Source organism: Myotis yumanensis, unplaced genomic scaffold, assembly GCF_028538775.1.
Source record: "Myotis yumanensis isolate MYYU_CA2020_CCGP unplaced genomic scaffold, mMyoYum1.0.hap1 SCAF_9, whole genome shotgun sequence".
In the NCBI taxonomy this organism is placed as follows: Eukaryota; Metazoa; Chordata; class Mammalia; order Chiroptera; family Vespertilionidae; genus Myotis; species Myotis yumanensis.
Genome location: NW_027223760.1, coordinates 34,399,825 through 34,461,870, shown reverse-complemented (window position 1 = coordinate 34,461,870; position 62,046 = coordinate 34,399,825). Strand labels below are relative to the sequence as shown.

General features: G+C 47.2%; 3 protein-coding genes across 6 annotated transcripts in view; 1 reads left to right on the top strand and 2 right to left on the bottom strand.

Annotated features, from left to right (window-relative positions):
- The first annotated feature begins 3,479 nt into the window (after positions 1-3,479).
- On the top strand, positions 3,480-12,731 carry FAM131B (family with sequence similarity 131 member B). 2 transcript variants are annotated; one of them, XM_070424079.1, is made up of 7 exons: positions 3,480-3,643; positions 6,103-6,212; positions 6,545-6,580; positions 6,867-6,960; positions 7,251-7,448; positions 8,919-9,062; positions 9,282-12,731. In XM_070424079.1, exons 1-7 carry the CDS (start codon positions 3,616-3,618, stop codon positions 9,752-9,754), a joined length of 1,083 nt encoding a protein of 360 aa, XP_070280180.1. In that variant the 5' UTR covers positions 3,480-3,615; the 3' UTR covers positions 9,755-12,731. The 2 variants fall into 2 exon arrangements, with proteins under 2 accessions (XP_070280180.1, XP_070280181.1); XM_070424080.1 differs by lacking the exon at positions 3,480-3,643 and adding an exon at positions 5,816-5,835.
- CLCN1 (chloride voltage-gated channel 1) lies at positions 12,258-40,735 on the bottom strand. Its single transcript, XM_070424081.1, has 23 exons — positions 40,483-40,735; positions 38,831-38,951; positions 38,306-38,437; positions 37,607-37,735; positions 37,221-37,354; positions 35,756-35,833; positions 34,631-34,709; positions 29,008-29,133; positions 28,617-28,701; positions 28,298-28,399; positions 27,904-27,988; positions 27,504-27,653; positions 23,138-23,207; positions 22,854-22,964; positions 21,193-21,406; positions 20,818-20,951; positions 18,665-18,909; positions 18,251-18,362; positions 17,903-17,982; positions 17,649-17,687; positions 14,893-14,997; positions 14,717-14,803; positions 12,258-14,101 (listed from the first exon to the last, which is right to left on the bottom strand). Exons 1-23 carry the CDS (start codon positions 40,660-40,662, stop codon positions 13,730-13,732), a joined length of 2,970 nt encoding a protein of 989 aa, XP_070280182.1. The 5' UTR covers positions 40,663-40,735; the 3' UTR covers positions 12,258-13,729.
- Positions 40,736-45,784: 5,049 nt separating this feature from the next.
- CASP2 (caspase 2) overlaps positions 45,785-62,046 on the bottom strand; it is a 21,650-nt gene continuing 5,388 nt past the window's right edge. For 2 of the 3 annotated variants that reach the window (XM_070424069.1, XM_070424070.1), the window contains exons 7-11: positions 53,720-53,848; positions 53,495-53,585; positions 48,526-48,675; positions 48,239-48,348; positions 45,785-48,088 (exon numbers count right to left, since the gene is read on the bottom strand). In XM_070424069.1, coding sequence (XP_070280170.1) covers positions 47,957-48,088; positions 48,239-48,348; positions 48,526-48,675; positions 53,495-53,585; positions 53,720-53,848 — 612 coding nt within the window. In that variant the 3' untranslated portion in view covers positions 45,785-47,956. The remainder of the gene's footprint in view (positions 48,089-48,238; positions 48,349-48,525; positions 48,676-53,494; positions 53,586-53,719; positions 53,849-62,046) is intronic. The other variant, XM_070424071.1, reaches the window with a different exon arrangement.

The following is a 62,046-nucleotide window of genomic DNA, read 5'->3' as shown; positions in this document are numbered from 1 at the left end:
TAGGAACTGAGACACTTCTGTCATCAGTACTTTATGACTGCACCCAAGACCTATAGTGGGACTAGAAGTCACCCTGAGGAAAAATCATCACTTTTCCATTTCAAAATTTAGGAATGTAGACAGAGTCATCTCTCTCTTCAGCCTATGGTCCCACCCTAAAAGAAAGGCCAGAGTGAAAGAATGTGTATTAAATAAAATTTCCTAAGCCAAATGACCCTAATATTTAAAAACAAATGAACAAACACATAAATAATGCTTCTTCCAACAGCAGGATGAACTTTCCGTGTGAGGGGCTGAGTTGAAGTTCTAGCTTCTGTCTCCAGCTGGGTAATTTGGGGGGAGGAAAGTTAACCCACCTCAAACCCAGGTTTTCTCGACTGTAATGCAAAGATAATGACTTCCTTATTGGGTTGTTGTAAGAAGAGACTGAGAACTCTCTGCCAACTGTAAAGTGATATTGGCATATTATTTACTATTATTTTATTCTCTATCTTCCCTAGTCCCAGACTCTTAGATGATCTCACCTCCTACTTCTCAAAGAAAATAGATACCATCAGACAGGAATCCCATCTTCCTGACACCAAATGTGCAACCTACTGGCATCTGCTTCATCCTTCTTTCTGCTAGAACGTGTGTGTGTGTGTGTGTGTGTGTGTGTGAGTGATTTTTAAACAAAAAATCAATATACTATAATTCTTATATTATAACATGCTTTTAAAATAAATATGTCACAGTACACCATGAATAATTTTCCGTCAACAAATACAGTTATAAAATACTATTAATGGCCCCATAGAATTCTAATATAGACATGTACTATAATTTATTTAATTAACCTCCAGGTTTAATGTGGCTTGTATACAATCTTTTCTTATTATGCAATTAGTGCTCTGATGGATGCTGTAGATGAAATCTTTGCCCACATTATTTTTATCCCCTTAGAATATTTCTATAAATGGAACAGCTGTGTCACAACTTAGTCACAACAACAACAATGATGCATATTTTAAAGATTTTTTCATCACTACTGTCAAATTGTCCTCCGGAAAGGTTATTCCTGTTCATGTCAGAACTGGAATCTTTGACCTTGACTCAGAAAATGGCAAAGAGACTGGGAGAATGCTTCCAAATGGTGAGAAGTAATGGGGTCCTACACAAGAAGCAGGAAGGAAGCTGGCCAAGGTTGTGCCTGTGATATTCTACTTTTCTGTGGTGCAAAAATACACCGTAAGACAGAATGTGGAATGGGACTGAGGCCTCAGACCTGAGTCCCTTGTGTTGACCTTGATTTAAATCATTTGGATAAATCCAGCCTCATATAGTTGTGCTAAGGCAGCAGTTCTCAACCTGTGGGTCGTGACCCCTTTGGCGGTCGAACGACCCTTTCACAGGGGTCGCCTAAGACCATCCTGCATATCAGATATTTACATTACGATTCATAACAGTAGCAACATGACAGTTATGAAGTAGCAACAAAAATAATTTTATGGTTGGGTCACAACATGAGGAACTGTATTTAAAGGGCCAGAAGGTTGAGAACCACTGTGCTAAGGGGACTGTGGGAGGGGTTTTCATCTGTGGAATCAGAGCACCCCAAGGGGAGAGCAATGTTAGGGGGGAAGGCTTGAGCAGAACTGGCCATTTGGCCCATTACCCCAGACCTGGAAACTCCCAGGCAGTGCTTTCTCCGCTCCAACCACAAGGGTTTGGGTGGTGCTGCTGTAGTAACAGAGGCTGTTTCTTTCCTTTTTACCATCTTTCCGTTGCAACTAGACAATATATTCCAGGAAGGCAGAATCCTGATACTTCTTTTATATAACCAACAATAGTACATATGGGGAAATACTTCTTAATTCTCTCCACTGTCAAAAGAGGGTATCAGATCCTGCCACAAATTATACTAGACAAGGTTTTATAAATGTAGATTTGGATATATATATATATATCATAGAAGAAGGGAGAGGGAGAGAGACATAGAAACATCAGTGATGAGAGAGAATCAATGATTGGCTGCCTCCTTACTAGGGATCGAGCCCACAACCTGGGCATGTGGCCTTGACCGGAATCAAACCCACAGGCCAATGCTCTATCCACTGAGCCAAACCAACTAAGGCAGATTTGGCTAATTTCTTCATTCAAAAAGACCAAAGATTAGTTTTCTCTCCATAATCCCATCTCCCAGATCTGAGATTAGATTATTAGCATCATCTCCCATATCTCCCATGTGGGGGTTCCACCAAATGTAATAGTTATCACCCTAAAGTGTAGCTCTCCATCAGTAACCTAAAGGTTAAAAGTTACATTCATAAGGCAGACCTGGTCTCTTGCCCTGTTACATGCCCACACCAGGGACCCCTAGGCCACTGCCCTACTCCCTTTTCAACCTGAGGAGGGACATGAAAGAAGGTGGGGAGCAAATAGACCCCAGGTTAGGTCGTTGGTGCTAAAACCCTGCCTTCTAGAACTTTGGGTTTTCTGGGTACTGCTTAGACAAGTCTCGTTGCCCTTTCTCAAGTGATTTTTCTGGACTCCACTTCTTGCCTGCTGTGAATAAATGTCTGCTCACTTGACCCTTGCCACTTAGATTTCAATCTCCTACCCAGGAGAGACCCTTGTACCTACCCGCCCCGCCCCACTAGCCAGAGGGTAATCCTTCCTCTCTTGATTTTGACTGCTTCCTGACATCCATTTGTCAGAGAAGACCAAGGCTCAGAAAAGTTAAATTGGATTTCAAACTACGTCCCATGTCTTCTAGCCAGCCTCCGGCCCTGACATTTTCATTTCACTCCGGGTGGGATTGAATTAGCTTCATTCCGATCCCCCATGCCCATTCAGGCCTGGAGTTAGAGTATCTGCACCGTACATCCATCCCCACACCCATCCTCGAATTTCTGGCGACCACCGAGCCCAGGGAAGTCTAATACACGATCCACTTGCAAATATTTCGCGATCTGTTTGGATGGGCAAACCGTGCACAGGAAACGCAGAGAGCATCCTAAACTGCATCCAATCACGCCACCCCAGGAAGAAAGCAAGTGTTTGCTGAATTTGGCGTCCAAGGCCCTTCATCCAGGCTTTATTCTCACCCCCACCCCACTTTCTCTCTGAGCATCCCCAACCCCGACCCTGACAATTAATCCACCAGAACCTAACTGGTGGGACCGGGGCACTTTACCCGGTTCCTGGGACCCCAAGCGGGCATTCTCCGGGACTCCACCGGTCCCCGGGCGCGAGCTCAGCCGGGACCCGTGGGAGCCCCAGGTGGGGCAGAGGGAGGGCAGGAAGAGGGGGCGGCGCGAGGCCCGCCGACAGCCCGGTCCCCCAGGGAGCGCAGCGAGGTGCTCGGGGCTGAGGGAGGCGCCCGGCGCAGCCAATTCCCGGGCCACCCCCTCCGCGGCCGCCAGCAGAGCCGGGGCGGGGGAGCCAGGCGGCGGCGGCGGCGGCGGCGGCGGCGACGGCGGCTGCCGCGGGGAGGGATGGAGAGGGGCGGGGGGAGCGGAGCCGAGCGGAGACAGCCGCGGCGCTGCAGAGAGGCTGGGGCGGCGGCGCGGCTCCCGGTACTCCCCCCGCGCCCGCCCCGCGTCGGCGAGGGTCCGGCCCCGGAGGCCCCGCGCCATGGGCTGCATCGGCTCCCGGACCGTGGGTGGGTACCCCGGCGGGGCGGGCGCGGGCGTAGGTTGGGCTCTCCGGTCCGGTCCTCCGGCCCCTCCCCCACCCTCTCCGCGCCCCTCCGGGTACCTCGCTCCATGCTGCCCAGCCCGGCCTGGCTACCTTACTTTCCCTCCGCTCCTCTCCTCCCCGCTCCTCTCGCGCGCCCCCAGGGCTAGCATCCCTCTGGGCTCTCGGCGTTCTTCCCTCCGTCTCCCCACGGCTTCCTTCCATAACCTCCCCAGGCGCGGTCCCTCTCCATCATTTCTCCATCAGCCTCTCTCTCTCCCCCGTCGCTCTCCCCTCCTCTCCAGTCCCTCACCCGCCACCTCCAGGCCAACCGCCTCACTCTGCCTTCTTCTGCGCCCCCGCGCCCCTGTCTCCATTTGTGGAGCAGCCCTCTTCTAAGAATCCTCAGCAGCCTCAGTCCCCAGTCTTTCTCCGCACGCACCCCCCACCCCCGCCTCCATCTGGCTTGGGTGTTTTGCCCCCATCTCTTTCCCTCGCTGTTGCCTTTTTCTGTCATTCGTGCCTCCCACGGTTTGCTTTGTTCACGTGCATTTTCCCTCTGGGGCGGGGGCGGGATGCGCCTCGGGGAGGGAATGGGTTCCTCGCCTGGAGGGAATGGGGACGGGTCGGCTCTTGAAGGTTGGGGTGTTAGAGCCGGTGGACGCGGGGAGGAGGTGGAGGTCTAAAGGGATCGCGAGGGGTCAGGAGTCAGCTCCCAGCTGGGTGGGGCCGGCCCTGGGAGGATCCCCGGGACTGGACAGCACCTGTCAGCTGGGGGTGGGTGGGGGGCGGGGCCGGCGCTTTATTTACCTTTGACCGGGGGAGGCGCCTCCTATTTTGTTTACCCCCGTCAACCTTTGCCTTGCTACCACCCCCTGGTCCCCCACCCCCTGCACACTCCACTTACTTCTCCCTAACCCTCCAATTTTTCACATTTCAACTCCCCATTTCTCCCGCCTACACGCCCCAGTGACCTCAGGCTGAGAGAATAATTTGTATTATTATTACAAACAAACTCACCCTCCGAAAGCCTGATTTCTCTGAGACCTGGTTTATTTCCATGGATACCCTCCTCCTCCTCTGCCTTCACCTCTTCTCCGGGTTCTCTCCCTCCCCCTCCCTGCCCCCCACGCTCTGACTCAGCTCTCCCTCTTTTACAAAGGCCACCTCTCCCCTCCCCTCTCTCCCACTTTTCCTGCCCTATCTCCCTCCTCGGAGATTGTTTTCTGTCTGCCCCATTCCAGCTCTCTCCACTCAGAAGTCCATCTTTCCTCTTCCCCCAAGCCACAGCCTCTGGTCTGACCCATCTCACCGCTCCCCTGCAGCCCCAGGGAACAGCGGCACACTTTGGAGGGGTCCTACCTCCCTTGGAACCCTTAACCAGGAGCCTTGCCTTTTGTCTCGGCTATGTTGTTGCATGCTGAATGCCTCCTCAGCCCCAAGACCCCATACAATTTACCCCTTCTCAAGAGCGGACCCCTAACCTGAAATTCAGAATCACAAAACTTCATGTATAGCAAGGATCTATAAGGTCAGATGGTTTACAGCCATCCGACTTTAGTCCACAACTATCCAAGTAGTTCTTCCCCAAGCCTTCCAGGCGGCACCACCCTGCCCTCAATCTCAATCTCCCTTCACTATGAGCTCTGGCCTCATTTTAGCAATTACCATTCTACTCCCCCCAAACCCTCAAACCCTTCCAAGCATCTTCTGTCTTCTCTTTGACTTGAATTCGTGTTCTTTTAGTTCCTATTTTTAAAAGTCCCCTTCGCTCCTCTGGTGGTCCCCTCCACTCCTCTTGAATCCATCACTTAGCTCCCAACAGTCAGGTAACATTATTCTATCCCAGGCTTTGCTTTCCTTGCTCTCCCTGTTTCTGGGTGAATACACCCAACTCCCTCCTCTCCCCTCCAAATCCTTCCTGTGGGACAAGTTCACCAACTCCTACGGAGGGTCCCTTACATTCCTAACACCTCCCAAATAATAAAGCCCGCACATAGAGACGCTAACCCCTAGAAAAGCCCCACCCTTATTTGTAGAAGCATAGTAGGTGAAAAGCGCAGCTCCCAGTGTACTCCTGCATAGAAACCCTCGACGATCCCTCAGGACAGGATGGACACCAGGTTTTTTCCTGCTAAAACCCAACCACTGACCCTTCCATTTAAACAACAACAATAAGTGAGGCCATACACCAGTTTTTCTGAGTTTCCTATTCTTCGTTGAGGTTAAACTGAATATTTTGGCTCAGTATTATGATTTCTTTTACCAAAAATGTGGGCAGAGTAGGGATGTAAACGGGTTGGGCAATGGGAAGAAGGAGTGGTAGCTAAGGGTCTGGAAGGGTCTGGAGAGGCAGCCTCAATGTGTGGCTTCTGAGACCAGAAGGGGCTTTTGGGTTGGGCGCAGGGGAGTGAGGTGGAGCAACTAACCCTCTGGCCACTTCAGGGAATGAGGTGATTGCAGTGGATTGGAAGGGACTGAAGGATGTGGACCAAATCAACATGGACAGCACCAGCTCACTGCACGGAAGCAGCCTCCATCGGCCATCCACGGAGGTGAGGCCCATGCCCCTCACCAAAGCACCTCTAAAAGAGCCCGGAACCGTCCCTAACAAAGCCTCCCAGTTGCCTGGCCCTTGAAATCCACTCTAAAGTCCAAGTGAACATCCCAAACACTCCTTTAAACTGACACTTGGGAAGAACATTTCTGCAAAGTCCTCAAAAGACAAGCCAAATGTTCCACACCAACACCCTAATCTCCTATGCTAATCTCAGGAAAGCCCTCCCTTCTTCACACACTTCTGGAAGTCCCTCGGAGGAAAGGGGTGCGGTTCCTTGCATTCATGGAAGTGCTTGGGATACCCACTCCCTTTTCTCTCTCCTCACAGCAAACCCGAACTGATTTCTCCTGGGATGGCATCAATGTGAGTGCAGCTTCCCCCAGCCTCCCCCAGCCCCACCTAACTGGTCTTCCTTCTATTCTCCTATAACACAGTGCTCCCTCACTCCAGCAAGCCCTCCCATGCTCTGCCTACACCCCAACTTTTCAAGGGTGGTTGAAAGATATGCCTCCTTGGGACTCCTGGGTCTCATGGTTTTCCCAATCATCTGCCCTAGCTCAAATCCTTCATCCAGGAACTTTTCCCTGCATATAGAGCACCCCCAGGCCCTCTCATTCCTCCTCCCCTCCTCCCACATTCCCCATTCCAGCTCTCCATGGAGGACACCACTTCCATTCTTCCGAAGCTTAAGCGAAACTCTAACGCCTATGGCATTGGGGCCCTGGCCAAGTCATCATTCTCAGGTGAGATTCCCTATCTAGGGATGCATTCATACAGGAGATACTCACAGCTCCTGGTGTCAGTCTCCCTGCTCCTTCTGGCTTGACGGGCACCCTCATCTTCCTATCTCTGACCTATTTGTCCTTTCTGTCAAACCTCTCCTATCCTCTAGGCTGCCCTCATATATGGGGATCTAGGGAGCCTGTCCCCCATGGGATGGAGCCCCCTGAGACTGGGGTGAGGATAATGGGGAGGCCCTGTTATGGGTATTGTGTGATATTCTGGAGGATGGGGGGAATGTCTGGCCCCTTAGGGATTTCAAGAAGCATGAAGGACCATGTGACGAAGCCCACAGCCATGGGGCAAGGCCGGGTGGCCCACATGATTGAGTGGCAGGGCTGGGGGAAGGCACCAGTCATTCAGCCACAACACAGCCATGAGGCGGTGCGCAGGGATGCCGATGCCTACTCCGACCTCAGCGATGGCGAGAAGGAGGCACGTTTCCTTGCAGGTACTTGTTCCCCCAAGCCCTCAAGAGGCACATCTTGTGATGGCCAGAGACTGACCCTTCAACCCCACCCCCTGTGACAAGATTGATTCTATCCATAGGATGACCATCAGACTTAATTTCAAGTACTTTGAGTTGTTAACTCTGATAAGTGCCCTCAAACTTATTTTTATTATCATCTCAGAAGTTGAGGAGAATTAACGTGGGACTGTGGGTTCTGATGCCAGCTCTCCTTCATGGTGGGACTATCCAACCCCTGGACTTCCTCAGTACCCGGGGGGAAAAGGCAGGGACTGTTGGCTTCAAAAAACTCTGTTCTCTTGTTTCTTGAAAAAGAAAGGAAAGTGTTGGAGATCTTTACTAGCCTTAGCCCATCAGCACATTGCAGTCATGGAGTCACATATGTGGCTCATTACTTGTGACAACCACTAGAAGGTCAAGAGACCTGGGTGAGGAGAGAGTGGTTTACAGAAGTTTCCTTCCAGGAAAGTAGTGTAGGTATGAGACAAGCCTGTAGTGCACCTACAATGCCGAGCCCTAGTGGCAGGTCTCAGTAAGATCCCTAGGGAGAATGATAGATCTGGAAGAGAAGGGGGGTATCTTTGTATTGGTGTGGGTGTGGTGGAAGAAATATCAGTGAGGGAAGAGGCAAACATGTAAGGGACAGGGCATGGTGTAGAGCAGCTAGCAATGTAGGCTTCACCTTACTCATGGCTTTGATTAGAATAGGGACCCCCAAGTCTATCCATCTTCACTATTCTATCCTCCCTCCCTTCTCCTTCCAATTCCTTGAACTATCAATTTGGTGGCCCTATAATCCCATGGTGCTCTCTTGGGGATTCTCTGTTAATCTTGAGGCACCCCCCCCCCCAACCTGAATATCTAGATTCCTCTGTCCTTGACTGCCTAATACCAGCTACCACTCCTAAAAACGTCCAAAAAATAAACTTCTGGAAATCCCAGATTTCAATCCCTTAGGATATCTCACCAGAAACCCCCAACTCTTTCCCTTAGGAATCCTAAATCTGACCTTTTGGGAAGTCCCCCATGATTTTGCTTTGTTTCAGGGCATGTACAAAGGCTGTGCTGTCCAATATAGTAGCCACTGGCCACATGTGGCTATTGAGAACTTGAAATGTGGCTAGTCCGAGTGGAAAATGCTGAAAGTGTAAAATACCAATTAGATTTCAAAGACTTTCTATGAATAAAAGAATGTAAAATATCTCACTAATTTTTATATGGATTAGATGTTGAAATGATCATCTTTCATACATATTAGGTTACCTAACATATAGTAGTAAAATTAATTTCATCTGTTTCTTTTACTTTAATAGGGCTACTAGAAAATTTCAAATCATGCAAAGGGTTTGCATTGTATTTCTATTGAACAGTGCTGCTCTAATGTCCCCTTCCCCATGCATGTGTCTAAGGGTTCTCAGAAATATCTTGTGCTAACCACATTTCTTCTCCCAGGCGTCATGGAACAGTTTGCCATTTCTGAGGCCACACTCATGGCCTGGTCTTCCATGGATGGTGAGGACATGAGTGTCAACTCTGCCCAGGAGCCATTGGGCTGCAACTACAGTGACAACTACCAAGAGCTGATGGAGAGTCAAGGTGAGGGATGGTTTCAGAATCCAACCCCTGAGACTTAAGGGGCCGCCCCAACTATCTATGCTACTTCTGTACAACTCTGTGCTTCTAAGACTTTCTGTTCATCCTAGCTTTCTATTCCCCTCCTTCTCACCCTCAATTGTCTCACCCTCAATTGTCTGTGCTGTTGTTACTGCCTTTGATAGGCTATGCCCCCACCGATCTCCATGATTCTCTTTACAGATGCCCTCACTCAAGCCCCCATGGATGGATGGCCTCACTCCTATGTGTCCCAGGGCATGTACTGTCTGGGATCATCGGATGCCTGGGAAGCAAGCGACCAGTCCCTCATTGCCTCTCCCGCCACAGGATCTTATCTTGGCCCTGCATTTGATGACTCACAGCCGAGCTTACATGAAATGGGGCCTTCCCAACCTGCTTCCGGATACTCTGCTCAGGAGCCTCCACCTTTGCTGGGGGGAGAAACTGACTGGGCTCCAGGTATGGGTGGGGTGGACCTGGCAAGGGGCCCTGCAGAGGAGGAGAAGAGGCCCTTGGCCCCCGAGGAGGAAGAAGATGCGGGATGTAGGGACCTGGAATCACTTTCCCCACGAGAAGACCCCGAGATGGCCACTGCTCTCAGCCGAAAGGTATCTGACGTCACATCCTCAGGTGTGCAGTCCTTTGATGAGGAGGAGGGTGAGGCCAACAACTAGCTTCTTCCCACTCTACACACTATCTTCCACTCCCGCCTGAGGGGCCTGGCTGCAACAATACCCTCCCTTCCCCCAGCAGTACAGCTGAAACCCGGGCAGAAGACCAGGAGGAACCCAGGAGCTGCCAGTTCTCGCCAGGAAAATGGAGGGCCGGGATGGGATTCCATCCAGGCTTGTGCTGTAGAAACCACAGGTCTGGGGACTGAGGCCCAGGCAACTAGATGGCTGTGAACTTGGTTTGGCTGCGGGCTTCTGGGTCTGTGATGATGAAGCTCCAGTTTGTATCCTGGAGACAGGAGCCATCAACTAGATCTCTGTTTTTCACTCCCTGACTTCGTCATTCAGAAGCCTTGAGAGTGGCTGTCTGAATGCCTCCTTTCTCATGTCACTTTTGCTTTTTCCGACTCTGTGTTTTCTCTGGCTGTGGTCCCAGCTTGACCCTACTATGAAGAACAGACCTGCTGGACGTGACTCAATGAGTGTAGGGGAAGCCACCTCTCCTTAGAGAATGGAGAAGCTGCCCTCAGTGGGTAGCTTGGCTTCTGAGACCAGGAGTCACAGGGGAAGCGGACATGGCAGCTGGGGTGCACAGGGTACAAACAGGATTCTTTATATAAGGCCCACCCAGAGACCAGAGAGTCATTGATGGGACCAACAACAAACATGGCCACCTATTCTGGGATCTTGAATATCCCGTGACTGAAAGGTGGGTCCTAAGGGTCTAGGAAAGGACCCAGTGAGCTGGCTCTCCAGCTCTTGCTTCCTTTGTCTGCCTTCTTCCATCCCCTGCTCCAGGAGCCCTGCCCAGAGGGGGTGACAGAATGCAGGTGTCCTGCCAGGTGGGGAAGCATGAGGGCTGTGCCTCCCTCCCTCCACCCCCAAATTCTCTGGAGCTGTTTACACTTTTCTCTTTGCCTTTTCTACATTTTTATAACTTCTTGGGGACTCAGGTTGAGTGGGGTGGAGGGAGGAGTCTGGTGCTGTCAGGCCCCCGCCCAGTGTGTTGTTGGCTGAGAATCAGTGTGGGCACTCGGCTCCTTTTTTTCCTTCTTCAGTTCCTCCCAGGCAGCCTCCCTTCCCAGGCCTCCTGCGGAGAGTGGAATCAGAGTCTTCTTCCTTTTAGGACGGGTTTATAGTGAGGCGGAAGCCCCTGAACCGGCTAGTCCTTCCACACCCAGTTCCCATTCTGGTGGGGACTTCTGTCCACAGCACACAAAGCCCCACACTTCTGTATGTGATCCTGATAGCAGGGCCAGGCTGGAGCAAAGGCATGGCAGCTGAGGAGCACACCATGGGACCCCATTCCCTAGCCCCTGGCAGAGGGAAAAGTTAAGATGGCCATTGCCTACCTTTTGTCTCCTCTTCTAAGACTCTAGCTCCAAGGCCTTGTGTCCTACTTTGTCAGAGGTCCTATTACTTCTGTCCTCTACTAGGAAGGGGGCTCGGCCACTCTCACAGAGCCTGGGCACAAACGAGCCCACCCCCCATCCCCAGATGTCTATTTCTTTGGAATGAGGAGGTTAAGAGTTTGTGTCCATCTATGACCCCACCCCCCCATCAAGTTCACACTTTCATAGGCATAATGGTCCTGCAATGCAACCAAGGCTGGGGTCTCATGTCTTCAGGGGAGGGGAGGTCAATTCTTGGAGGAAACATAAGTAGGCCTGGTGAACACAGATGGGTGAAGAGTTATTTACCTCATCTAAAGCTGTGGCTTGTGTCTGATCATGTGACCTAACTCCGGAGGCACCAGGACCTCCTGTCCGGGAGCTTTGGGCAGTAATATTGTGGCCTCACCCTGCACTCCTGTCACAGGTCTTGGGGTTTGCATGCTTGAGGTTCCCTCCTTTCAGGGGGCCCTTGTTACCTCACCTTGTGCAACCTGCTCTCTGGATGAATCATCTTTTTCTCTTAGTTTCATCCTCTTCTTGCCCCCTGTTCTGCCCCCAGACTGCAGTGGGCATCCACTCCAGTGAGTGGGTTCATTCATTACAGTTCCTTTTTGCTCAGGGCCCTGGGGAGTTAGGGAAGGTAGAGGAAAGCAGTGCTCTTTCCTCCCTCCCTACCTTAGGAAGCCTTCTTTTGGTCCCTGCTGAAAGATGACTGAATGGTCGAGGAATCTAGCTTATTTGACTCCAGCAGGGCTCCACATCACCGGTGCTGGCAGCTGGCACATGCGCAGGCAGACCAGGGGTCAGCTGGGAGTCTGCATTTGCAAGAAGCTTCCCTACCACTTTGAAGGAGAAGACCCAGGGAGCTGGCCTTGGACCCTCTTAGGACTCTTCTGGAAGGAGGAACTGCCTCTGGTGCTGGGGGCAGGGTGCATGGGGTTTGCTTATAGCCTATTTGGGGGGAGGGGAGGGGCATGTGCTGGAAGAGGCTATTGGGGGTGAGGGAGGGTTGCTTTTCCTCCGGGGTTCAAGGCTGTGCAGCACGATTTCCAACAGTCCTGGAACAGGGCTGTTTTTATATTATTGTGAATGAAACTGCTCTTGCTAAATGATTTTCTTTTGGTGGGGGTGCACTTTTATTTTCAGTTTCTGGGAAACCCAAATCTTCCATTCCTCCCCTTCTACCTCCCCCCTCCTCCCCTTCCTTCTTATCCTTGTGTTAAGGAGGGGATCTCGGTGAATGTGTTTATGATCTTTTCCCTGCCCACCTATACAGCCCATACTCGTCTTCCAGGTCTGGGGAGTATCCATTTTTGTGGTCAGTCTTAGCATGTTTTCTTAATGTGACACCCCTCCCCCCCAGGCCTAAGAGAGATTCTATGACATATATTACAGAGAGAATTATATATAAATATATATGAATATTATAGATTATATACACATGGGCATTGGGCTCCAGTGCCCACTGCCAGCCCCCTCCCCAGGCTACACTACAGGCTCTCTCTTGGCCTGGGGAGGGGGAAGGGATGTAACGCTGGAGAGGGCTCCAGGCTGTGTTCAATGGCACTAAACAGAATGTGGTGGCATCCTCTGACTATGAGTGTCTTATTTGGGGGATGAAGGAGACTGGGCCAGGGGAGGTGAAGGAGGAGAATGTCACATTGGAAAGGGTTCACAACTGGAGGGCATCAAGGGGGGAGGGGAAAAGCTTGGAGTGTGGGTGCAAGGGTTTTTGGGTGCTCAGAGCCCCTGGGACCACTGGCAGAAAAGGCAGGCTCATGGCAAGCTCCCTGTTGCCGATTTGGGGAGGATATTGTTCTGATCCTCCAAGTGTGGAAGCACTGAAGAGGTCGGCCATCTTGACATTGAAACCCCAGCTCTCCACCCAGAGAAGAACACAGAGAACTTGTCTAAGGGCTGGTGTCTGAGTGACCAACTGAAGGGTTCTTGGCAGGAGAGGTCCCAGCCAGAGCAGTTTGAGGGCAGAGCTAACCCTTGGGAAGGACAGATCAATGACCACAGTGGGAAGAAAGGGGATGGATTTTTCTAGGAAGTGACCTGGAAATGGGGTAAGGAAGCTGTGATGTGAGATAGGGAGGATTTCTGATGGAGGGTGTTTGATGGGGCAGCATGACCATTTGGCTGAAGGTGCCTGCCCCTTCCACATAGAGCCTTTTGTGATATTTTCTCTTCCAGGCTTCTCCCCCTGATAGTCTCTTTATCCACATTTCACTGTGTAAATCCGGTACAAAGAAGAGGGGATGGGATTGGCCTTTCACTGTCCCAGTACTGACCTTGCGTGGGGACAGAGAATGGCAGTCAGATGGAGTCTGGAGGCAAATCTCAGGGAGCGGGGAGACCATGGGGTGGGGAACTTGAAAGAAGGAGGTGTGGATGGTCTGAATACTAGTCACTGTCCAAATTCTGACTCCTCCTCTAGACTATCATTGTCACATTTTAAAATTCCCAGGAGGGTCAGGATATTGGCCTAATCTCCCCAACTTAAGGACATACGGTCTCCCCCACAAATCCACCCTCAGGCCTGGGCCTCCTGACAGACTGATGAGGCAGTCCGGGGGTGTGGTCAAAGGATCAGTTCATCCTCATCCTCCTCATCGGTGGATCGCAGGCTGGGGCCCTGCAAGATGTCAGCCAGCTCCTCTTCCAGCCCAGGACTGTCCACCAGCTCCAGCTCCTCCAGCTCACCTTCCGCCTTGGCTGGAGCCAGGGAAAGTGGGGGCTCTGGGGAGGGAGGCAGCTCAGGGGTGTCTGGGGAGGTAGGGATCACATCCTTTGGCTCAGTGGCCCCAGTTCCATCCTCAGGCAGGTTCCAGGCCTCCGAGGGAAGGAGCTGGCCTCCAGGAGTCATTCGAGTTGAAGTTGTGCTCCGGAAGCTGGCCAGGGGAGGGCGGAGCTTCACCCCCGACTTGGTGTGCCCCTCAATGGCCTTCTGCAGCTGGGAACAGAGGGAAAGGGAAAGAGGGTACAGAATTGGAAAGAGAAAGAAGATGGGGAAGTGTGAGTGGAACAGACACAACAGAAGAATAGACACGATAAAAGGAAGAAGGAATGGGAAAGCAGTAGAGTGGCAAGAAAGATAGACCACATGGAAAGATCAAAGAAGACAGAAAAAAGGAAGAGAAAGGGGCATGGCCAGCACAGCCCCCACAGAGCAGTGAATCTGAAGCCCCTAACCAAGATGTCCTTTGGCTCCTTCCTAGTGACCTTCAGGCCCCCTTCAACTACATCCTATCTCTTCCTTCTTTCCATGGCCCTCCCCATAGAGCACCCCTATGAAACCATGTCTTGTGCCCTGAACCCCAATCCCAAACCCATGCCAGCTATGGAAGATCACAAGGGCTATATCTGGGGTCAACAACTATGTCCCCTTCAGATCTTCATAGTCCTCTCTACCTATACCCCTTGATTGCTGAAACCTCTCTCCCTCCTCCAATCTCTGCATGAGAAATAGAGAGGGAAATGAGGGGGGGTTAAAATCATCCCTCCCCCACCCCCACATCCTGCACCCAGCCATTCCTCCTGCTGCTCAAATAGGATGCATTGCTGTTACCTCTTCCAATGCCAGCACACCCCGGAGCTTCCCCATACTGGTCACATAGGCAAGGTGGAGGCCAAGAAGAGAGAACAGTGTGTGAATCTGCATAGAAAAAGTAGCAGGTCAGCGCACAGTGAGCCCCACACCTCCCCTGCCCTCCCAGCAGCCCTGAGTGGTGGGCAAGGACTAGCCTTGTGCAGGGACGTCTGTTCCACCAGCTGGAAAGGGGACTGGTCAATACAGCAGCAATCAAAGCAGACAGGCTGGCTCAACTGCTCCTGCTCCCAGGCCTCAATCTGTGGAGTAGAGCAGAGTAGTCACCCAATACCTCAGGTAAAAGGCTTGGAGCCCAAGCAACCCTACTAGCTGGGAATCCTGAAATATGCAACTGAAATATGCAGCGAACTAGCACAGACATTCCAGATCACTAAACCCCTCCCTTCTTCCCAGGGTAGAACACCAGGCTCCAAATCAACCTTCAGCCTCAGGCACTAGCACCCCACACTCTTCTTCACCACCACCACTCAAGTGCCCCAAACACCTACTATTTTCAAGCTATCTTTCCCCTCCGCCCGTGAAACCTGACTGCTTGCCATTCCTCACACAGGTCTTCTGGCTTCTGCGCTGGTTGAGCTGCATTTCCCTTACCTGCCCACCCTGCACCCACTCTGTACTCTTGCCACTCCCAGGCCAATGTGTTTTGCCCCTTTTTCAATTCCTGCAGCACTCTGCTGTTCTCTCCTTTTCGGACAAGGCATGGCCTGTGCTCACTCTTGTATTGGCATTTGTCTCACCTCTGCCCACTGGACACGAACTCCTGGGGAGTGTTACTGGTATGGATGGGTGCCTGTTGTGAAGACACTGGCACATTTTCCTTTTACACAGTATAGTGTGCCAGATATTTGTTGGGTTTGAAGAGCTGTGCTGGGTCACATGGTGCTTAGTGGTCGTGAGCAAAGCCATCTTTTTTGTTTGTTTTGTTTATGACAGAAGCATTAAAACAGGAAGGACAACTCTCTTGATTTAGACACGATGCTCCAGTCCTTAAGCTTCTAAAGAATCCAGGATGGCTCTGGCTTTCATAAACGAATCTAAAATTTTCTGAAACTCTCCTCTTCTCTTACTGAAGGTTCACATGGGGACTGACCGGCTCTCACAGCACAGGATGGTGACCACTTAGCAGGTATGTCATAGAGCTGATTTATTCATGACAGGCAGCCACCTTGCCAACCCCGGACCTTTCCATGATCGTTTCTGGCCTCCCCTAGTTCCATTTCTGCCTTCCCTTAAGGAACAACAATAACAGGACCTGTATCAAGCACTTTCTCTGTGCTGGACATTACTCCAACTGCACAGAAGTGAGCTGGGCTTCTGACCTTGACTGCTGGTATTGTTCCAGGTACCCCCAGCTCTTGTCCAAGGGGAGGAGTATGTCTGTTCTTGAGTCTGAACTTGAAAAAGCTAAGCCTCAGTTACAAACAGGAGCTCTAACTGTGTGTACTAACAATGTAGCAGAATTAAGTCATAGCAGGGGCTTCTGGAGACCTATAATTGAATTCTTTCAATATTCCCGCGGGTATCATCTTGATATTGCCAAGGGTGTCACCTTGATCTAGTCTGAATACCATGTTCAAAATCATCTGAAGTCTGACTCCAATTGGATCTTATTCCTCCAAAATGTCAGCGAGTCACATGGGAGCTGGGAGCTGCGTAAAGTCTCCTTTGGGAAAGATATAAACTAAAAAGGTAGACCTGTCATCTTTTTGTCCCTGGCAGCACTTTATTTTCAGCGGTTATTAAGTAGCCTCATTGATCAACTAGCTGGCATTCTCTCTTCGGTGTGTTAACAGCAACAAAAAGCATTATTATTGGGTTTAGCACCCTACTTTTTAATTGCAGATATGACACATCTGATTCCGGCTTATGGACTAAGGAATGATTTTTCTTTTTCCTTTGTGATCATCTGTTTGACTTTTCTGTAAGTCATTTATCAGAAGTGTCTGTGTTGTGAGGGGTGGCAAGGGGAGAAGGAAGTTTCCTTTCTCTTTTGTCACGCCCCACCCCTTCCTCCAACCCTGGAGTACTTTTACTTTTCAGCACTTATTTATTCCGGACGTCCAATAAGATATTTATTCTAAAATAATATGCATTATGGTTTTGTCAGCAACAAAGCATGAGTCTGCATTCTCATTTACTAAATGGAATGGCCACTGATGGACACTGTTGTGTCTGCACACCCTCTAGGGTGTGTCCCCATTAGTACTGCTCCCAATCACTGCTCTACATTCTTTTACTGCTCAGAGGTTGGAAAGGAGGCATAACCATGGAGACAGGTCAAGGCCATTCAGTGTGCTCGACTTTCTTGCTCATGGACTTGATAACTAGCTTTCTTGGGAAATAGGCATTTGTCCCAAGAGGCAGCACTGTGAATACTTGTCCTCAGGTTGTGGTTCTTCTCAGTCCTGCTTCCTGGCATTCCCTAGCTGTCTACTGTCTCGGGGCCCTGGTGGATCAGCAGAGTAACCTCTACCAGGTGCTGATTTCACCTTTACAGCCTCAGTGCTGTTTCTCCACATTGGGATGTGTAAGTGCTAGTGCCCGGTGCTCAGCCTTCCTGCATAGGCCCTGCCTGTCCAGAACATCCCTAATGTCTACAAGATCTGAGGTTCATCTTAGCAGCATGGGCTCATCGATGCACGGAGACTCAAACCATCCCTCTTTTCAAATGACGGTGGTCCTTCTGAGAATACTATCAGGGTTCCCCACCTCTGCGCAATGTGCCCATCCCCATCACCATAGTCATGCCTCCTTTCCCACCTCTCAAATGCTTTCCCACCCAGACTCACATTTTATTCTTACAACAACATAAAGAAGAAGACAGAAAAAGATGAGCAATATCTTCATTTGACAGAACAGTCTACCCCAGGTTGCTATTTCCCTTACTTACCTCTTCAGGTGACATGTTATCCACTAAATCCGTTGAATCCTAGAGAAGAAAGATATAGGTCCAAGTTCTTTCCTAATGGAATTATAGTCATGACTCTCTGGCCAGGGCCACAGATGCCTGCTTTCAATTCATCATCCCTTCCATTCGATGAAGGTTGTCCTTGGTGGGACCCCTTCCCTCCTGATCTAAGGACCAGGCAAGTTCCCTTTCCCCTGTCATGCTCCCACCCACCCCCACCTCCATCCATCTCTTACCTGTCTTGTTTCCTTCTTTGTGGGGCGAGTTTTGCCCAGCAAGCAGCACAGCAGAGACTGAAAGATGGAGCGCCTTTGACCTGAGGAGTGGGGAGCAGATGGAAATGGAAACAAAGCAATTCCTACCCTTCCTGGGAGGAAATAGCCAGGGGCTCCCAAGTGGTCCCCTGACACTATGCCACCACCATAGACACCCTCTCTTGTATCCTCCTAAATAAGCCCTGGCCCTTTTCCTTGGGGCAGCAAGATGAGGCTCAATGAACAGGAACCCTCTCCCACCCTAGCCTCCCCCTCCTCAGAGTAGCAGCCCTTCGACTCAATGAACATGCACAATGGGAGTATCTTCACCTGCAGGCTCTGGTGCTTCTGGCTGCTGTTTGAGGCCTGGCAGGGGCCCATTGGGCTCTTCGGGAGGCAGTGGAACAGTAGGAGTGGGGTGAGGAGGAGGAAGTGGAGGCAGCTGTAAGGAGCAGTAAAATTTCTCAGTCCCGGAGAATTCTCAGTGCCTAGTGCTTTCCTGCCTTTACCGGCGGGTGTCCTGGGAAATCCATCTAATTCCATTCTTCCTCCCCATTTCAGAATTCCTGTATCCCTCTGAATTCTCATCCGTACCATCATCCACAACTTTACCTCCTTCAGTCCTTTGGACCGAGGGGTACTGCTCTCTTTGACTTTCTAAATGACCAGCATCTCCATTCCCTCTTCCTACTTTCCCTTTGTCTCCATCTCTCCTGCTCCCCCGGCCCTCCCCAGCCTGGTCACCTCGGATTTCCCAGAGAGATCTTCATCTTCATCCTCATCCACAAAGGCGAAGGACTCTGGTCTGCCCCGGGGCGAGGAGCCCTGTGGCCCCTCCCCAGCCTGCCGCGCCTTCCCGTCAAAAGGCAGCTCTGACAGCTTCCTGGCCAGGTCCCGGGCTTCCCGCAGCCTCCGCTCAGGACACAGGTGGCGCTGCAGGAGGGCCTGTAGCTCCGACCGCTCCACGGAGCCCAGCAGGATCATTGACTCTGGGGGCGATCCAAGCTTAGCCCGAGGGCCTGCTCATTACCAGCCCCCTACCCCCCACCTCCACCCCGCTCAGCAGGGACAGAAAACCAGCGCCCATGCTTCCACTTTTTTTTTTTTTTTTTTTTACCTTTTCTTCCTAAAAACTCATTTCACAAATCTTGCATGGTTGACCTGACTCAATCCTTTTTATTTCATCACCTAGTACTTACAGAGACCCAATTGATAGTACACTAATTGGTGCTAATTTGTGCTTATTTTGATACAGTCTGTTTGCAAATAGGTGAACTTGGTATTAAAATAGGCTAATCAACCCTGTCTCCAAACAAGAAATATTAAAGGGCATTCATGTAGGCTGAGATGTGAATATAATTTGAAATAAGTCTACAAGGTTATTTAATTCTTTAGCGTCTGAATCCTTCTAGGATATAAACGACACGCCTATTTTTTCTGGGAAGGTCAACATTCTGCGACTGTAATTAACATTTTCGTTAAGTTTTAAGGCCATACAATTGCAGCGATGTTATTGAGATAAATCTTACCATTAAGTCTTAGTCATTATCATGGTGGCTGTACCACTGCTCCAATGAAGAGCCCCTAGTGTACAGCCACTTAGAGGTATTGGGGATTTAGAAAAAACTAAAACTGACCTAACTTGAGCAATTTGAATACTCTGATTATCTGAAATCAGAACTATTTTAATGCTCCAAATGGCCTGCCACAGTTCTTCTCAGTTACAGTAATTCAAACATCAGGCAAGTATTTATTTAATATTTAGTAAAAGTCTACAAGGAGGCAGTCTGATGAAGATGGAAGTTATAGTCTCCACCCTCAAGGAATACCCAGTCTAGTGAGGAAGATCAGATATAGAGATATAAATCACAGTAAGAAATAACACAGAGCAAGATTAAGTGCCAACGGTGGGTGAAAAGGATGGTGAATGAAGGAAGGGAAGTCTGAAGACCCAGCTTACTAAAACCATTCACTCCCTCATATGAAAGTTTTATCTGCTCTTCCAGTTGGACATTAAAGAACAGTGATTATTTAGCTAAGTAGCAAAGAGAACCACATAAGGGCCTGTAAGACTTACAACTGGGCCTCATTATTCATGGATTCCCTATTTGTGAATTCACCCATTTGTAACCCAAAATCAATACTCAAGATGCTTCCTGTCATTCACAGATGTGCACAGAGCAGCAAAAAAATATGGGTTGCCCCATGCACATATTCTTGAGCTGAGGTTAAACAAAGTGATGCTATACCTTTTTCCTTCCCAGCTTTTATATTGCAAACAAGTGTTCTTTTCGTGGTCCATTTACTGCCACGTTTTTCACATATTTTGTGTTTTTCTTTTGCTCTTTCAAATTGCCCCCAAGCATAAAGGCTGTGATGTGCCTTAAGGATAAAATAAGTAAGTTATGTAAGCTTTGTCAAGGCATGAGCTATCGTTCTGCTGGCTGTAAATTCAATCTGAATGAATCAACAATATATACTCAATAAGGTGTCTTTAAAGAGGAACATTCACAAAACAAATTTATGAATCAATTAGTGGAAGAGAATGGTGTGACCAGGGGCTTGCAGGAACCTAACCCTGTATGTCTTCTAGGAGCAATGGCTCAGTGTAGTATCCCTAATTCAGTGTTTGTGATGACTTTATAGAACATAACTACAATGAATAAGAGAATGGACTGTATTTCTTTAGTTGGTTTTTAACTGTGTTGTGCCTGTGCTATGGGTGTATTTTACCTTTCTCAGGATGATCTTCCTTAAGGAGCACAGGCTGGGTCTCCTATAGCAGACCAAATGGCCCCTACAGACAAACCCCACACCACAATGCCTCCTCTCTGACCTCTATGGAACCCAAGTTCAGGTCACTAATTCAAGGGTTGTCTTCCTTCCTTCCCACTGACCTTTTGAATCAACCAGTGGTAAAGTCTTGACTGTGGTGGTCTGAAGCAGGGTTTGCAACTCCCCATATGTGCAAGAAGCTGAAACAAACTTCACATCACGTACCATGATGTCTTCAACAAAGATTGTAAATTTGCTATAGAAGGAGAAAGCATAGGGGGTTAGCCCCCCGCCATATGCCCATCCCTTTGCTGGCCTTTCCGCTCCTTATGTGAGGGTTGCCATTTCGTCATTCACAATATTTATTAAGCACATGGGGATATAAAAATAAGTCAAAAGCAGTGTTTACAAACATTGACCCTATCTGCAATCTCAACCTCAGCATCTCCCACCCCCACCGCATCAAGGCTGAACTAATTCCAGCTGGTGCCCCTGACCTGAGCTGGTTCCAACCAAGGTCAGGCAAGTAGGGTAGCTTCTTGACCTGGATGATGCTGTCATAGAGGGAGGGCTGCAGGCTCTGAGCCACCATATTGGCCAAGATAACAGCCACCATCATGGGAAGGATGTGGGCAATCTGACCCGTTAATTCGAAGCAAATCACAGCTGTGGAGACTGTGTGGGACACTGCACCCGTCAGTGCGGCTGCTCCTAGAATGAGACACAGGAATGTACTAGTGGATTAGAGCTGCAGTTCTTGGCATGCAGGGCACATGGGGATGTGACGAGAGTGACAGAGTGGGTCAGTGCCAACACTCCAAGATAACCATTTGTCAATAGTAGGAGCTTCACAAAGGTAGAAATTTTGTCTAATCGCTTCTCTGATATGTTTGCTAGTGCCTAGAACACTGTTTGACACGTTGCTACTTACTTAACAAATAAGTCTGGGGGTGGTGGGAAGTAGGGGCTAGAATGCTGGACTATTAGAAAATCATCATTTTGATCTCATTCCATGACCTTTGACAAGTTATGAAATCATTGTGTGTGCCCACATTGTCATTTCTAAAACAAAGATAGTGATGTCTTATCCATTCCTGGTTTTTGAAAGTTTGTATCATTCTTTTCAATATATTTTTAAATTATTAATCTCAGAGAGAAGAAGGGAGAGGGGGAGAGAGACAGAAACATCAATGATGAGAAAGAATCATTGATTGTCTGCCTCATGCATGTTCCCCACCAGCCCACAACCCGGGCATGTGCCCTGACCAGGACTTGAACCATGATTTCCTGGTTCATGGGTCAATGCTCAACCACTAGCCAAACCGGCCAGGCAAAAGTTTGTATCAGGCTTAACTGACCATTTTAAAACCCAGTTATGGCATTCTACTTTGGACCTCAGGTTTTGAGCCAACAATTTATGGGAGAGTAAAATCACCGTATGGCAATAAAACTGGTTAGTGCTCCTCTATCTAGGGGAGCATGGTCTTCTTTGTTATGGAATTTCCGTACAAAGAAAAAGGAGGAAGGAGGTGTAGCAATTCTGGGGATTTGTATTGGTCACTGTGTTAGACATAGGTTTTGGTTGGATGGGCTAATAGATTTAATGAAAAAACATCAGAGATTCATAGAGTTTTATGGCTGTAAAATATCTCAGAAGTCACTTCTGAAGAAACTAAGGCTCAGAAAGGCAGCTAACTTGTCCATGACCATCCAGGTGACATGGGCCAGGTATGGGTCCAGAGCCCATGTTCCTTAGCTCTTAGTCATGTGCTTTTAAGTCCCATCAATACTGGCCTATCTGCAAGGTGAAAGTAGTTGAGCCAGTCACATGCATTGTTGTTTCCATGATTCTTTGGAAGAAAAAAAAAAGCCCTTACCAAATATTCAGACACAATCCTAGGTACTTTTATCCCTATTGTCTTATTTAATCCCCATAATCCCTCTTTTATATGAAGAAACTAAGTCTCATAGACAGACATTCAATAAATGTTAATGAGAGTCAGAATCAAGGGTTGATTATTTGAATACAAGTTGAATTAAATAGCATTAAATTAAAACCATATTGTATAGCCTGGAATGAAGATGTCATGGGAGAGTTGGAGTGTGGGTATTTGAGGGACTCAAATATTTGGTTTCAAGAAGGTGAAATGTGTCTCACCAATTACTGCGTAGCCCCCAGGTAGGATCTTGTAGATGATGCCATCAAATAAGATACCATCAGGAAATATCATGGCCATGATCTCTCCTACCAGCCTTCCAAATGCAGCTCCTAGACAGAGACAAAAGGAAAGTGCTCAGAGATCCAAACTGCTTATCCTCTGTATTCCCTCCTCAGGCACTAAGACCAAATACAGGCCCCCAGGATTCCAGGCCTTTCCTTATTTTCCCAGTACCCTAGGTTGTAGCTATCAGTACAATCCCAGGCTCCCCATCAGAACTCACCTAGCACAAACACAGGCATGAAGCCTCCGCAGGGTATGGGCATAGTGGTGGCCACGATGGACATCCAGAACTGGGGTAAAAAGAGGCATCAGGATACCCTCTCAACTCTGCCCAACACACACACACACACTCAACCCCTTTCCCGCTATCCTCCTCCTGCCTGCTTTAAGAGCCACAGAAATGCTGGAATGGCTCATCCTTCTGAAAGCTATCATGTCTACCCCCCTTCCTCCAGAAGCAAGAAACATGGAGTTCTCAGGCTAAGAGATCACAACACTATAAGAAAGTTCCTCCAGATGGTTAACCCCAAACCCTCCTACTTGGAGTGACTATGTTTGCCTTTATGCAATCTAGAACAAGGAGTGGGACCTCAGAGGTTCTCTGTCACTGCCCGCAAAGGGCCCTAGCCCACTGCAGCCTCTTTGATTTGAACAGTCACCTCAGTAGAAGAGCTTGAAACTCTTGAAGCTGAAAGATATCTTTTCCGAGTCAGATTGTTTCCGAAAAAGATCCCCAGATGGAAGTGGCAGACACCTTAAAGTCTTAGTGACTTACTGTGTGACTAATTGAGCTTTAATGTAGTTATTTACAAAGCCATTTATATGGTGAACCTCACAGGGGAAACTGGAGCAACTGTCCTGTCTGAGCCATTTCCTATGACATCAAATGACTTTAAACAAAGGATTAAAAAATCTGACTCCACCCTAGTCATACAGGAAGGGCACCTTGAGAAAGCCAGGTGAGTCAGCCAGTGTAATAGAAAGGATCTTCAAGGCCCACCTTGTCAGGTAGTATGCCAATTGAAACTGGGATAATTTTAGAAAAAGCCATATGTGCATTTTGTGGCAAAGAATACAAAGAATTGAGAAATAGAGTGGAAAAAGGAGAAGTGCTTGAACTTTAATGAGACATAGTATATCAATTAAATAATAGATTTACATATCACTTCAAAATAAGCAAGCCAATCTTGGAAAAAGGATCTCAAACTAGATCAGAACAAATTGCCAGGATCAAAATATTTACAATTAAAAAACTGCACCAATTGCATTGAATACTAGTAAGAAGTAAATTTCTCAATTTCCTGAACCTTAGAAAGAATTCCCTTGAGCCAGGGCTGACCTCAAGAGGACATGACAAAGGCTCTGAGAAGGTTTCATCCCAGAAACTCTGGAATGAGGCAAAACACATTGTTCTTCATGTCAGAATATCTGTTTTTAAACAGCTGAAACGGAAAAGTTGAATACACAAAGAGAATATAGACTGAGAAGTCCTTGAGTGTATCATTATCTTTGCTTTCTCTCTGTACTGGCATAGTGCTCAGGAAATGTGGGTAGGATGTAGATAGGTAGGTGAGTAGGTGAGTAGAAGGAAGGAAAGAATGAAAGAAACAAGAGAGCTTGGTCAAATAGCATTCATGCAAAACAGAAAACACTTCTGACAGCTAATATTTGCTAAAATACCCAACAGTATTATTCACGGGGAATGTGAGGTTAAACTGCAGGTGATCAGATATAACTGGAGGCCACCATTTCCGACTTTCTGGAGACAGAGTTCTAGGCAACTTGCAGTTTAAACTTCTTAAGTGCCTTTGACCTATGCTAGTTTGAGACCCCTTGAACTATTCTGTACCATATCTTTGGAATAAGTACATAAGGGATTTTGCAAAGCCATAGGGATTTGTAGGCTCAGGGCAATCTGAAAGCTTCAGTATTACAGATAACAGGTGGCCGGCAGGTCTGATTTCAGAGGATGAACTTTAGATTAGCCTCCAAGATATGAGGAAGAACATAGAGGACATAGGAGTATCTACTCCTATAGCACAAAGAATAGCACATGAGACTAGCCAAAATTTTGAGCTATTAGCACATGAAAGGGAAGGTCAGGATGCAATGCAAGTGACTGGAACACAACTCCCAAGATTTTAAATTAGGGAGATGGGAAACTAGAGAGCCAAGATCACAGATTCTACTTTATTTAGACCCTTCACAAGAAGGAGAGATCCGAAGATTAGGCAAAAAATGAATTCTCCGGAGCCTCAGGCTGTGCTGAGAACTTCGTGACACTGGGTAATCATGTTAGACTTATTGAAAGGGAAACTGAGAAGTTGTAATTATATTTCACACGCATTGTGAAACCTCCTGACTTACAACATAATGACACTTTCCATGTCTTAAGATTGAGGAAGTTGGAGGTTCCCTTCCTCAACATTATCAAAGATCTGAACGGAGACTTTTATCAGCCTGCACTTATGCAGCCAGAAGACCACATGGATTTTAAATCAGACTGTGGGAAAACAGTTCTAGTCACTGTTATATTTTGATTCAGCTATGTAGCTGATGGCCCACACTCTGGAAAAAATAAAGGTATGTTTATGTGTCCAATGATAGAACAGTGGAAAATAGTGACAACTAAGTAATATGGATTTATAGCCATGATGATTTTATGTTTATAAATATTATAGAAAATAATAGGCCTAATGCAAACTGTTGGGCTTGAAATATAGCCCAGAAAGTGTGTGAATTCCTGTTCCTGATGTACTAATGATATAAACATTTTCAAGGATATAATTCAGTGAAAAATTAATAGTAGTGACATACAGGTGAGTTTTTCTATGTCATCCAGTAAATTTCTCAGAATAAATTTTAATCGGTGAAGTGGTAGGTATCCAGATATATACATGGGAATCCTGGGAGGTGAGGTGAGGTGTGGGGGAAATGCTGAAAAATATACATCATTTTGTTTCTCTAAAATATTTCAAAAGCTTGACACTTTAAAAGTACACGTGTCCCCAACTTTACCATATAGCTCAGTCTAGAGGAATACCAGAAATCACAATTATTATCAGTGAGTAATAAATTCTGAAATGCCATCAAAACGTGGACTTGGTTACAGTTGATGGGTTTGTATACTCAACAACAATTACAGGAAGTTGAGATTTATAAATGAGAGAAGATGAAGTCTGTAAAGAAAGCCCCTCCCAACCCCCCAAAACAATCCTTAACAAGATACTTTGAACTGCTTTATGATAAAAATATCAAATATTTTTAAGGAAGAAACAAAAATTTAATAAAGCAGGTATGCAAAATGTGGAAGCTATAGATCCAGTTAACCCATGTGGAGTGAAATAGGGAAAAACATACACAATTACAGCTTCTAGAAACCCACAGCAAATCCTGGGAATGTAAGTTACAAAGTTGGAACCTGGTGTGTCAAAGTGCCTGATGTCTCTAAATCATCGACAAGTGCATTAAATGAGCAGCAACAAACAAAGAAAAAACTAAAAAAAATTTTTTTCAAGCATAAGATTTGCCAAAGATCAGCAATCAAGCACTTGGCACATAGAAGGTATATAACATTTATTGAATAAATGAGTAAGTGAACCCACTATAGCTATTACAATATAAAAGTTATCTAGTGACTCATATTCTGGTGAAATACAGATTCATAAAAAGTATCATGAATAAGTTAATAGCAGAATATTCAAAAGCATGAAACTTCAGTGTGGACAGACTTTTAAATGAGAGCCCTAATATACAGAGGAAAATGTTGGATTATTCAGGCAAGACATACTATTAGTAATAAGGCAATCATCAAAAAAGAAAACATATGCAATCGGCAATAGTAACAGATGTCACAACCAGGGGTGGAAATTAAAATATCTTTGTATAAGGTGAGAATTGAGAAGTCTATAAATACATCATACTTGACATGCAGATATGAAAAAGAATTGACGTAAAAAGAGATCAGCTTTTGTTTCCTAACTGGATTTAGAAGAAAGTGGTTTGAGAATGGCAAAACCCTTCATGGCCTCACTACCTAACAGGGAATAATAACATTTATAAAAATTGTTTATAGTCACTAATAAAATTGATTGAAATATTTTATCTCTTTTGCAAATCTAGAAAACAGATTACCCACTAGACCGGGGGGAAATGGATATGTAAATCAGCTAGAAATGGAGAATTGGATACAAGGAGAATGAAGTGCTTAATTATCTAATATGTGGGGGGCTTTCGTTCATTTACATGAGCTTTTTACACAGTTATCTATTTTTGCTGAACTCTATCTTGCCCTTGTTTATTTGGCTGCTGTGATGTCTTAATAATTTAGTGAGTGGAACATTTGGAAAGGTTATAATAATTATGGTAACATCACTAAGTTGACATGAATGGAACAATTAACCTAGATCATTGTTCTAGATTCACCTACAAAAATGAGCAACTTGTGCTATGGTTTCCAAGCTAATTCTTTTTAAGTTGGATGAACACCAGATGCAGTTTCACCCTTTCTTACCCTATGCCAACCCTGGATTCCTAGGTTGAAAACAAACAGAAGCGTAGGGAGTTAGGAGTGTAGGGAGAGGTACCTTCATGATAAAGAAGAGGAAAACAATGATGACAACGTTGACCTGTGGGTGGATCCACACAGCTGACCGGCCCAGGCTTTCAGGGTCACCCAGGTATTTTACCCACGTGTTGTTGTCAAACAGGGTACTGATTGCTTCACGAGGCATCAACTGTAAAAGGGGAAGCAGAAGGGGGTAGTTCTCCAGGGATGATCGGTCCTTCCTCTTTTTAGAGAACTGACTTCCAGCCTTACTTTTCAAGGGTCCCTTCTGCTCTTCTCTCATGGATAGATTTTATCCTTGGCCAAAAGCCTGAGGGACATCTGTGTTGTTTCCCTTTTTCCACGTGGCCCAGTCCTGGCTTAGTCCCTATCATAAGCTCAGTGACCTGACTCCACCCTCAGACTCCCTTTCGGCTGACCTCTCCAGCCATGAATTGACCCATTCCTGGTGGAAACGTGCACGAGGCGATGACAAAGGTGACAATTGCAGGGTACAGCAGGCGGCTGAAAAAGAAATAGAATGAATGGTCCCCCGAATTTAGTCAACCCATAGTGGATGCCACACTGAATTCTGGGAAGCTGAAGTTTTCTGTGGTCTCCTGTAGTCTCAGTTCTTTAAACAGAGTATCTTTCCACCAAAATACCATTTTAAAAGGGGAAGCCACACCACTCACCTCCTTTATATAGTATCAGGGCTTCTGCATTTTATCACAAGGCACCGAAAGGCATTTAACACCTTCCACATAGATTTAAAAAGAGGAACTCATGGAGAAACCAGAAAGTAAGTGGGAAGGACTAAGGGCAGTGACTCACTGCTTAGCAAGAAACTGGCTGAGGGCCTTGTGCTTTCGGACACCGAGCATGACTTGGCGATGCAAATACACAAATACAGCTCCCAGGAACCCACAGCAAATCCTGAGGGTGTAAATTATACAGAAATGAAGTCCCCATCCCTAAGACCTACCCATGGGGAACAAATACCAGGCATCTGCCTTCCCTTTCTACCCACCTCTCCCCAACAATTTATGCTTCTCCTATGTGTGCCCCACCTTCTTCCCAGCTTGGGTCCCTTTTAATCCTAAAATACACCCACCCCCATCTCACCACTCCTTGAGGAGGTGACCCCACTGACCCAATGACGGCAAAAGCTGGCAGCTCCTGCAGGTCAAAGGGGAAATCCATTCGGAATTTGGTTCTGAAGAGAGCAGTGATGGTATCTAAAGGATGGAAAGGCCAAGGATTATGGTAGGAGTGTCACAAAAACCCACTGAGAGGGAACCAGAAGTCATCAGCTTTAAGGATCAACTCCTTCTTCCTCCAAGCCCAACATCTACTCTTCTATTTAATTTCTTTTTTCTATGCACAACCAGTACTCCATTATTCCTTGTCCTATATCCTTGGGTCTTGGTCCCACTTCCCAAATAAAGCCATTCATTCCTTTTCTGCACTGCCTCATGGAGCTTCCCTCCATGCCCCATTATAAGCCTCCCTGTTCAGGTGCCTCCACCCCAGGGCCCCATTACCAGCATCCTTGTTCCACACGGCCAGCACACGGAAAACAAAGGCACTGAACGTGGCTGCAAAGAACCCTCGCCAGTAGTTGTGCACAGCAAAGTAGGTAGAAGTGACCTCAATGCTGAACAACACTCCTGTAGGGGCACGAATGTAGGGTCAGGTGCAGGCAAGTGTGAAAGGCTCTTTCCCACACTCCCACCCTGTGGACCTGTTGGAGTCTGTGCTTAATCCTTTTCTCTTGGAGTCCATGCTCTAAACCATATACCTAGTCATGGTAGCAGCATTGTGTAGGCCAGGGATGTGATTCAACAAGATACAGAGAGGACAACAGATGAGGATCAGGTGGTCATGCTATTTCCATCCCTTAGAAAGTAGGGTTGGGTGAGATTCACGAAGTCAGATATCCACAAGGATTTAAGGGTCACTAAAAATTTTCTGCAGAAAAGTCATGAGAGAGAAGGAAGGAAGAAAGAGAACAGAAGAGAATTGGATGGGGTGGAATTTCCGAAAACTGAGTGAGGGAATGGGGAATCTGGGGCAGACAGAGCTTTGCCAATCACCCTTCTGCCCCTGCTCCTCAAATCACACCAGGTTAAGGCAGCTGCCTTCTTTCCCTAAAAGGAGGATTCGACACAGTAGAGAATCAGGCAGAGAAAGTCTCTCTTCTTTACCAGTAACAGAACCACAGTCAGCTTTGATTTGCCTGGGTATAAACTATCCAACTTATGAATATTTTACAACCATTTATTGAAATCCTAGGCTAGATTTTCTTTCCCACGATGAGGTTCTGGGACACTTCCTCTAACCGTCTGTCACTTTATACTCAGGAATGAGAACTAATTTTAATATTAGCCTGAGCCAAACAGAAAATGTGCTAGGAAACAAGGCACTAAAAACACAAACAGCCTCTGGAAGTACTCTGATCTCTTAAGTTCTGTAACATCGCTCTCATCTCCCACCCTGGATGCTCTTCTTGTTTCTCCTCTGCCTCTCTTGCCTCTGTCCCACCCAAGGCCTTGGCCTTGGTCTTCTATTCTTGTTACTCAGAGATGCACTTTGTCTCTCAAGTTCATTTATGCCCATAGATTCAACCAGTACCTATAAGCTACTGATTAACAAAACTATGGTTTTAGCCCAGTTCGTGAACTTCTGACTTACCAACCCAGCTGCCCATTTGATATCACTTGGATATGTCACAGGAACTTTAAATTCCACATATGCAAAGTGAAAATTATCAACTCCCCACACCTGTTTACTTCATATATTCCCTAGCTTGGTTACTACCACTAACCACCCAAATATCCTTACTATAAATGTGAGAGTTAGCCTAGATTCCTCCTTCTGTCTTACCCTGCATATCCTCACATAAAATCAATTACCAGGTTGCATCAATTTTACTTTCTATTGCCCATAAATATCATCCTCATCTCTGTCTCTTCTGCCTCTGCCCAGTTCAGTCTCTTGTCATCTGGCATCATGACAATGACAGTAGTCTTCTTGTTCATCTTAAATTAAACCTGTTAATCCACAAGCCAGTTCTATCCTGCACACACCTGTCAATGGGACTGGATCACCCTGTAAAGCTGGCCATGGCACTTCCTTGTTCAAAATTCTTCAAGGGCTCCCCTTCCCTGTGACAGCATTTCCCAAAGTCAGGTCCATGAGATCCTATGAGGCCCTTGAGAAGGTCCTTGCAAAATGGATTCTGTGGGGTTGCCAGGTGGGAGTTGGGGGGGGGGGGCAAATAAAAATAAAGTCATATGTTATTTTATTCAACAAGAGTGTACTGCCCAGCTGGCGTGGCTCAGTGGTTGAGTGTCAACCTATGAACCAGGAGGTCACAGTTCGATTCCCGATCAGGGCACTTGCCTGGGTTGTGGGCTTAATCCCCAGTAGGGGAGTGCAGGAGGCAGCTGATCAATGATTCTCTACCATTACTGATGTTTCTATCTCTCTCTTCCTCTCTGAAATCAATAAAAAATATTTTTAAAAAATAAATTTTTAAAAAGTAAATTAAAAAAAAAAAAAGGATTCTGTGGGAAATGTTGAACTTGAGCCACATTTTGTATATTTACACTGCACGTCAGCATATCAAACATTCTGGTAACTTTTCCAGTTTAAAAAACACAGGATTTTCCAACTTATTTGACCTCAGAATCCCTTTTACGCATTCCATCTATTAACACCATGAATACTGTGCTCTGTAAAAACATATTTGGGCAAATTCTAGCCTAGAGAACAAATAAATTCTACTTTCTTGTGCAAGGCTTACGAGGACCTTCATGAGTTAGCCCCTGTTTACCTGCCCAGATTCAATTCGTTATTCCTCCCCTGTATCTTCTAGCAATACTCTTTGACTGTCACTATAGCCTCCAGAGTTTTAATGTTGTTTCTTCTGCCCAGAATACCCTGTTCTGGCTGTCTTCCCTAAGTGTCAGATCAAACATCATCACTTGTAAAGCTCAATTGACAAGCCCCCACCCCTCACCCAGGCAGCTTAGCAGAAGGTTCCCATTGCACTTGCCCAGGCTCCATGGAGACACTTCTGTGAGTGATGGTGTCCTTGCCTGCCTGTCTACCCTTTCAAGGTGAGCTCCTTGAGAGCATAGGGTCCAGCCCAGAGCCCAGAGGGCACACAGTGCACACATAACAGAAGCAAAAATGTGTTTGTCATTTTGGTAGAATGCTGAAGTCTATTTCTTTCATCAGTGTAAGCCTGCAAGGAATTAACAGTTGACTAAATAGTGAATAAATGATCTTAATAGTAATTTTTTCTTTCAGAGTTAGTCTATGTTCATAAAATGAAGCCAGTCAAGTAATGTTACCTGCAAGTCCATGTAATATTTGCCACTTAGTACAAACATTCTAAAAATGACATCTTCATGGTGCTGGGAAAACTGGAAAGCCACTTGCAAGTGAATGAAACTGGGTTACAGTTTGTCCCCATGTACAAAAAATAATTCAAAATGGATCAAAGACCTAAATATAAGAGCCGAAACAATAAGTTACATAGAAGAAAATATAGGTACCAAACTTATGGACCTTGGTCATAGAGAATATTTTATGAACTTCACCCCAAAGGCAAGGAAAGTAAAGGCAAAAATAAATGCATCGGACTATATAAAACTAAAAAGCTCTGCATAGCAAAAGAAACCGACAATAAAACAAAAAGGCAGCCAACCAGATGGGAGATATTTGCAAACAGTAGCTCCAACAAAGGTTTAATTTCCAAAATATATAAATAACTCATAAAACTCAATACCAAACAAACAAACAACCCAATCAAAAAGTGGGCAGAGAACCTGAAAATACACCTCTTCCAAGAAGATATATGAACAGCCAATAGATATATGAAAAGATGTTTAACCTCACTGGCAATTAGGGAAATGCAAATCAAAACTACAATGAGATATCACCTCATACCTGTTAGAGTGGCCATTTTCAACAAAACAAGAAATAACAAGTGTTGGAGAGATCGTGGAAAAAAGGGAACGCTCACCCACTGCTGGTGGGAATGTAGACTGGTACAACCACTATGAAAAGCAGTCTGGCGATTCCTCAAAAAATTGAGAATAGAGCTATCATTCAACCCAGCAATTCCTCTCCTGGGTATATATCCGAAACCTCAAAATAATCTGTACTTATAATAGGGTGATATGCAAATTGGTCCATCACGCTGCCACAGAATGACCGAACAGTAGGAGGGCAGGGCAGTGAGCTACAAGCAGTGGAGAGCTACAGGAGGGCGGGCAGCAAGCTATGTGCAGCAGAGAGAGCTATGAGCAGCGGTGGGTGGGGCGGCCAGCTGAGGCAAGCAGCAGCGAGCTACTCGCGCACGGATTCATGCGCAGGGCCACTAGTGTATTCATAAAGATATATGCACCCCGATGTTCATTGTAGCATTATTTATAGTGGCCAAGACATGGAAACAACCAAAGTGTCCCACAATAGAGGACTGGATAAAGATGATGTGGTACATATACACAATGGAATTCTACTCAGCCATAAGAAAGGATGAAATATTGCCATTTGCAATGACATGTATAGATCTTGAGAACATTATGCTAAGCGAAATAAATCAGTCTGAAAAAGCTAAGAACCATATGATTTCACTCATATGTGGGATATCAAACTGAAACTCATTAACACACACAGCAGTGGGGTGGTTGCCAGAGGGAAGGGGTAGGGCGTGAAGGAGGTCTCAATATGTGGTGACAGAAGAAGATTTGACTTTGGGTGGTGGGCAGACAGTGCAATATATACAGATCTTGTAACATAGAAACCCACACCTGAAACCTATATGTTCATGTTGACCAATGTCACCCCAATTTAACTAAAAATAAAAAAAAAAACGGCATCTTCACTTTTCAATGCTTAACATTTTCTTGTGCCAAGAGCCACATTTTGTTTGTTTCTGTGGGCTTCAGAGCCGTGTTTTATCTGTAACTTTCCTATGGTCTTTCCCATACTCTACACAAGGCCAAGACAAACCTTCCTCCTTCATCCCAGAAATTCCAATTTTATGCAGAAAATTCAGGTTCTTTTCACTTTAAAAGAATCTAATTTAAAAAATGGTTTTACCTGTCTAAAAAGGTTCCTTAGATCTTTTGGATTTGTGAGGTGAAAGAGTAAATAAAAGTGAAAGTGGGCCCTGACTGGTTTGGCTCAGTGGATAGAGCGTCGGCCTGTGGACTGAAGGGTCCCAGGTTCGATTCTGGTCAAGGGCATGTACCATGGTTGCAAGCACATTCCCAGTGAGGGGTGTGCAGGAGGCATCTGATCGATGTTTCTCTCTCATCAATGTTTCTAAGTCTCTATCCCTCTCAACTTCCTCTCTGTGAAAAATCAATAAAATATATTAAAAAAAAAAAAAAGTGAAAGTGGGTATAAACATTAAGTGTGAAATTCAACGTGTGTAGAAATTCCAGCACACTACCCTTCATGGATGGGGACCAGTGACTCTAATGTCAAGAGCTGACAACAGAAGGGCAAGCAGGTTGCCAGCTGCAGCATTTGCTGACCTCACCTCCTTACGCGGCGCGGCGCACACTGGCACAGTGTCAGGACAAGGAAACATGATACATTTTCATTAACTCTGAGCGCTTACCCATATATCATCCCCAGGCCAAGTACTTTAGCTACCTCCTCCACAAAAGGACTGATCACATTCTCATAATTGAAAAGATACCTCTAACAGCTGGTGCATTTAGGGAGCATATGCTATTCCTGTAATTTTGTTTCTCCAATTGTCAACTTGGTGTCCTTTCTGTCATTTGATGAGTCCAATGACTGGTCGAAATAATCCCTGTTCTGTGGGTCTGATTACAACGAACATGGATGAGTAAATAAACACATACAACTGCTTTCTCTGACCACGTCTGCTTGTTAGTCATCCAGGACAAGGAAAGTAACCTGTTCTCTCCTCTCTAATCTCAGTCGCGTGCAGCTTTTGGCAGGAATACATGTAAAGTGCTTAGAATGTTGCCTGCACGCAATAAATGCTCACTGAAAGTTAGCTGCTTTTGTTATACTCTGGTTTTAACGGGCAATACTCATAGTTGGGGATGCTGACAGCCTCTTGGGGGGCAAGGTCAGGCAAGTGGACTGGTGTAGGAGGGGTAAATCACTTGCCTCCAAGTGGGGTCCCAAAGCAACAGCCGACTCCCACAGCACAGCCCACCGTCAGCATATCAGTATAATAATATGGCTGCTACTAGGGAGAGACAGACCAAGAGAGAAAAGGGAGGGGTGAGGGAGAGGGGTAGAGAGAGGAAAGGAAAACAAACAAGGGTGAGGAATAAGGCAAAAGGAAAGGCTTAAGTCACAGGGAATCATAGTGGTCCCATTGCCCCTGCAATTCCCAAGCCAAGACAGAAAGTGACCTCCTAGGGCAAGGCCAAACATAGAAAATGAAATAAAAGGTAGCTCAATGTATGTTGGGCTGGCAAGCCAATAAATGATCACCAGAGTGAGGCAGGAGGTGGGGACAATCAGGGAGAGGAGTGTCAGTAGCAAGAGAGAGGGGGAAAGGACTTCAGACAAACAGCACTACCAATCCAGCCTGCAGGAAACAGCCGTCGGCCTCAAAAGAACATGCAGTTCTTTGGAAGAAAAGTGTGGGTGTCTGAAGACCAGGGGCTGAAGGCCCACCCACCAGTCCCTTCAGTGAGCACCCCCTTCCACCCCAAAGCTGTGGCAGCCACCCAGACCCCCCCTTCCAAGTCATGCTCAGGAAATGGGTGGGAGGAAGTGGGACTTGCCTCCAACAGGGGCTGCAAAGCAGCATCCCACGCCCACTGCGCAGGCCGACACCACGAGGTCAAGCTGCTCAGGCACGGTCTGCAACAGAGAAGCACGCGGGACAAGGAGGGCAGAGGGCTGAGGTAAGGGGGCAGTGTAAGAGAGAGGGGGTGGGGAACCAGGAATGAGGAAGGGACAGGGTAGCACAGGAGGGAATCAGGGAGGGGAACTGACATGGGGCAGGGGTGTGGACTGGCAGGTTAACAGAGGAGCGAGCCGTGTGCAGGCTCCAATGCAGGGGTGCAGAGCAAGAAGGAGGGGACATTACTGGACAGACATAGGCTGAACAGAGGCGTCGGGTGGCGAGGACAGGCGGCATATGTGTGTGTGGAGAACAGGGGAGCATGGATTAGCGCCATGCCCTGTTTTAGCATCCAGGCCAGCCCGGAGCAAAGGCAGCCCTCCTGACACCCTGAACACACACAGCCCCACTTCCTTTGACTTTCTCCACCTTACCTCATACACCCCAGAGAACACAGACATAAACTTGCTGAGGACAGCGGCACAGATGCTGGCAATGTGAACAAAAGGGCCCTGGGAGAGAGACGAGGGGAGGGGTCAGGAGCAGGGATCCAGATGGGAGGCTCTGTGTCATTCCACGCACTAACATTTATTGCTCCAGGCACCGAACTATATGCTGGAAATGGACGTGAGTAACACAGAAGTTCTGCCCTCATGGAGCTTCATCCCAGAGAGGAAGGGAGATGATACACCAGCATTTTATTAAAGCAGAAACTTCTAAGGCAGTGGTTCTCAACCTTCTGGCCCTTTAAATACAGTTCCTCATGTTGTGACCCAACCATCAAATTATTTTCATTGCTACTTCATAACTGTAATGTTGCTACTGATATGAATCGTAATGTAAATATCTGATATGCAGGATGGTCTTAGGCGACCCCTGTGAAAGGGTCGTTAGACCGCCAAAGGGGTCACGACCCACAGGTTGAGAACCGCTGTTCTAAGGTCTAGGAAGAAATCGAGGGAGGGCAAGGGGACAGAGATAGACGGGACAGATGAGGTGGGATGGAGGGTGTCTAGAGAAGGTGCTCAGGGATGGTCACCAATGAGTAGTGCCTTATTGAAATGAGGGTGTGCGTCACGTGGGCACCAGAAGCAAGAGTGTTCCAGGCCGAGGGCACAGCAAGCGCAGGAGCCCTGAGAGGGGAACAAGCTTACAAGGTTGAAGGACAGGAAGACGGCATTGTTACCCAAAAACAGTACGTGAGGAGCAGCCTGGGAGGACCGAAGAGGGACAGCAAGGAGCCGGGACACCACGGGCCTTCTGGGCCCAGTGAGAACTTTGGGTTTTATTTTAAGAATGGAAAGGCACTAGAAGTTCTTGAGCAGAGGTCAGACATTCCTGATTCCACTTTGAAAATACAACTCTGGCTGCGATGTAGGTTATGGACTGTAGCAGGACAAGAATGCCCAGGAGCATAACCTTGAAGAAAGCACAGCCTCTCTCTAGGTCTCAGTTTTCGCATATTAAAACAAGGGCATTGGTCTGGAGTGTCTCTAAGGCAGAGGTCTGCAAATGGGGAAGACCCCCCCACCCCCCAAGGGAACATTTGACAATGTCTGGAGATATTCTGGTTGTCACAACTGGGGGTACTATTGGCACCGAAGGAGTAGAGGCCATGGATGCTGCTAAACATCCTATCATGCCTAGGACGAACCCCCAGAACCAATATTATCCAGCCCCAAATGTCAACAGAGCCCAGGTTTGGAGACTGCTCTGAGGCCCTTCCAGCTCTGACGCTTCTGTTATTCTGCCCCAGGAGGAGGGCCTTCCCATGATTCCCTCCTCTTCCCCCCTGCTCCCCTTATTCCCTTGGCTCTGACTCTTGTGCTCGTGCCCATGCTCATGCCTGTTCCCAGAGCCACCATCTGCCCAGCTCACACCTCAGGGACTGCCACCTACCTCCTTCCCCACAGGAATGCCACTGCCCAGCCCTGCAGTCAGGGCCACAACCTTGGCCACAAAGGCCTTGAGGGTGAGATATTCCTTCAGGATAACCCCACGAAGTATTGTCTTCATCTCAGGGATCCCAGAGCCTAAAAGGGTTGCAAAATGATTGTGTGCAGGTTCAAGCTGGAGGTTCAAAGGGAGATGAACATCCAGACAGTGGACATGGAGATGGGGGTGGGGAAGGGAGAGGGCTGTGCTGGGGAGGACAGTGACAAAGCAGGGGCAAGGGCTGTCAATAGGGCCGGGTGAGGGAGGGAGAGGGGTGGAAGGGTCAACAGGAAGGACAATGCGATTATACTGATGACCTGACCTGGGAGGGTGCAAGGGGAAGTTCTCACCAACAGCCTGGGGCGAGATGAGGTGGCAGAAGTGGGCGCTGAAGAGGATGAGGATAAGTGGGAAAGACACCCACACCAGGAACTGCAGAGGAAGGCTGGGCTGTACCTGGGAGTAGGTCCACTTGTAGACTGTGGAGACACACGCTGGGCTCAGTCCCGCATGGATGGGAGGACACCCCCCCACTCCGCCCCCACCCCTCCCCGCCGCCACACAGGTCAGCGTGCTAGGAGCATCATCTCACCGAGACTATCCCACAGAATCTCTCGGGATGGTACTATTCTCATTGGACGTGTGAGTGGGAGACCTGAGTTGCTGGAGATGCCCTGTTCCTTCCAGTTCCCACCACTAGTAGGAGGTGGAGCCCTTGCTGCAAACCACACTGGAGCTGGGCCTGTAGCCCAGCCACCCCGGTTTGCCAGGAACTGAGACGCTCCTGGGTCCTAGGATGTTTGGTGCTCAAACCAGAGAAAGTCCTGGGAAAACTGGGGTGAGTATTAGAGGGACATCCATAGCTTGGCTGGTGGCAGGTGGCAGGGACAGGAGACATAGATCTAGGTTTGGTCTGGTCTTGTTCTGGGCCTGATCTCCTCTGTGCAGTGTCCCCCTCCCAAAACACACCCAGCTTATCCTCAGTAGAAACTCTAGACACAGTCAGGTTATGGGGAGAGGCCGAGGGGACAGGGCCAGGTGAAACCTACCCTGGAGGGTTTTGGCACTAACATAATCCATGCTCCAGCTGACCAGAGCCATAAGCAGCCCCAGAAGCACCAGAAAGATCCAGTCTTCCCCTAACTTCCTTCTCACCACACGTCCCAGGCGGTAGGTACAATCTATAAGAGAAAGGGGAAGAGAAGAGCAGTAACCAGTCACTGCTCAGGCCGATCACTGAGGGCTGGAGGGGATGTCTCGTCTCACGTCTCATTCTTCATTTCTCTGCCAGGTGCTGCCTGGCCCCTTCCAAAGGCACTAAAGTTCAGTTCCCTACTGGATTCTTGAATTTCTTTCTAAAACTCATTTCTCGGGGCTGAGCGGGAGGGAAAGAGGGGAACAAGGCAAGGGAGAAAGAAGTGGGGAGAGCTGCCTCTCCTTAACACTGGGAGGAGGGCGTTGGGGTGCCTGTGGGGAGTGGGAGGGTGGGATATAGGTAATAGGATGTCCAAGTTATTCTCCCAAGCCCTGCCTCTCCTCTATCCCAGACCACTTTATTCTGCAGTCCCCATCACCTTGGCATTTGGAATAGTGGTCCTCATCTGTGCTGTCCATGGTGGTACTGGAGCCCATCTTCCTGGGCATCCCCATGCCCTGCTCCTTGTCTGAGAATTGCTCCTTGTGATGGCCATAAATCTGGACAGAGGGAGAATGGGAATGCCTGTCTTGCAGAAAAGTCAAAAGGAATGGACAGAGGGAAGCACATAGACCCACAGAAATACACAAACAAACAGACAATCTTTTAAAATCCTGGGTGTTGAGGGCCTCAGGCAGCGCCACTGTGTGGTCCTCCTGCCCTCAGCTCCCCACTTTCCATTCATACACGTCCCTCTCTCCATCTGTACTCATCTTGGTCCATGGCAACCTTCAAGGAGGCCAATTTCTACTCTAAGTAGAGTTAGAACTGTGCATCTGTGTCAATTAAAAGTTTTCTGTGTCACTCTGCTTAGTGTATCTCAGCCTGTCTCTCTAATATCCCCAGACTCCCCTACCCCAACTTCTCTCCTGGAATCCTGACATGATGGGATGAGGACAGACCAGCAGGTGACTCTTGTCTGCACTGTGCCTTGGTGTGTCTAGCCATACTGGAGGCCTCTGAGATGCCCGGCGAAGCTTAGAGAAAGCCCATCCCTCACTCCCTGGACTTGTGTGCACCAACAGGAACGAGTCTTGAAAAGGCAAGTCAATTCACTTCCTGTCAGAGCAGGGTAATTAGATGCTCCCCAAAATGTGAAGAGGACAGAGGAGCGCCCCTCAGATCTGGTAGCCCTCCACTCTCATCCCCAGGTAGCCTGGCCTGCCCCACTGCACTAACTCCCTTCTCTGGGGCCAGGGTCAGGCCAGGCCATGTTGCTGGTTCTGGGAGAGCCTGAGTGGAAGAGATCTGATTTCACAATATGAGCAGTAGAGTGGGAGCTGGAGTAGTGGGCAGGTACAAGCTCATGGCTGTCCCGTCTTCTGGAATGAGGTTAGTGATGAGGGAGGTAGTGTTTCTGTCCACGCCCCACCCAGGACACAGCAAGAAGACACTACCTACCAATGGTGCTCAGTACAGGCCCTTCCATAGGCTGTCTCATTCCCTTGGGTCCCAGGCTGGTGGAGATGAGGAAGAGGGGTGCTCTAGACCAGAACTGGGGAACACTGAAGGAGCCAGGTCAGTGCTGGCTGGTTCAGGGCTAAGTACCATAGCAGAGCAGGGCTGGGAAGGGAAGGGAGGCGTCCAATCTGAATAGGGGGGGGCATCTAGGCTTGGTTAGCAAGAATGCCTCTGTGTGTGTGTGTGTGTGTGTGTGTGTGTGTGTTTGGGGGGGGTCGGGGGAGGATACTGCATGTGGGTGAGGGTATGAGGGAGCTCACACATGCAGTGGCATGGACTCCTCAGCCAGTCACTTGTGTAGCTTATGTAAGCATGATCTCCTCATGCATGTGTGGCTTTGCCGTCCCATAGGATTCATGAGATTGCTGGGAAAGGTCATATAAAAGGACTTGTGTCTACTGAGCTAGGTCCAGCCCTCGGCAGGATTGTCATATTTTGAGTACACTGCCATGTACTTTTTGAGTTAAAAAAAAATAACACTGCTCTTTCTTTTCACCCAATTTCTAATTTCCCTCAGTCCATCACACCGCCAGCTCCTCCAACCCACCACCCCTCCCCTCAGGGCTTTACCTGTGTGGGGTGGGCGTTGGGACGGGAGCCTGCATCCCTCCGGGGCCTGTGCTGGAGGCCCCCATTCTCCGAGGGCAGCCCGTAGCTGGTGCAGTGTTCGAAGGGCATGTACTGGTACTGGGGGGCACTACCCCACCAGCTTTGTTCGCGCCCACGCCGTGGGGACTCAGATGGCTTCATGCTCCCTCCCCCCAGCCAGGCCTTGGCCTGCTTGCCCCCGTCCAACCCCCAGTACAGCTCCTTAAGCCTGTCCTCTTGCCTGTCCCCAAGGCGTCTGGGGCAGCATGCCCACCCCCAGCTATATATAGCCATCTCTCCATCACATGACCCCCCCACTGCCACATCTGATCTGCTTGGGGTCGAAGCAGGTGTGAGAGCAGTGTGGGGGAGGGGCTGGGGTGAGAACCTGAGGGACAGCCCCGCAGGGAATTCCCTCAGCAGGGCAGCAGCACTGTCCTCCTCCTTAGTCACCAGGAGGCTGCCAGCCCCAAGCCATTGGTCCCTCTATAAATATCGCCCAGACCAGGATGGAAAACTGCTCAGCATGCTCTCCAACCTGTGTGCGTCCAGAGCGTGTTAAACCTACACCATCCAGTGCCTCCCCTCTCTTCTTCAGCATGTGGAAGACCAGGCTGCAGTGCTAGACATGGACGGAGTGATTTCAAGGTCTGGAAACTCTGGAGAGTAACTCACCTGGGGGAGTAACTGATGCTTCTCTCCCATCTTTCCCTGCTGAGTTCTTCCCTGTTCTGTGTCTTCCCAAGGTTTAGTCCTCATCTGTCAGACCACCTCTCTCAACCCATCAGTGTTCAATTTTCTCCTCCTGGTTTGCCTTTCTGTCTGCCAGGGGCTGCTAATAATGCTTTGGTGCCATCCCTTGACCCCACCTTATCTGTCACCCACTGGGTGTGGGGTGCTGTGGGAAGCAGAGTGATAGCCTTGGCTTCTGGCATTTCTACCACTTCCCAGACTGAGAAGTGTCAGTGCACAAGCATCATGAATTTATGGGGAGGGACTCAGCTTCCGTGTGGACTGAGGTGTGCCCGCCTTTCTATCCAGTGGGTTAGATAACAGGGGGAAGTGGGCCAGGGGCAGGGGGATGCGGAGGAGGGGAGGGAGTATTTCTCATGAGAACCCACAAATATGAATGATGATGGGGAAGTACTCTGCTATTCTTCCCTTTTTCAGGTCAATAAATCATTTTTGGCCAAGGACAAACTATTCTACCTGGCATCACTCTTTTTTCTTTTTCTTTTTTCTTTTTTACCTATTTTCCTAGGACATTCTTTCTCCTGTGAACTCCTTACTATAGAAGAAAAGTTGTAAACATGAGTCAATGTGTAGTTTAGGATCCATCACCAAGTGAGGCCTGTGCCAGGACAGTCCAAGTTCAGGCATGATAGGGAGGGACACTAAACATCTGGTCTACAAGTAAATTTGGATCTAGGCTAAATGGATCTGTCCAAGCCATGTGGAACGATGGATACCATCAAATGTACCTTTTCTAACAAATTCTCGAAGCTCGAAGGTGAATAATCTACCCACCCACAAAGGTAAACATGTGCCCATTTGAAGGACTGAAGGGTCTGTGATACCCACCATCTCCGCATCAGAAAATAAGGAAGGAGTTCTAAGGGGTTGGTGTGAGATAAAAGGAATACTGTCTTAAAGAAAATACAGTGCCCAAGTAAAAAAAAACTGTGGAGTATGGCTCTCCCGAAGGTAGCCAGTTTCTGTAGGACCTTGATAATCCCAAGAAACAAATATCTAAGACAATTCCTATTTCTTCACTATTCCGGAGAAAGTCAAGGTCTGGTTATGGACTCTGAGATGTGGAGGCAGAGATTGGTGGGACTGGGGAAGCCCTCACACCTGACCAAGCCAAGCAGAAGCACCTGCTGCAATTTTGAAACCCAGATTCTGAAATGAGGAGGGCCAAGGAAATCTACAGCTGCCAGTGCAGAATGTGAGAGGAATTCCTTGAGTTTGAGGTTATAAATAGTTAAGGTCTCATGGGTTATCACCTGCAAGAGAATAAAATGTAGACCATGCCCATCCCCCACCCTACCTCCTCATGGGTACAGTGCTTAGGTTCTTATTTGGACGGCCAGAGATGGACTTCTAAAGAGTTCTGTAAAAAGCTCTTAATTTAGAAACAAATTCATAAGCATGCATGTATTCTCTAGTGTATGTATACTGGCTCAGCTGGTATTGCTCAGTGGTTGAGCATCAACCCATCACTAGGAGGTCCCTGGTTTGATTCCTGGTCAGGGCACATGCCCGGTTTGAGGCTCCATCCCCAGCGGGGCGTGCAGGGGCATGTTGATGTTTCTCTTTCATCAGTGTTCCTATCTCTCTCTCCCTCTCCCTCCTTCTCTCTCTAAAATCAATAAAAACATTTTAAAATTGTATTTAAAAAAGGTATGTATACTGTGTAAGATATATATTCTTCTGAGGTTTTAAATAGATTTTCTTAAGGTCCGTGATACTAAAATATTAAAACCTATAGGTTTAAGGAATTGCTATTTGAAGGAAGGTTGTCAGCAGTGACCAAATGGCAGTAATTTCTCCTGTACTCATTGGACCTTGCCTCCCAGACCCTTTAAAAATCCTTGGTTCCTTCCCTTGCACTCCACGAGGCCCTCCAGATAGCACTGGACAGATCTCTTCCTCCCTCTTCTGGTTTTTCAAGTATGATACACTTTCCCCCTGTTCTCTACCTAACTAGGGCTGAGATGGAACGATAACGTCGTCATTAGTCTCAGGTGGGAAAAAATTTAGAGCCCCCCACAGTGAGGAAATCTCATGCTAGGAAAACAGTCACAGATGCAATATTGTTAGTTAAGGTGCACACACAAGGTGACAATATTTCACATGCTAGCTTCAGTGTCCTCAGAAAGGCAGTGACTTAGAGGGAGATAAAAGAATGCATGCAAAAGTTACCATTGTGGCCCTGCTACAGTGGCTCAGTTGGTTGGAGCATCATCCCACGCACCAAAAGGTTGGGGGTTCAATTCCTGGTCAGGGTACATACCTACGTTCCAGGTTTGGTCCCTGGTCAGGGTGCCTATGGGAGGCAACCAATTGATGTTTCTCTCTCACATCAATGTTTCTCTCTCTCTCTCTCTCTAAAATCAATTAAAACATATCCATGGGTGAGGATTTAAAAAAAGTTACCATAGTGTTTGCTCCCTAGTAAGCACTGAATGTGAACTCTCATTAAACTGAAGCTTTATTTTGTGAGAGTTAATGCATTAACACCATTCAATTTTCCCTACATCATCACATTTAATCCTCAAAGAGACCTTTGAAGGTAGAAATAATTTTTCTCATTTTTAGATATGGGAGACTGACGTTCTGTGAGATTAGGTACCTTAGCCAAGGTCTCTTCCAAGCCCATGCCCTTCAGGTTCCATTACTTGTTTTGTATAATTGAAGTCTCTGAGCCTCATATCCTCTTCTGTAAAATGGGAAAGTGACTACCTCATGGGACTGTGGGAGGATGGGAAGGCTCCAAGCAGTGCCTGCGACATACTGTCAGTTGTCGATTATTAATGACTTCCCCAGATGAGAGGCCTTCCCCCATGTTTCATTTCTTCCTGTTATCTTCCCATTGGAGGAAACAGGCTGGAGGGCAGCCCCAGTTCAGGGAGATAATTTTAGAAGAGAATCCCCTGGCAGAGGTTAGCATGGGGAAGGGAATAGACTGAACTTCAACCTGATACCCTTATTCAAGGGCGGGGGTGGGGAGGACTGGGGCTGAGACAGATGCTCCTCTGTAATCCCAATGTGTCACTCCTCCTAAAAGCCTTCCTATCCAGAAAATGGGGACTAACGTTAGTCCCACTATTCCAATACTTTCTTTCTTTTTTTAAAAAAATATATTTTATTGATTTTTGACAGAGAGGGAGAGGGATAGAGAGTTAGAAACATCGATCAGCTGCCTCCTGCACACCCCCTACTGGGGATGTACCCACAACCAAGGTACATGCCCTTGACCGGAATCGAACCTGGGACCCTTCAGTCCGCAGGCCGACGCTCTATCTATTGAGCCAAATCGGTTAGGGCTCCAGTACTTTCTTAACCTCTCCTAGACGTTGTATCCTTCCCTCCCTTGAGGATATCCCACTGTTGTGTCTTATAGTACAGCCAACCAGCTTCAGTTCACTCCCCGTGCCCTTTGCCCCAGTGGTCTTCTCCAGCCATATCCTCTCCCTCCACCTGATATGCTTCCACTCCATGTAGTCCCTTTCTGCTCTTCCTCCTCTACATTCAGCCCCTGGCTGCTTCCCACCACATGCTCCTGCAGAATGTCCCCTCTTGCTGAGCCTCCATAGCCTGCTTGCACTGGCGCACTTGCCTCTCCAGGTCTGCCCTTCATACACATTGCACCCCGAGAATCCCCCAATTACACACAGCCCACTGCTTAGATCTTACCCTGGCTGCCCCAGAATTCTCTTACAACTATGCTCACCCTAGGAAACCCGAAATCCAAATTGAACCATGAGCTAAGGAATTCTACCCCTCATCCTCCAGTTCCAGCCCAGTCTGTTTCTCATCTTCACCCCATACTTGAAAGAATCCAGAAGCAACACTGCTTGCTAACGACTCTTCCATCTCTTCTGTGAGAAATGCCAGTGCTGGCCATATTTTGGGCAGCTGCTGATGGTCATGACAACTAAGATGGGCTTATCTCAGGTGTGAACCTGTACATCTAAAAAAATTTTAAAAAAAAACTTGGCAGGGCCCGGCCAGTGTGGCTCAGTGGTTGAGCATTGACCTAAGAATCAGGAGGTCAGTTTGATTCCTGATCAGGGCACATGCCTGGGTTGCTGGCTCAATCCCCAGTAGGGAGGATGCAGGGGCAGCTGAACAATGATTCTCTCATCATTGATGTTTCTATTTCTCACTCCCTCTCCCTTCCCCTCTGAAATAAAAATATGTATTTTTAAAAAAATTGGCAGAGCCCGGTCAGTGTGGCTCAGTGGTTGAGCATTGAGCCATGAATCAGGAGAACCCCAATCAGGGCACATGCCTGGGTTTCGGGCTGAATCCCCATAGGGAGGGATATAGGGGGCAGCCGAGCAATGATTCTCATTAATGTTTCTATCTCTCTCTTTCTTCTCCTTTCCTCTCTGAAATCAACTTAAAAAATATACTGAAAAAATTAAAAATTTAAAAAAATTGGCAGCAAAATAAGAAGGGGTATGCCTTGTGAGGTGGTGAGGGATGCTGTAACGGGCTAAGAAAAATATGCAGGCATCATAAGATTGTCTGCAAACACAGAGACATAAGACACATATTAGTAATAAATATAAGCATTTATTTGGCACCTGATGGCAATGCAACATCCTGGCAGTGGGAAGTGAAAAGGTTTATCACCCAAATATTTCCATACAATATTGATCCAGGGGTAGGGAGGACTTGGCCACAAGTCTCCGAACCACCTGGCTCACAGAACGAGCATTTATTGAGCACCTGAACTATGATACAGGCCGAGCACTGTGCCAGGCTCCATGGGAGATGTAGAGGAAGTTGTCTCAATGTGACATGTCTTCAGGGGCTAATACCAGTGAATAAAACAAAACACCAAACTGTGTATATTGTCAAAAAGTAGGATTCTGGCTAGGGTTGCTTCCTTCAACATTTACTGAAGCCCTAACATATGCCAGGCACTGGGTACATATTGATGAACAAAAAAGTTTTTGCCCTCATGGAGCTTCTAGTCTAGTAGAGGAGAATGAACAAGGGAAGCAAGTAAATATTATCATAGGTTATGAAAAGTGCAATGAAGGAATTAAACAGGACACAGGAATAAACATAGATCATTTAGAGACAGAATGGCCTGAGAAGGCCTCCACAAGAAAGTGGAATTTAAGCTGACACTTGAAGAATAAACCACCCAATCAAGAGTGATGAGGAATGGCACTCAGTAGACCCCGAGAGAGTGTCTGCAACGGTTCATGACAGGAAAGAGCTCAGAATGTTTGAAACTAAGGAGCCACTGGAGTTGCTGCTTAGAGAAAAAGCAGCACTTAATAAGGTTCCAGGAGAAGGTGGGGCCTGTGGGCCAAGGTAAGGAGTTTGGATTTTATTTGAGGTGTAATAAAAAACCAAAGGGTTCCAAGCAGGGGAGTGTCATGATCAAGATTTATACTTAAACACTAAGTCTGTTATATAGATATTAGATTGTAGTACGAAGAATGGAAGTCAGAGAAGCCTCCAGGAACTGAAAAGTTTCCTGTGACGGCTCCTAGGGTAAACAAACACGGACAGCCATCTAGCAAAGGCCTCCCTGAAACAGAGAGACATAGGGGACAAGGAAATAGGCCGTATAATATCCAAGGGGATTTAACACTGAAACAGAAAGCAGGAACAAGGAACTACATCACATCCTTGAGCAGCCAATTAAGTAGTATTTTAGACTGATTTGGAGGCAGCAGTAACCAGGATCTCATGAATGAGGGGAGAAGCAGGAAGCAGGGAGAGAACAACTAGAAGATAAGGTGACAGGTTTGCAGCGGTTCTCAACCTGTGTGTCGCGACCCCTTTGGCGGTCGAACGACCCTTTCACAGTGGTCGCCTAAGACCATCCTGCATATCAGATAATTACATGACGATTCATAACAGTAGCAACATTATAGTTATGAAGTAGCAACGAAAATAATTTTATGGTTGGGTCACAACATGAGGAACTGCATTTAAAGGGCCAGAAGGCTGAGAACCACTGGGTTAGAGGATGAGGAAGCATCCCACCCTCACCTGCCCCTGCTGGCACTGCCAGGCTCATTCCAGTAAAAGTTCGGAGAAAAGACCTTTGGGACGTCCCTGCATAAAGATCAGTGAGTTCCAGATACAAGGCATCCAATCCCTAGCCTCTGCTGAAAGCTCAGATTCCTTGAGTCCAGAGGAGCCACAGGTGGCACTGTCCTTCCTGCAGTGGCCTTGCCGCACGGGAGGAATGCACAGGCTGTTCCACACACATAGCAACAGGGTGTGTCTCTGGTCCTGTTTGTCCTTCCAAAGCCACGTGGGAAATGCCTACATTAAATGAGGACTCTCACTCTGGGACAAATGGGGCTGGGATATGAAGACGGGAGATGACCTCCGAGACATCTTAACTAATGTAACAAAAGCAATGACCACAATGCTACCTACAAAAGCCCGGGGCAGGAAGTGAGCACACAGGTCGAGGAGACCTGCATGCCTCTCCCCATAAAGCCCCCATGCTCACACACCTTTCACCAGGCTCCTCTACGGCAGCCAAACGTTGCTGGCAACCCGTCCAGCCAGGGCCAGCCCAGGGAGAGAGCCTCACACAGGGGGAGCCAGCCTGTGGGCCGGGATTCAACGTCGAGGATGGCAGGCTGTGAAACCAGCCCGAAACTCCCAGTCCCTGAGAGGGAAGGACAGAAACCGAGATCCTGCAGAAGCTCCAGCACACCACCTGTGGCCCTGGGGCCGGGCGGAGGCGTCACGTGGGAGGGTGTCCGGGGAACAGATAGAGGTGCCGGCACAGGGTGCTACAGTACTCCGACATCTCCTTGCACCGGTGGAACTCTGTGCCCGGGGCATAGCCTTCGCGCTCCTTGATAAGTCCATTCACCTGGAAAGGCAAAAACCAAGAGTCCAAAGTCTAAGAATCTGGTGTTTTCACAGGAAGGGTGGAGAGACTGGGCGGTGACTGGGCAAGGGAGGAGGAAGGGACAACACCCTGGAGGGCAAAAGGTTCACAGAGCCAGACTGAGCGACTTACTTTGACAAGCATGTCGGCCACGTGCATGTCACAAGCCCTCTCAGAGAAGATTTGAGTGAGGGCCTCAATATACCAGGAACCCCGTTTGGTGTTACGCATGGCGGCAGTCCCTACAACCAGGACAAAAGTCACCACAGTGTGAAGGTCATGGGATACCCTTGCATAGCTGGACATCCCAAACTAGCTGTCCATGGCACTTTCTACCTGCCCCCATCAGAGCTGTACATGATAAAGTGCAAGTCTATAAGAGAGTGTAATCGTTTGGACTGTTCTAGAATTCACAATACCTCTGAGGCAGGCATAGCCACATATCATGTCCGAGCGAGTGGGCAGTCGCATCTTCAGCAATTCCTGTCTACCAGCATCACCCTCCTCGCACTCAGGGGACAGGGAGTGGCCCTTTCCATCCTGCTGGTCAACCCCACGATCCGTTTCATCTGTAGGAAGGCAGAGTGGACAAGGATGTTATTTCCTCTCGTCTCTCTTGGGCCCGTCACAGACAAGCCCAAGTTCCCTACAACCTTGACTGGGAAGAGCCATTTCCAGCTGCTGCCTCCAACCTAGAGCTGATGAGTTAAAACGCAAAAAAAACCCCCATTGTTCCCATTCCTCTCCCGACATGCATTCATTACCCCAGGGGGTGCCCAAACACATGGTCTGAGCTGTCTATTCTGTGCAAGACGGGAAAGTGCTGAGTCACATACCCTGGTAAACAGAACTAAAAACTGCCTCTGTCCATGATTCACTTGCTCACTGAACAATGCACCTGAAAGTCATGGTGCTTTTTATTGCAAAACACAATTGATACATTTAACTAATTGCAAAAGAAAAAACAAGTTAATAAACCAAAAGTATGATTACATGTATGCCATATAAAAGTCACAACTTGAAGTCTATCTACACTAATAAGAGAGAAACATGGTAATTGGCGTACGACCGCTACCCTTCCCATTGGCTAATCAGCGTATCCTTATGCAAATTAACTGTCAGCCAAGATGGCGGCCAGCAGCCAGGTAGCTTGAAGCGAACATGAGGCTTGCTTCCTCCAGGGACTGCAGACTCCAACGTTCCCCGCCTCACTTGCCCGACTCTCAATTGCAACTCTAAGCAACTATATACTATGTTGCAAATAAGAAGCTAAACAAAACCAGCTTTCAGTCAGCCCCGGACCGCAACATTGTATCCATGTTTTCAGCAGCGAGGCCTCAGAGCTAAAGCTGGCCCAGAATAAAAAAAAAAAAGAAAAAGAAAACAAGGAGCAGTTGGGAGCTTTTAGTCAACTGCCAGCGGGGAAAACAGCCCTCAGCCCCTCAGCCAGCCTGGCCAGGCACCCCAGTGGGGACCCCCACCCTGATCCAGGACACCCTTCAGGGCAAACCAGCGGGCCCCCACCCATGCACCAGGCCTCTATCCTATATAGTAAAAGGGTAATATGCCTCCCAGCACCGGGATCAGCGTGACAGGGGGCAGCGCCCAAACCCCCTGATCAGCCCTGCTCTGTGCCTGATAGGGGGGAGCTCCCCAATCCCCCGATTGCCCTGCGGCTCTGTGTGTGACAGGGTGCAGCGCACCAACCCCCTGATGGGCCCTGCTCTGTGTGTGACAGGGTGAGGTGCCCCAACCCCCTGCCCCCACGGGCCCTGCTCTGTGTGTGACAGGGTAGAACCATAACCTCTCCATCGGCCCTGCCCTGAGTGTGACAGTGACGGCGCCCCAACCCCCTGATCGGCCCTGCTCTGTGGGTAATAGAGAGTGGCGCCCCAACCCCCCTCCACGGGCCCTGCTCTGTGTGTGACGGGGGTAGAGCCATAACCTCCCCATTGGCCCTGCCCTGAGTGTGACAGGGTGCAGCGCCCCAACCCCCTGATCCGCCCTGCTCTGTGTGTGACAGGGGGTGGTGCCCCAACTCCCCTATCGGCCCTACTCTGTGAGTGACAGGGGGGAGCTCCTCAACCCCCTGATGGGCCCTGCTCTGTGAGTGACAGGGGGCAGCGCCCCAACCCCCTGATTGGCCCTGCTCTGTGCGTGACAGGGGGTGGTGCTACAACCTCCCCATCGACCCTGCCTTGAGTGTGACAGGGGGCGGTGCCCCACCCCCTAATCGGCCCTACCCTGAGCATGACTGAGGGTGGCATCGCAACCTCCCGATCCGCCCTGCTCTGTGCATGACAGGGGGCGGCGCCCCAACTCCCCAATCGGCCCTGCTCTGAGCCTGACCAGGGGCTGCACTTAGGGATTGGGCCTGCCCTCTGCCACCCGGGAGCAGGCCTAAGCCAGCAGATCGCTATCTCCCGAGGGGTCCCAGACTGCGAGAGGGCACAGGCCAGGCTGGGGGACCCCCCCCAGAGTGCACAAATTTTTGTGCACCGGGCCTCTAGTGTAACAATAAAAAGATTACAAAACTAAGCATGATCAGCTGTTTCCAAAGCATTTTTGGTATTTTTAAATCACTTATTACTTGTTTATTAATTCCATAAGCCATATTGTATCAGGTATCCAAGATTTAAGAGCAATTTAAAAGAGGAAAAACTTAAAAGAACACTATATATTCAAAAGTTTTAGCAGTAGTTTCTCAACCTACCCTGAGCACATGCCCTGCCTCTTGACTGAGGCCTTACCTATTCCCAGACATATTCTTATTTGATGTTGCTTCATTTTGGGGAAGGGAGGGGGTGCATTGGTCGGAAAGAGAGGCAGAGAAGACACACAACTCATAACACAAAAGATAAAAGTATGCTTTTTCACAACACTGCCTGCTCCACGCACCATTCAAGAGAGCCTAGAAGGAAAGAGAAGCTTGAAGAACTGGGGGTGGGGAACAACCAAGATTCATTGATCCAATAAAGATTTATTGAGCAACTGCCATGTGCCAGTCACTGTTTTTGTTTTAAGCTCTAGAGAGACAGTTAAGAAAAAGTCTCTGCCCTCATAGACTGCGGAGAAGGTGATATTAAAAAAAAAAACAAAAAACATATATTTTTATTGATTTCGGAGAGGAAGGGAGGGGGAGAGATAGAAACATCAGCGATGAGAGAGAATCACTGATCAGCTGCCCCCTGCACACCCCCTACTGGAGATCGAGCCCGCAATCAAGGCATGTGCCCTACCCAGGAATCGAACCCTGACCTCTAGGTTGATATGCTCAACCACTGCGCCACACTGGCCAGGTGAGGGTGATATTTTTTATAGACATCGACCATATTAACTAAATACAGAAGACAGGTGAGCTCAAGTTTAAGTATTTAATTTTAAAGATTCGGAGCCATTTCTCACTATCCAGATCTACAGTGTGTGTATCTCTGAATATAGGAGAAAATGATCATGAATGTCTTTCATTTATTTTGCTGGTGACACCTCCTGAAGGAACTAAGCCAAGCTGAATGTGTCCCTCAAGAGAAAGGAAATTTCTTTCCTACCTTCAGGCCTCAGATCTGTTAATAAATGTTACTAGTTCCTTCTTTCCAATATCCCCATATTTGTTTTCCACATTATCGCTAGAGTCTCCATCCATTCATTCACTATTTATTAAGTGCTACCATGTATCTATCAGGCAATGCTCTGGGCCTAGGAAAACAGCAGGTGAGTAAAAACCTAAGTTCCTGCCTCACATACTCTTTTCTTAGTGCAGCTTCCTGCCATGGTGATTGTCCTGGGAAAAAATCATCACATAATTTCTTACTTAAGCTCCCAAAGCTCTGTACTATTATCTGCTGAAGCCCCAAATCTCAGCCGTGACTAAAGGTTTATAACCAGCTGGCACTACACCATGTGGCCACACCTCACTATATACTTACAGACACTCGGTTTTTAAATTACATCCGGGTATACTTCTGACTTAGCACATCATTTTCTTTCCTTTTTGGGCGGGGGGGGGGGGGGGGGGGGGGGGGGGGGGACACACGGACACGACGACGTCCTTTTAATCTTGCTGTGATTGTCCTATTATCGCCAACCCCTCTTTCTCCTGAAAGGCTCTATCTGCTACTCTACATCTATGGAAAGCTTATCATTCTGGGTCCAAAATAAGCCTCACCATATCCCCCAAATGTCTTCAAACTAAGCTGACCTAAAATGACCGATTCCTTACAACTTGCGCTTCATATGTATGGTATCTCACTAATTTCACCCTTGCTTATTTCAGGCCTTTAACTACTCAGAACTACGTCAGGTATATTTGCTGTATTTTCCAAGTAGTTAGTAGGCACTTTGGAGAGACCACATTTTCCTTTGCTTTTGTGACACTACCTAGTGCAGTCCTAGTCATGTTGTAGGACCTTAATAAATGATATTCTTTGGTGATATTAGGAGAATAAAAACATTATTAATCATTTACATGTGTTGAACATACAACAGATAAAAGTAATTATTTGAATATTTGGACAAAATGACCTTTAAACCAACCTATAAGCCCTTCGAAAGCACTGATCATGTTTTGGTGGATTTACTAGGAGCCAGGCACTGGGCTAAGCAGGCCCTTCCTATGCTCTGTTTCACTGAATCCTCACAACAGCTCTATGAAATAGGCCTGATGATTATCCACATTTTATATCAAGGAAACAAAGACAGAGGGACATCAGGTAACTTCTCTGACTTGACATAACTAGTCAGTGGTAGAGGCAGAATGTGATTGCAGTTAGTTTTTTGTTATTACTGGTTTCCTCCCAGTAAGCAAGCCCGCGTGTCTGCTGGGCCCAGCCAGAGTCCTGGGGTAGAACTGCATGCGAGAAAGAAGAGGGGGGGAAGCAGCTCGGGAGAAGGAAGCCAGGGCGGACCTGGTACCTGCTGTCCTGCATGGCACAGGGATGATGAAGCAGGGAGGCAGGGATGGCAAGTGAAAAGTTGAGAAAAAGGAGAAAGTGGAAAAGGGGACAAGAGACGGAGGAAGAAAAAAAGGAAGGGATAAAGTGAGAGTGACAGGAAGAAGAGACAGGAAATCCTTAACTGGAAGAAGTAACAAAAAAAGCACATCAGGTTACTGGTAAGCACAGAAAGAAGTCAGAGTCCTCAGAAAAGAGTCTTGAGAACAGGCATGGCGGTGCAGAGAGCTGAGCGACCTGAGAGCCATGGGCTGCCCAGGTCCCAGCACACCCCATGCATCGGGGACACTTACAGAGCAAGAGAGGCGGTGGCAGCAGTGAACAGAAGGAGGTGCCCAAGGGATCCATTAGCACCTGAGAGGAGCAAACAGGAAAGTGAGAGCTGGGGGGAGGCTGCCCGGGAGCCGCCACCCCGGTGCTCGTCCTGCAGGGCACTCACCTCCACGGCAGGCCTGGATGAAGAACATTTTCGGCTTGTTCTGTAAGCTCGGGCAGTTGGCATTGTCAAAGAGCCGAAACACCTCTTGTAGCTGGTGGAAAGGAATAAGGGAGGAGGAAGGGTAAGTGGTCAGTAGGACCTTCTGAGTCTTATACACACAACAGCAGCCAGCACAGGCTGAAGGTGACAGACGTGATCCAGCACCATCCACAAGACTGTACACACCTGAAGCACCTTGCCGTCCACACCATAGACGCCGCCCTCCACGCCGTGAGAGAGGAGGGCCACAATGCAGGAGTCAGTGACTCGGTGAGCAGGCAACTGGGCAAAATTCTGGAGTTTCTCTTGCATTTCCTAAAAGAAACACTCCTTTTAGTGTTGTTCACTATAGTCAGCACCAATATGAGCTTTTCTGTGGCATCTGAAACCTTGAGTTATTAGAAGGTAAAGTGATTTCTGTGGTCAATGATAAGTAAAGTCAGAGACCCGTTGAGAGGCTAGAAAAAGCATGGACTCATCAGAAAATGCATGACTTCAGACACAGAATTCTGAATATAATTGCACAAAATTCACAGACTGAGATATGCTAAGAACTCCTGGATTAAAGCACATAACTAATGAAGCTAATCAAGAGCTAGTTAACTTTATCCATCCCCCTATCACCAACCAGATTTCTTTTGAGCAAATACTGTTGTACATTAGTGGCACAGGGGGGGGCACCTGCTGAGCGGTGAATGAGTATCACCTATGGGGCCACAAGGAAATAAACTGCTCCATGACAAAGGGCTAACAGGACCATGATCTAGAGAACAGCAGACCTTCTACGCTGTTTTCTATCTGAGATCTGAAGTGCCCAGAGACAGTGATGATGTCTGTATAAAACACCTTGCTCAGGAAGGAGCACACTGTCTGGAAAATTCTGTCAGGGCCATGACTAAATGCATAGGCCACGGGATCAGACAGACAGACTGAAGTTTGACCCCTGGGTTCAAAACTGGTACAAGTTATTAAGCACCTCAAGGTTCTAATCCCCATTCTGTATAGCTATGTCTGGCATATCCTGCAAAGACCTGCCAGTATTATTATGTGTATGTCTAATTAAGGATAACAATATTATCTCTCGCCCCCCTCCCCCCCCAAAAAAACCCCTATTACTCGTCAACCTTGTAGTCCAATTTAAGAATCTTGCTTTATTGCCTGGCCGCTGTGGCTCAGTGGTTGAATGTTGACCTATGAACCAGGAGGTCATAGTTCTATTCCTGGTTAGGGCACATGCCCAGGCTGTGGGCTTGATCCCCAGTAGGGGGTGTGCAGGAGGCAGCTGATCAATGATTCTCTCTCATCATTGATGTTTCTATCTCTCCCTCCCTCTCCCTACCTCTCTGAAAGCAATGTTAAAAAAAAAAAAAGTTATTTTTAAAGAATTTTGTTTATCTAGCACTATGTTGCCATACACGAGTACCTCTCTACTTTAGGCATTTGGCCCATCAATGGGAAGTTATACCATAATACAAAACCTGATACTAACTGTTATACCTATGTCTCCCTCTACAACTCAAGATGCCTGGACTGTCTCTCCTATCTGAAATCAGCAGAGAGATAAGTTATTTTATTATGAATTTGAATGAACTGTAATGAAGACGAGTATGCTATCCAGGCAGAAAAGTCACCAGATACAGCCCCAGACAAAAAGCACACACTTGTGTATTATGTTGCAGTGGTTCTCAAAGTGTGGTCGCTAAAGCAGCAACATCAGCACCACCTGGGAATCTGTGAGAAGTGCAAAGCCTTGGGCCCCAGCAACTGTGTTTTAACAAGCCCTTGGGTGATCTGACAATGCAAAGCTTGAGAACTACCGATCTATTTGTTTGCAATACAGTTGACCCTTGAACAATGCAGTGGGTAGGGGCGCTTTGACACTCACAAAGTCAAAAATCCGTATATACTTCTGACTCCCCCAAAAGTTAATTAGTTGTCCTCCAGTATCTGTGGGGGACTGCTTCCAGGACTCCCCACAGATAACAAAATCTCAGATGCTCAAGTCCCTTATATAAAGTGGTGTAGAACAAGGCATACAGTCAGCCCTCCACATCTTTAGATTTCCAACAGTGCATCCAAAGTACTGTTTTCCATCTGAGGTTGGTTGAATCTGTGAATGAGAAACCTGGGGATATATAGTCTGCATGTAAGTGGACCTGTGCAGTTTAAACCTGTGTTGTTCAAGGGCCAACTGTACTTCTGTTGCACATAATTGAGACTTCATTATACAAGGCTTCTAAGTCTGCAACATAACTGGAAATGGAGAAATTGGCTCTGTTGAAAAAGTATGTATATTTTCTGGGCAAGTAGAAGCCAACTGTAATATTGGAAATCTTAAGGTAATAAAAGATAACCAATATTGACTTGTTTCAAGAATATATAACCCCAAGAGAATACGTAAGTATGAATGCTCCTCTGGAGATGACCGTAACAATTTAGCAAGTAGTAGCTGAAGTTTCTTTGTGGAAGGGAATAAAAAGATGAGCATTTTATTAGGTCAGTAAACAGATGACAAGAAAGTCCAAACAAAGAACACATACTTTGTAACTGAATTGATACGACTAAACCTTTCAATGGAGATTAGTTATTTGGGGAAATTTTTCCAAGGTAGCATAGCTTAAAATAGGATCTGCAGCTTTAGCTCAGATAAAATTACAGTACTTCTCTAAAGAGCAGTCTTGCCTTTATTTTTGGCTGGGGGTGGGGGGGTACAGGAGAAGAGAATAACCTGCAAATCATCTGAAATTATATGCAAGATTTTGTGGATAGCTTCACTTTCCTGGAATGACCCACTGCTTGTCCCTACGTTCTCAAAGCAGTCTGCGACCCAACTGCAAGTTAAAGACCAATACCATACAGCAAAAGAACATTAGCCACTTAAAACGTGTTATTTCTTTATATAAGATGAATTGTAATTCTAGAACTAGCAGCCTCATGAGGGATATGCAGTGAGAATAGACTTAGATGCCAAAGAGAAGAAATGAAAACCAACACAAGCAGTGAAAGACCAGTGACCGCTCCTGCACTGTCAAGAAAAGAGGATTCCCTAAGACTACACACTATTTCCAATTTTTAAACGGAAAGTAAAAATGTTGTAATAGAAGGCAAAAAGAGGGAATCTTAATTTTTTGGATTCTGTTTCTTTGCTCGCCAAATAATTACATAAGAGTTGAGCTTCTTGCAAGGTCCTTCCAGGAAGGAAGTATTCAGTGCAGATGTGCAGTGCACCAAATTCTCACCCCCACTGTGCCTACCTGATCGTACTGCATCTGAGCGTTTGGCCACTGCCAGAAACCGGTTCTGCAATGTCCTCCTCTCGTCTCTGAATCTCTAGAGCTGAGGATTAGGCTACATGGAGGGCTATCTCCTAGGGTTCAGCCTTAAGCCTTTTGCTCTTGTTACTATTTTTTTAAAAATATATTTTATTGATTTTTTACAGAGAAGAAGGGAGAGGGATAGAGAGTTAGAAACATCGATGAGAGAGACTGATCAGCTGCCTCCTGCACACCCCCTACTGGGGATGTGCCCGCAACCAAGGTACATGCCCTTGACCGGAATCGAACCTGGGACCCTTCAGTCCGCAGGCTGAAGCTCTATCCACTGAGCCAAACTGGCTCGGCTGCTCTTGTTACTCTTTTTCAAAGATCTCATACTCTTATTAAGTATTTTTCCTACACAAGTAATTCCCAAATTTACATCTTTGGTCTCGACTTTCTCTGAGGCCCTCAATTCCTCACTTAATTTTTCCATCTCCCTTTATATGCAGTCATTCAATCACCAAGCAATGAAAGTACAGCCATGCCATTATACTGTTTTCACATATATTCTTTCCCTTTTGGTCCACTTGGCCAGCGGTGGCCCGTGAGGTCCGAAAGGTTGGCGACCGCTACACTAGACTGTCCAGGCCCTCACCATCTCGTACCGGCATTCTGATTTTAACTCCAAAGTGGGTTTCCTGCCATTAGTCTCTACTCCATTCTTTACAGTGGTGTCATATTAATCTTTTCGAATCATCACGTGAATAATGCATCACTTTCTGCTCAAGAATTACTAATGATGTTCTAATGTCAAAACAACAACGTCTAATTCCTTTGGGAAGACACCCAAGGCCCTGTGCATTCTGGTCCCTTTATCTTCAATCTTATTTTCAGCACTCTTTTGCCTAGACGAGTCTCAACTGGGCTGACTGGGCACTTCAAGTCTCTGCCATGTATCTGTTCCATGCCAGTAGGCTACCTCAGGAATGTCCTCATGGAGATGACAGAAACACAAGAAAGAGCAAGGCGTCTTGAGTTGTAGACTTAGAAGCACCATACTTGCACTTTTGCTTCATTCTATTACCCAAAGCCAGGCACATAGTCAAGTCCAGAGACAGAGGCAGAGGACACTTGAAAGTTAAATACCCACGGGGGTGGATGCAGAGAGGGTAAAAGATCATTCAACCCATCAGCAAGACCTATCAATTCTACCTTAGAAATACTTTCCACACCTGTCCAATACTCCTTCTATCTTATTGCTACCACCACTTCAGTTCACCATGATCTCTCTTACCTATCACCACCTGACTGCTCTGTCCAAATCTTTCTTGTCCATTCCTTCTCAGACCATTCTCAATGCAGCAACAAGAATAAACTTAAAAAGAAAACTTGCTCTGACCACTCATTTAATTAAGTCTGCCAAATGGTTTCCTATTGTTCTCAGGATAAAGGTGAAAATCCTGACTAAGGCCTGAATTGTTTTCAATTTTCAATTGAGGGGTTATTTTAAAGCAAATAGATGAACCTGGTGAAAGGGGAGAAAGAGAGTGAAGAGGGAGTGTGGGAAAGAGAGGCTTTGTAATGACTTCCATGTGAGGACAGCCTGGGACCCCTTTCTCCAACCTCATCTCCTTCCATCCTTTCTTTCACTTTATGATTGGAACACATCATAATTCCCCAACTTGTACACTATTTCAAGCCTCTGGGGTCTTACTTGGACTGCTCTGTGTCCATGTAGAGTTCTTTATCCCTCCTTTAGCAAAACCCTCTGCCTTTCTCCTTTCCTTCTTCTAGGGAAAAAGAAGAGAGGAGAATAGCCCTGACTGGTTTGGCTCAGTGGATAGGCAGGGGTCCTCAAACTACGGCCCGCGGGCCACATGCAAATACAAATATTGTATTTGTTCCCGTTTTGTTTTTTTACTTCAAAATAAGATATGTGCAGTGTGCATAGGAATTTGTTCATAGTTTTTTTTTTTAACTATAGTCCGGCCCTCCAATGGTCTGAGGGACAGTGACTGGCCCCCTGTTTAAAAAGTTTGAGGACCCCTGGGATAGAGCGTCGGCCTGCAGACCGAAGGGTCTCAGGTTCAATTCGAGAGGGAGAGGGAGCGGGAGAGAGAGAGGGAGACCTGGAGTCTTCATTATTACATTTGACAGTAGCTTGTACTCCTAAATGTTGAATTTTATAGACCCCTTTGGGCTGGCAAAACTTATCCCAAAAGGGGAAACGCCTTAAGTTCTTGAATAGCATAGGAGAAAATGTTTATTCTATTTGTATTTATCTTTGTATTCCCAGGGATAAGACAATGAATGAATGATCCTTTATGATCAGAAAAGCAGCCCCATGTTACTGATGCTAAAGAATAATATAGCTCTAGCCAGTTTTGCTCAGTGGATAGAGCATTGGCCTGCAGACTGAAGGGTCCTGGGTTCGATACCAGCCAAGGGCATGTACCTCGGTTGCAGGTTCCTCCCTGGCCCTGGCCCTGGTCAGGGCACATGCAGGAGGCAACCAATTGATGTGTTTCTCTGTCTTTCCTTCTCTCTTAAAGAAATGAAAAGAAAAATACATCGCCTGGCTGGTGTGGCTCAGTGGTTGAGTGTTGACCTATGAACCAGGAGGTCATGGTCTGATTCCCGGTCAGGGCACATGCCTGGGTTGCGGGTTCAATCCCCAGTAGGGGGCATGCAGGAACTCATCATTGATGTTTCTTTCTCTCTCTTCTTCCTTCCTCTCTGAAATCAATAAAATATATATATATGTATATTAAAATAATACATTTTAGGAAAACATCAATGACTCAAATTCAGCAATTAATTTATTCATTCACTAACTAATTTATACTAATTGCCACCATGTGCCAAGTACCTGAGATACAGTGCTAGAGAGACCTGTAGTGAGAAATAGAAATCATGGCATTTGGGGTGAGGAGTGTGAGATTCTCAGGAGCTATAGGAGAGAGGAGAAGGGTTGGAGCCCTGGCACAGGATAGAGGACACAACAATAGATTAAAGGATATCAGATCAGGGAACAGGGAAGAACTCTTGTTAAAAAAAAAATGACTAAGAAACTAAGGGTTGAGAAATGAATGGAAGAAACCTTACTGTCAAGCAAGGATCCCAATCCTAGTGCAGGTCTAGGGTCTAGGGCAGTGGTTGGCAAACTCATTAGTCAACAGAGCCAAATATCAACAGTACAACGATTGAAATTTCTTTTGAGAGCCAAATTTTTTAGACGTAAACTACCTAGGTAGGTACATTGTTATTAACTTAATTAGGGTACTCCTAAGCTGGCCTTTGCTAAAAAACGTCCTCAATCTGATTGAGGTACATTCGCTGAGGTCGACCCCTTCCAACTCTCCCATCCACACTCGTCTTGGATACTTGTTTCAGGTAGACGAGTGTGGATGGGAGAGGTGGAAGGGGTCGACCTAAGCGAACATGTACCTCAAAACAATGTACATCCCCCCGCACTGCGTATCCCCCGGCCCGCCTGCGCCGCATCTCCGGTCGCCCGACCGACCGACACTCCCCACTTCTTCTAACGCCACTTCTTCAAAATAGACTCACCCAGGCCGAAAACCGACTTCTGCGCATGGGCCACATAGTTTCAATCGCACTGTATGTGCGCGCTTGCACATGGTATTTTGTGGAAGAGCCACACTCATGTGGCTCTGGAGCCATGGTTTGCCGACCACTGCCCTAGGCATTTGGATCAACCACTAGGTCCCTAACATCACACATACATTTCCTGTCCACACGCTGTTCACCCTGCTTAGGATCCCTTCACCACTTCTCTCTCCTTAGTAACTCCTATCCTTCAAGGCCAGTTCAAGTCTCCACTTATCCTTCAGTCAATATCTACCCAGGCAATTGCTTCTTCCTCTTAACTATTGTAGAAGAAACTGTCTCTAATTTTGCTTGGTCCTTGGGAATATACGGGACAGGCTTCCTTTTTTGCTGCTGTCAAGACTTTCTCATCTAACTGAGGTCCCCAGAACTCAAGATCCACATTTTTAAATCTCTGGTGCCTAACAGTCTGCCCATCCTAAGGTACACAAAATTTGATGTTACCGCAATTGCAGTTACAGAACAATGTAACCAGAGAAGGAGAATCCAGTAGGTCCTTGAGTCTGCATCAGGTTTAACATAAACAGGAATGGTGTTTATGAAATGGGCTCATAGAGCCACACATTGTTCTGACTTTCTCTGAAAACAACAGTACACAGCTGACTTGGTGACTCACGGTTGTATCTTTCACTATCAGTGCATGTAAGATTCCTGCTGACTACACACAATATGGAAAACCAGGACAGCATAAATTCCTAGCAAAAGAAACAACCGGAGCAGAACCTGTAAGGAAGCACAGAAAGCATTCCTTTTGTTAAGACTTTCTAACAGGATTCCCTCGGTAGGACTCATGGCTGATTCCCAGCAGACCTCTCAGGAAAGCAGATGACCTACTTGAATGCTCAATGACTAAAGCAGCTGCTCAGCCATGGCTTGGGAGCAAGGGTGGCCTTACTTCTCTGCAATAGCTGTTATTGGAAAGCTGGCAAGGACAGCATGCAAAAGAGAATACGAGAACCTACTGGTGAAACTGGCCTTACCAAAGTATAGCAAATACATCTTTTTCCTCACAGAAGCAAGACAGCTGAGAGACAGAAACAGAGACTGCAGACAATGTCGAAGACAAAAGAGACCCCTACCTCAAAAGATCAAAGTGAATCTCCCAGAAACTTTAATTTTACCACTGACATTCCGAAAGGCAAGTTCAGGAAAGTACTACTATTCTGGAATCAAAATGAAGAATATTAATTCACCAACTGGCTATTACAATTTCAAAATAGAAATAGCCAAAGGTAATAAAGTTGGAAGTGTGGCTGGTTAACTGAGGTTAATGAAGAATAACCTATAATGATGCTTATGATCTGCAGGCATCTAGTCCAGAAGTAATTTACCCTAAGATCTGCCTTGTGGCCACACAACTCTTAAAAACAAGGAATTTTCCCCTATGTTAATTCATTAAATTGCCACAAAACAGTATTTACAAGGGCAATCCCAGCGAACTCTCATTTGCAACAATTTTATCTGTCAAAGTAATCTTTACAACAATAACTAGACTCCTGTTATGATTAACCAAGAATAAATGCCCTGTGTAGCCTTGGCTTAGAAATATCCTTCTGAGCTGGTTGGGTGAATCTCAGCGTCTCCGCACTCCCCGAGTGATGGGGAATTAATTTGCTGAGCATGAAA

Excerpts from the sequence above, each read along its gene's own strand:
- FAM131B (XM_070424079.1), top strand. The coding sequence starts at position 3,616 with ATGGGCTGCATCGGCTCCCGGACCGTGG. Across the intron at positions 3,644-6,102 it reads CATCGGCTCCCGGACCGTGG|GGAATGAGGTGATTGCAGTG; the intron begins GTGGGTACCCCG and ends TGGCCACTTCAG. Across the intron at positions 6,961-7,250 it reads GGCCAAGTCATCATTCTCAG|GGATTTCAAGAAGCATGAAG; the intron begins GTGAGATTCCCT and ends CTGGCCCCTTAG.
- CLCN1 (XM_070424081.1), bottom strand. The coding sequence starts at position 40,662 with ATGAAGCCATCTGAGTCCCCACGGCGTGGGCGCGAACAAAGCTGGTGG. Across the intron at positions 21,407-22,853 it reads TGGGGGCTACGCAGTAATTG|GAGCAGCCGCACTGACGGGT; the intron begins GTGAGACACATT and ends GTCTCATTCTAG. Across the intron at positions 17,688-17,902 it reads CAAAGAAGGAAACAAGACAG|GATTCAACGGATTTAGTGGA; the intron begins GTAAGAGATGGA and ends TTTCTTCTCTAG.